At 42.9% G+C, this 58,375-nt stretch overlaps 1 long non-coding RNA gene across 1 annotated transcript; it reads left to right on the top strand.

Moving 5' to 3' along the window:
- Positions 1-20,208: 20,208 nt before the first annotated feature.
- LOC307033846 lies at positions 20,209-38,321 on the top strand. Its single transcript, XR_013806675.1, has 2 exons — positions 20,209-20,770; positions 37,985-38,321. It is a non-coding gene; the product is annotated as an uncharacterized lncRNA (long non-coding RNA).
- The last annotated feature ends 20,054 nt before the right edge of the window (positions 38,322-58,375 follow it).

The raw sequence follows: 58,375 nt of genomic DNA, 5'->3' as shown, positions 1-58,375 counted from the left end.
CAAAACACATCGTAGACATGTTTTTATATATTTTTATATATCTGAGACCTATAATATAGGCTATGCCTAAAAATAGCACAATATGAGACCTTTAAAGCATGTCACAGTAGAGGCACTAAATACTGAAAATGACCAGAATATGGCCCCTTTAATAACTAATTATAGGTCCTATTGCTTTTATTTTTAAATGGAAGATGAATTCCCATGCATACATAAAAGCTAATAACAATGTGTGTTGTTTTCATTGAGAAATACAAAATTCTACAATAAGCACACGCATGTACAATACACGAAAAAGTACATGCACATTCTGAAGACTTAAAAACACACAAGCATGTACCCACTTAAAGAAGCACGCGCGCACACACACACACGCACACACACACACACACACACACACACACACACACACACACACACACACACACACACACACACACACACACACACACACACACACACACACACACACACACACACACACACACACACACACACACACACACACACACACACACACACACACACACACACACACACACACACACACACACAGTATTGTACTATTTCTGTATATTAAAAGTAGTTATTTTGAGACAGTTTTAAATGTGACAGTTGGTAATTAATCTTCAGCTGCTGAAACTTATAAGAAACAGCACTTCAAAAACAATTATGATACCCAAAGAAGAAAATAATACCCTTTAGCAAAATACACCATCATTATGAAGAGCTCTCCTGTCTTCTGCTTTCTTACTTTACATCTGTCTTCCTTTTAATCTTTTTTGAGTGAAATATTTTGCAGTTGTTTTAAGTTGCAGGACTGTTTTTCACCTATTTCCAACGCTATATATAATATCATATTCTCTTAGATGTAGCTGGTGCTGACTCCTCATTGAGCAATTGGACAATATCCATCCATTGTATTTTTACAGAGTGTTCAAGTTATCTCTTAGACAAGGCAATCTGTTAGAAATAATATTTCATAATATTTTAACAACACATCTCACGGCCAACTAAACACGCTTGGTTATGACACCTTGGCATCACATCCTTTTTTAACATGCAGGGAAACCTGTGGTAAACCTGCCTAGCTTTAGTTACGCAAGTTGATAGGATAAGGATACTTTTACGGTTTGGGTCAAACAAAGTATGTTTGTGGGGTAACTCAAGGCTTGTAAGTGCTTAGCTTAAAATAAGTCAACACAGAGCTTTGGTTTCACTCGGGACACAAACAGCGGGTAAAAGTCCAGAGTACATATTTCGTACCAAGACAAAAGTTTTGTATGTGTAAGGCTGTAAAATGGTCTCATTGATGTCACAATACAGGAGACGACATGAGACGTGTCGTGGATGTGAGGTACTGTATCTGCTCGTGGGGGCCCATCCTTTCTAAATCCATTCATTTATTATGAGTTGAGAGCTACAGTACATTACATTATTGTTGATGCAAATTGTTGAGTTGATGTCTGGTTGGGCAAGATATTTAAACTCAAGATGCAACTGATGTCCAACGGTATGTGAGTGAGTGTGCATGTTAGTCTGAGCAGGTGCACCTTGTACGACAGCCTCTGCCTCTGTGTGAATGTGTAGGAATGCTGACTTTTATATGTAAAATAACTTTGAAGGGTTGAAAGACTAGAAAGAGAAAGGAGCTATATAAATGCATTCCATTCACCTAGTGAAACGACAGGTGGCCTTTAATTATGAAGCAGTCTCAGGAAAGGCATTGTATGTCTCCGATGTCAAAGGCAAGGCAAGGCAAGTCAAGGCAAGTTTATTTATATATCACATTTCAACACAAGGCAATTCAAAGTGCTTAACGTACATCATATATGTGTCGACTGAACAAGACAGCTGTCATGTTAAACATTCTTTGACAGCGGAGCAGTATTAACATTTCAGGGAGTAATGGCACAATCGGGAGCAGCTGCATTGAGCTGTTGGATAAAGAGCTGCAAGCGACAGGCTGCACATCTCCAACTCCTCAGCAGGCAACAGACTTCACTGTTGTGTGGAAAACGACTCCTTTCATGTGCAGCATCAAATCGTATTGCAGGGGCTTATGACATGAAGAGAAACATGAAAAAACGCCAATTATTGACTGACTTCTGTATTGAAATTGTGCTTGGCTGCACTGTAAACACATACACCAGCTGCTCTTCTGCTGTTTTTATGACCACATTTCTGCTATCATTCTGTAGTATTAAACTGCACTGTCTCTTAACACGAGGAACCATGGATGGCAACAAACTAGGACTGAACTCCAAAGGATTCTTGCTTCAATGTACAGTGTGCACTGTTAGTTACCATTTTAATGGTGCAGTGATGACGTATTTTTGTGGGCCGTTCAGGAAGTAAGCATCACAATGGCTTTCAGGATTAAAAGCTATAGAATATTATATTATATTTTTGGAATATTGCAGAAAATAAGATTGGTGGCCAATACATGTTTATGATACTTCCATGTTTGGTTCAGGAAGAAAATCTCAATAAATTAAGCACTCTTTTATGTTTTTGGAAGCTTAAATGCTAACGTTGGGCTATAAACTAACAATATCACAGTCGTATGGCTGCACATCACCGCTAAACTAAAGGCGGCTAATGTTCAGCATTAATCACTTTTTAGCCACCGCCGTTTCTACGACATATAAAAGCTGGACATTCACCAGGGGGTTATTTACTGTTATTTATGTCATAGAACACAATTTCACAACCTTTGTGTTAACCCCAGACCTTTTTTTCAGGCATCTAACAAACAAAAAAGGAACAGGGAGTGGTAAAATGCTAACTAATTTCTTGGTTTTAGGACTCATTTTTGCAACACTTTATAGGGTATGGCTAAACATTTATATATATATATATGTACCTGGATGCATTCCAATTTAGAAAGCAGTATAATACATACTATACAGAATGCAAGCAGCAGGTTAGAAACTGCAGACTAAGTGCTTGAACAAATCAAAGACAGGTCATGAAGCTGCAGTTTTTGAAGTCACTATCTTGTATCTTGGAGTCATATTGGACTCAAACTTGACTCATCATAAACCATTAAATTCAACTTGCAACATTTTAAATAAATTAGACCTTTCTTAACTGGCAATGCTGCAAAGTCATACCTCCACTGTATGATTCAATCCCACATTGAATACTGTTTTACAAACTGGTCGTTTGCTTGTGCAACAAACCTGAAACCCATAGAACAGCTGTTCAAGAGAGCTATCCAGGTGTTTGACAGAAAGCCACATTCATACCACCACTGTACCATCCTTGAAAATCACAATTTCTTGAGTTTTGACCATTTTAAGTCTTTTAAAAGTATGTTTTTTTTTTGTATAAATGTGTACATGGGCTGCCCCCCCTCCTCACCCTCCATTAGGGGAATTCATCCACAAAAAACACACTGGACGCTGCACTAGGTCAGAAACCAGAGGAGACTGTGAAGTCCACCGTAGATGGACCACTGTTGGACAAAATGTCCTCTACATTAAAGGCAGCTCTTTCTGGAACAGCCTCCCAACTGAGATACGGGATTGTTCCACTCTCAATAGTTTTAAAGGTCAACTCAAAGAATGGTTGAGCAACAAATAGACGTGTAATCACCGCTAAATAAATGCACTTTAACACAGGGGTATCTCCTCTTGCACTTTATATGTCGTTGCTGCTATATTGTACTGCCATGTGGTAAATACTTGTATATGCTGCTCTTGCACACTTTTTGCATATCATATATTTAGTTTTTGCTATGTTTGGAAAATGTAATTTTCTTAAATGTTTTATGTGAGGGACTCCGAATGGAAATTAGCTCAAAGCTAAATCTGGCACTGTTACGGTTGACACATTTTGTTATGTTTTAAGTGTTCATCACTGTGCATTGTCCCTGCCAAATAAACAATTAAAATAAATAAGACAGGTCTTGAAGCTGCAATTTTTGAAGTCACTAAGTCATTTTCTCCAAGTCCATTTGGAGATATAAGTAAAGGAATGATTAAAAAGCAGAATGCAGTTTTTCCTTTACTATAATGCACAACGTGGTTGTTTTTAGGACACGGATAGAAAATTAAATGAAAAATGGGATTGAGTTTGATTTGCACATTTTATCACAGGATGAGTCAGGGAACTTCAGAAGAATAGTGCCAGCACTAACCAAGCAATTTGTCAGGGATGACTGAGTAGATGGGTTAAACTTAATTACTATTTTAATTGGAAATGAACTTTTTGTGTGCTGGACTTTGAAGATGGATGAGGTGTGCAACTCAGTGCAGCTGAGGTGGAAGTCTGACCTGAGGAAACATTTGAGCTCTTGGCTGCGAAGGAAAGTGATGAATGATCAATTTAGCTGATCTTCAGCATCTTTTTTCAACTTCAACTCTATTTTCGCATTTCAAGTTGAATAACGTTTAATTAACTATTGACATAAGTCTTGGCCCCTGGCGACATCAGAACACCAGATACATTACAGTAGCTGCTGTTCTGATGGTCAGTGATTCCCGTAATTGGGTTTCAAATAATTTTGTTAAAACATGTTAAATGCCTTAAATCTATTCGTAGAATTATTTGTAATGTTTTTTTCTAAGCATGCCCTTGTCAGACTAGGAGTGACATCCCATCTGTCGTAGAAACACATATATTATTTTAAAAATTCCACTTTTATTGTCACCATGTGTGTTTTCTGCAGGCCCGCCCCTCCCGATATGCAGATCACACAGACTGCGTGGGGCCTCATCTTGCGGAGGGGGCCTCATCTGATGCGCAAATGTGGCGCACTTCAGCTTATGCGCAGATGCGGTGCAATTAAGCGTGCAACAGTTTCGCTGCTGCGAGGCTCCGGTGCTCACAGTTCACGTGCGTGCTCCCATGATCCTGCATGGTTGATGCTTACATGTTACGGCCCGTCTACACTACAGGCATGAAAAAATCTTGAAGCTGGGCGTGTCTGAAGCTTGGCGATTTTTTGCGAGCAACCAATCACATGAATCTCCCGCCCCCGACATACAAAGCAATAGCAATGTTAAAACGAAGTAAACTGGATATAAACTCTCCAAACAGGCGAAAACCTATCAGTTTCACCCACTGTCTCTGCCACCTCCCTCCATGCCTGGTTCCTCCGGTTTGTATCCCGGTAAATAGTTCCGGTCGTAAAGAACCGGGTGATTTGCTACCGTAATATCTCGTTTGGAATATGAGGAAATGAACTGCGGTCTGGCTCTCCCAGCTTGCACGCGGTTTGATTGGCTGAGCTTGCACTGGCGGGATTTGCATAAACGGAATTTGATTGGCTGATGCCAAGCATCGAGCTTCAAAAGTTGAACATTGTTCAACTTTTGATGCCGATAGATGCTCGTGATGCTTGCAAAGCCATGCCATGCTCCCCACAATGCAGTTCGGCGAAGATTCAAAATCTTCTACGTCACCCCATTCAAGTGAATGGGCGAAGCGTTGAAAGCATTTTTTGATGCCTGTAGTGTAGACGTACCGTTACTCACGAATACTTGATTTCTTTAAAGCAACATATACATTGTTGCAAAGATGATAACAGAAGCATGTAGGCCTAAATGCGTGTCGAACCAATTTTCCACCTGTATATATTATAATCAAGACAATTTCAACATGATTTCACTTTAAACATACAAAATAAAGAAGAACAATAGGAAAGTATATGGGTAAAGACGATAGTAGGTCTAATACAAGAAATGATATAATCTATATTCTATCTAATGATAAAATCAAGGCAGATGCTATTTGCACCGTGGTGACTATAGCCACATTGGTTATTTACCCCTCGGGTGTTTATATTATGGAAAAGACACATGCATAGTAGACAGTGCTATTTGCAACCAGGCACACATCTGATTATGTTTTTAATCTATAGGTATTTTTGTGAAGTAATTCCTCATTGATAACTTCACTAATACCAGTGGTGTTATATAACGTAGCTGTAAGGGTATAATTGTTCCACAGACCCCGAGGCTATCTTTGACCTGCTTGAACCGTTCTCTTTACTGGTTACATTAGAATAGCTGTGGTGTAGCCAGTGCTTAATTTGTAAATCATAAGGTGCCGGAACGCAAAGTACATATGACAGCTCAGGGATGACGAGACGCGTACAGGTCCCGGAACGTATACAGAAAAGGTGCTGAAAACAACGCTGTGGGACTTACAAGCCTCAATTTCAAATAGTATCCATGGTATAAATGTTATGACGATAATTTATAATTTGTTAGGCTAGTACGCACAACATAGGCCCACATCACCACAGGTGGGACTTCAGTATACAGCCAGCAATTAATTTCTCAACAGGTTTAACGTGTAAAAAAAATATTTATTAGGCCTATTCAAAGATTGGCACGGCGGCCTATTAATAGACAGTATGTTTGCTCACCATATTTAGTTGTTTAAAACACCCCACATCACGAGCATGTCCGGATTGTCCTCTATCTCTTTTTTTCTGCTTTTACTGCGTGTGTCTGTGGCAGTTCTGTGTCCTTTGGCCACCCAGGACCTCACGTACGGGACTGGATTGAATTTAGCCAGGGGGGGTCCAACAAGATTTAGGAAGAGTAAAGATGACATGGTAGATGTGAGCAAAGAGCTACGGTTGGGAGTGCAAATCAAGTTCATTTGAGAAAATCCGCGCTCACATTCAGCACTTGCAATGGGAATGCTGTTGACATCAACAAGTAACTCCATCAGCTCATCGGGGGTGTCTTTACCATCTGAGTCTCTGTACGTTCTGTAGGCCCGTATGACTGCGCGCGGGTTGGCAATATTGAAGCGCTGACACAGTGACTCGACCTCAGTCTCTCCATACAGTGCACCTGCGTCCTCGGGCCAGTATTGTGCGTAAAGCGCCTTCAACTCCTCAATGAACTTGTTATATCCAGTTTTATCTGGCATCCGGCCTCCTTGAGATAACATACGGTCCTCCAAGTTCTTGGCCACAGTTAGAAAAAACTGACCTGTCGCTGGACGTCCCACACTCTTCTACGCTCAATGCGCTCTCCTCTCCTACTGAATCTTCCTGCTGTAAGCCAGCTGATGTCGCGGTTCCGCTCGCCTCTTGCTCCGGCTGTTGTACCGGGCTAGTTGATGCCAGGGTACCCACCCTTTGCTGTTGGTGGTCCACCTGGCTGACGGTAGCTGGCTCCTGTTCCGGCTGGCGGTGAACCTGACCCGCTGCCCGGGCTTGGTTAGCTGTCGGTTAGCTAGCTGGCTAGCTGTTGCGGCGCTAACCTCCTCCTGGTTTTGACCATCAACATGACCGCTGCAGCTGCCCTCGTCGCTGCTTGTGGAGGCTTTTCTGACTCGTTTTGAAGTGTCTATTACCTCTTCCTTCTTTTTGAAGAAAGACAGTAAATGTAACTGTCTTTTTGACATGCTTGCATTGAATCACCGTTTCTTCCTCTCTGCGACGTGCTCCTCATGTGGCGAATTTCAAAAGTGAAAGACGTTTGTCCGTTGGTCCAGCTTTTCAGTGCGTCAACACAGATCTCCGACTCTTTCAAATCTTAATCTTAATAAACGACATGAAATTCTTGGGATTTTTTCTGTAAATTAATATCTGCATATTTTATTTCATTTTAACCATTTTTAATTTTAATTTTTTGTGAGAGGTACCGGATCAGCCCAAATAGGTGCCGGTGTCGGTACCAGATGTGTTCGGGGTACCATATGTGTTCAGGGGCCGTCTCTTACCAATGACGTCACGCATTGTACGCATTGTGATTCGCTGTACGGTAATTTACCCAGGGGTGCTCGGGGGCAAATCACATCTACAGATCATGACGAACCGAATTGAATTATTCCTATGCTCCTAGCGTGTGAAAATGTTTGTGAAAAACATGTTAAAAAAACATGAAAACGGAGCAATGGCTGTACGCCATTGGCTGTACGGCAACTCAAGAGGACCACCATACACGGTCAAATTCCGAACATTTCAACATAGCCACTACACTTCATTCTTTACTTTGTCCGTTAGTAGAAGATGAACTACCTCTCTGAAAGGTCCCAATGTGTTAATTTTGATGGGCTGTCTTCTGAGTGGTTAAACATCACTAAAGATTTTCTGACTTCTGACTGCTTTGGATATATAATTACACCACAATACGGTTTTACTATCACAGTGCACTGAGATTTGTGACAAACTGTAAAGCACTTACACATCACTGTACACTGTAAACCAAGGTGGTTTTGCCATCACTTACTGTACTGAGGCTCAGTCACTGGTACATTTTCATTTACAAAGCCATGTTGGATAAAGTACCATCTTATATCTGCTCCCTGATCTCTCGGCAAATTGAAAGTACTTATTGCCTGAGATCTCATGCTGTGGTTTTATTAAATGTGCCAAGTGCTAGGACTGTCTTAGGGAAGAAAGCTTTTAGATGTGCAGCTCCACTAACTTGCAACAGTCTGCAAAAAGAATGTAAAATTACCAAGCTGGTACCACTACATGTTTTTAAAGCTCGGTTGGATGCTCCACAGTCAGATGCTGTTGGTACCTGTACATGTGGATAGATATGTAAATTGTAATCCCTGTATTTTTTTGCTGTATGATGTCCTTTTGTTGTTCTGTTGTTTAAGTTTTTATGTCTTCATGTGGAACCTACTGCTGCAGGTCTCCCTTGAAAAATAGATAATTGATCTCAATGGGATTTTACCTGGATAAATAAAGGTTTTGAATTGAATGTCGAGCATTAACTGCAAGTCACTCAAATGCATAAACTGGAGAATAATTATGTTACAAGTGTTACAGAAAACATATCCAAGTGTAACAAACATCCAGTATTAACCTTACTGTTTTTTTACTAACAGTAACCAACTAATAATTTTCATGAAGTGCATATTTATTCCAAACTCACAATATATATATATATATATATATATATATATATATATATATATATTATATATATATATGTAATAAAACATAATGCACAATGGTACACAGTATCCAAACTCTTTAGGCACTGGTCAGAGGCATTCATGTAAAGCAGATCACCAGAATCCAATACTGGTAAAAACGTTGCAGAGATCAAATGTTTCCTTGTCTGAAAGGAGAAACCTAATTTTAAAACAACATTTTCAGTGTGTGACTTGAAAGATAAGTTCTGATCAATAATAAAACCTAGATATGTGTATGTAGTGACCCTTTCAATGTCAATGTCAGTCCCTTGAACAGTACAAATGTTGGGGAGAAAAGAAGTTAACTTTTTGCGATTTGAGAATATCATGAGTTTGGAGTTGTCTGCATTTAATACTAACTTGAGTTGAGATAAATGGGATGGAATAACATCAAAGGCAGACTGGAGGAAATCAAGACTTGCTCTATAGAAGAGGATGAACAATAAATAACAGTATCATCTGCATAGAAATAGAAAGCAGCATTTGAAAGATTATTAGAGATTATTTACATACAGTATATGGTGAAATTATTGGTCCTAATATGGAACCTTGGCGCACACCCTTTGAAATCAAATCAAGTTTTATTTATATAGCACATTTATAAACGATTTTTGGTCGAGCCAAAGTGCTGTACAAATAATAAAAATACCCTACAGTAAAGACATTTTACAGCTAATACAACAGCAGTTTGTTCAGAATATCAGTATGAGAAGAAAACGACACCCTTTGTCCTTAGACCCTCACATCGTACAAGGAAAAACTTCAAGAGAAAACCCATAGTTTAAAGGGAAAAATGGGAGAAACCTCGGGGAGAGCAACAGAAGAGGGATCCCTCTCCCAGGACGGACAGACGTGCAATAGATGCCGTGTGTAAATCGAAGAGATAATACATTTGCAACATAGGTAGACCGAATGTTAGGAAATGCATGCGTCTATAATAATAGGATGAATCCACGAAGATGTCAACAATCCTGTGGGAGCCTTCAGGGAGGCAGCACGACGAGACCCAGGCAGGACCGCAGAGACAAGTTCAGCCACGACCCGAAGTCCACGACTTAATCCAGAACTCAGGATAGAGGATCCAGGATGCGGGACCACAGCAAGAGGATCAGCCTCGACTCAAGATCACATCAAGACACAAAAGAAGAAAAATTTGGCTGGGTTAATCAGAACATGAGAATACCCAGATTCAGACAGACAGAAGGAAGAACAAGCACTCCCTTTGGAGTGATCTTTTTTAAATATTGAAGTTAAATGCATCAATCTGGTGCACTTTGAGAGCAAAATGAAGAGATATATGGATACCTCAAAACATACATATGAAACAACTGTAAACAGATTTACTTTGTCTTTATGGATTCGATTGTGGACTTGATTGTGATTGCTGCACATTATCCCTTACTTAATAAATACTTTTTTTGATAATCTATTATATAGAAAAGTATATCATATTGATATATAATATATAATTTATTGATAATATATAATATAATCAAATATAACAATCAAAACGAAATAAGTAGTATTAAGTATTAGGGCTAAGAAAATATTGTACATGTGAAATAGTTGTATGTATTGATTTAAATTGACATGCATACGCTAAGAAAAATAGTCCGTTGTTACTGTTTGAACTAACGTACCAACGGCACTGAACATATTACATATTACCTACCATATTACGTTTTATACTTCTTACCTTCGATTTCTCTTGTTCTTCTCCTCATTCGTCTTTGTTTTTCTTCAAGTTTTATTGTATTTCTTCAAGTTTCTATCTTGTTGGTCAAATGCACTTAAGCGTCAGCTAAATACAATGTAATGTAATGATCAAAAAACCCCTCTATACTCTAGACAGCGTGGGTAAATTACCGTACAGCCAATCACAATGCGTGACGTCATTACGTCGTGACGTCGTGACGTCACTGGTAAGAGACGGACCCCGAACACATATGGTACCCCGAACACATCTGGTACCGACACCGGAACACAGTGTGGCCAAAATGAAGAGGTGCCGGATCCTGTTCCGGCAGGATCCGGCTCAAATTAACCACTGGGTGTAGCTATTTTCCCCCAGATGCAAATACACACTCCGTAAAACCAAATATTGAGATTCTTAGACTGAGCCGGTAACTCCTTAAAATCTAATCCCAGAGGAACCCAACTGTGTGAAAGGCAAACAGAAAAAAAGAAGTGTTGTGAGTGCGCTCAGAAGCTGACAAACTGATTCTGCCCCAACAGATGACAGATACAAAGTACCTAATACAACTCAGAGGATGTGACAAGTGTATCAAGTCATTTATTCACCCAATTCAGGTCAGTTTACAATCTGACACATGCACTTTAGATGCATATTGGAGCTTTACTTTTTTTACTTGCATATCTCTTGTTTTGACAGATTGCTCTGTCATAAAACACAGATTTGCTTTTATTCGGAGAGATGGGGAAGAGGGAAGTGTGTATGTGCTGGAACAAATTGAAGTCCGACCAGCGGCACAAGACGTTTGTCACGAGCGACTGAGTAAACAGGGTACTCTTAATTAATCTTTTTAATTGAAGCATTACCTTTTTGAACTTTTGGCTTCTGACTTTTCTCCCGGCTGTCTCCATTGGTTTGGGCATCATTCCTAATTAATAGGAGAGTCATTTGTGATGCTGACAAACAGCCTGTTGTGTACACAAATGCAAAGCCATGCATGCATAAGTAGAGACACACACACACTGAGGCATTGGTGCGTTTGTGGTATGCACTCATACACACACGGAGCATATGCACACACGCATATGCAAATCATCCTCATATGAATATTACTATCAAAACCACATCCATTTTTCATGCTTAAGCAAAGAGTAAGTGAGTTCACTGCATCCCTAATGGTGAGTCAAGTTTTTAAAAAAAATGTTGGAGCAAACGTACACATATGGAGGCAGGGATGCATACACACAGCCATGAAACCAAAAGGATGTCGCCATATTTGCAGACAAGCATGCACACATTATCATGCAGACAAAACAGATCAGCAGGGAGAAACGCTGCTGACAATGTGACATCAATCACACTTACTTATGTTTAACTCGTTTTGTTTTTTTAAATAACTGCACGAGGAATCTTGTTTTTTTCATTGAAATAAGTAGACACACTGCAACGTCAGCAAAACAACTGTTATCAACAAACAACTATTATCAAAAACAACTAGGATTATTTAATGCCATTTAGCTTTTACAATGCAAATTACAAACACTTTAATTACATGATGGGTTAATTATCTTGACCGTGTCTGATTAAACCATCAGATTTCATTTGTTGATAAGACGTTTTGTCTAGGTACTTAAGTGTGTACATTTCCTGTAAACCTTAGTAGGTATAAAAGCGTATATCTTCCATTGCAAACTGAAAACCCACCTGTTTCAACTGCACCAAGGCCCTACAAATAATAATCTCTCTTGTGTATTAGCACTTATTTGGGTTTGGATTATAGATATCTAATGTACCTGCAGGATTCTTGATTTTTAATTTGTTTGTTAATGGTCAAAAGCACTGATTGTAAGTCTCTTTAGAAAAACGTATCAGCTAAATTAAATGTAATGTAACGTACACAGAATTGCCCAAAATACACAAGCATAGCTTTAACTTTATACTTCATTACTTTTTCATTAAGTAATGGCATATTGGTGGAATATTGGTGTGTGCCCACTGCTCCTAGCACTAGGATGGGTTAAAAGCAGAGAACAAATTTCACTGTGTGTGTGTGCTGTGTGCAGTACACACACTCAGTTTTCGGACGAGGTAGAGGCGCTGCTGGGCTTTCTTGGTGATTGACGTGGTGTCTGTATGCAGGTTTTAGCATGACAGTGAGGTGAAGAGATGCACTGTAGCAAGGCTGCTCAACCCGACAGAGAAGGAGTTAAAGCTGCACCCCGGTTCCCATTTAGGTGTGCTCCACCATGTTAAGGTTTGTGATCTACTCACCCCTTCTGAGATTTTCCACTCTCAGCAGGGGGCTACCTCTCTGCCAGATGTGGCTGACTTCCCGTTGTCTGCTGAACAGAGACTGCAGGCCTTGCTGGGGAAACACCAGGGGGTGTTCGGCTCTGGGAAGGGCAGAACTGGAACCACCGGTCTGATCAAACACCGCAAACAGACAGGTGATCATTCCCCGGTCAAGCGACGGGCCTACCGTACTAAAAGCGGAAGGAGATAGGCAGACAGGTTCAGCGCCTGTTGGAAGATGACATAATTGAAGAGAGTTTTAGTCCGTGGTCCGCCCCAGTGGTCCTCGTCAAGAAAAAGAACAACACATGGCGATTCTGCGTGGATTACAGGGAACTCAACCCTGTGACAATAAAGGATTCTCATCCACTGCCACGGCTGGATGACACATTGGACGTATTGGCAGGGGCCACCTGGTTCAGCACCTTGGATTTTTCTGACGGTTACTGGCAGGTGGAAGTGGCTGAGGAGGACCGTGAAAAGACAGCATTCACCACTGGGCAGGGTTTATACCAGTTCAAATCCATGCCTATGGGTCTAACCAATGCACCCGCTACCTTCCAGAGGGTTATGGAGCTGGTGTTAAGGGGGCTGCCATGGCACATCTGCATGGTGTATTTTGACGACATACTGATTTACAGTAGTTTGTTTGAGGCCCACATGTTTGCTTTGGAGGAGGTCTTCATTCGGATTGGAGCAGCTGGGCTTAGATTGAACGCCAGGAAGTGCCATCTTGCTCGTGATCATGCGGTATTCCTTGGTCACGTCATCTCTGCCGGGGGGCTTCGTCCTGACCCCCGTAACACAGATAAGGTGAAGACTTGGCCAGTTCCACGGTCCGCTACAGAGGTGGATGCTCTTCTGGCTCTTATGGTCACACATGCAGAGCACACAGCACACACAGTGAAATTTGGCCTCTGCATTTAACCCATCCTAGTACTCCTGGTACTAGGATGGGTTAATTATTTTGTCAACTGTTTTGTTTATTGGTCAAATACTGGTTTATTTTTTCTAATAAACCTTGCATTGGGTTGGTCACAAAATTCATTCTCTTGTGCTTTGTTCTATCTGAATTATGATAAGGAGTTATCATAAACGGTTTAGTTGTGCTATCTTACAATCAATACTGTATATAGTAAATGTGAGGTAAAGTGTGTCGCCAATGTTAGAACTTGAAGTGGCGATGAGGTCTTAAAATGTATGGAAAGGGTCTTAAAAAAGGTCTTAAATGGCATTCAATTTGACTTCAGGATTCCTGTATATACCATGTATTGAGTCTATGTAAGTTTACTGGTTGGCTCAGATCCACCAACGTCAGCAAGATCTCCCCTCTATTAACTCCCCGAAGAACCAGGTTCAATTAACTGCTGTTTCAATTCAGACAACTCTCTTAAATCTGCTTAAGCGATCCCGAAGGATTTTGATATCAGTAAATGAGGTGTGGCCATAAAGTGTGAGTGTGGCAGGGTGCAATCTTACCTTTGAAGCAGGAGAGGAGAGCGCAGATGTCTTTTCAGTTGTCCCAATCCAAAAGGTAGGATCAGTTTATTTGAAGAAAAATAGGTCCAAACTAATACAGGGTTTTTACCTTCTCTCTTTACAACATTATAATTATACTAAACATATCATGCTGGGGTTATTTTCTAATCTAAAACCTTAATTCATAGTTTACCCATTAAAGTCTTCCGACGAAATTCAAAAGGAATTTCCTCGTGGGGGCGAAGGTTCTCTAATTAGTTCTAATATCCTGACACATTTAAGAATGGTAGGCTTAACTCATTTATTAATGTTTGGTTTAAGAAGTCCATCACATTTAAAGATTGTTTTGGCTCTAAGAAGTCCAACACATTTAAAGAATGTTTTGGCTAAGAAGTCCATCACATTTAAAGAATGTTTTGGCTAAACCATTTTCTCAGCATTCAATACACAGAGATTTAAGCAATAGTGACCCAGCTCGAGAGAACCTTACCGAGAGCAAAGACCCAGCTCTGAGGGACAGAGCCTACCAGGGGAACCCCCCCTCTCTCTCAGAATGTTTCCAAAAAGCCAGTGTCTTTATGCTCAACAACAGGATATAAAAACCTAAGACACCTCCTCCACACCCATATTTGTGGAAACTGGGCATGGCCTCTGATGTACAGGACTGGACATGACCAGACATATTCTATTGGCTATGGCATAAGACACACCTTCCCATGTTTGTGTAATAAGGACATGACCAGACATATTCTATGGCTATGACATAACCACCTTTTTGAGGCCTCAATGTATTTCTCCTTAAGTCCGGAGCCCCCCTCCCTGTGTACTGCTGTGAGAGGAGAGGGAAGAAACTGCCTACTATCAGTGACACCCATAAATCATTATAGGCCTTACACTCAATTTAACAAACCAGTTGTGTTTTGTTTATACTGTAAATATAGAAAAACCTAAAATATGAAGCATTTTCCTTGTGGGTTATTCAAGAATATAATTGATTATATTTGATTATAACTAACTGTCGTTTTAATTATTCAAACTGATCTGGAAATCTCAACACCCTCTTTTTAAAATGCAAAGTTATCAAAACAGCAACAAATACAATTGTAAGCATACATGCATATTCAAAAACCATCAAGAAGCATTCTCATTATGGGTTTATACAAGAATATGATTGATCCTATTTGATTTATAATTAACTTTTGTTTTAAGTATTCACTTGATATGGAGATCTCAACACCCACTTTTCAAAACGCAAAGTTATTAAAACAGCAACAGATAAAATCGTAAAAACACATACATATTACATACGTAAAACTTCAAGCATCAATATCATGAAAAGTTCTTTAGTATGTGTAATAAGGACGACCTTTGATGAACCTGGTGTGGAGAACACCGAAAACATAGTACCTCACTGGAATGTTGTCGTTATCACATAGGTCAGGCACAAGAGTAAAAAGAGCCCATCATGGGCAGTCATGATGATCATAGATTGGTGTGCGCACCCCCACTCTGCCTGGTACCTGCAGGAGCGGGGGGCCCATCTGTTGTTCCAGTGTAGACTCCTGAATCCATGTTGCTATCTGATGTAAATCGGAGAGGCTCCATCTGTCGGTGTGTGTAGATTCACTTGGTTGACTCTGTGACAAGGTCAATGAGGCCCCACACAATGATAGCACAAACGAGGAACCAGAGGCATATGAAACAGCTTAGCTGGCACTTGCTCATGACATCCTGTGTGTGCAGTGTGAGAATAGGTGTATGTGGTGTGAGTGTGGTGCTGGTGGTGACTTGGCACGTCACTTGTTGTCGTCTTTAGTCCACCGTCTCTCCTGGCCTGTGACTACAACCTTGCAGTGGCTGGCGTGGACCCACGTGGCTCTCTCGGCGACCTTGACCGCTGTCTGAGTGACGAGAAGCACCTGGTAGGGACCTTGCCAACGGTTGGATTTCCCAATACTTGGGGTCCAGGAGTTGGCTTCACTTGAGGCACTGTGACTGAAGTTGTCCCGCAAGGCAGGTTCAAATTCTCTTGGTAGATTGCTGAGGTATACATCTCAACAATATAGCTTAGATCAATTATAATTTATTTCTCTGATTCATAAAGAGTTCTATCAGTAAAAAACTTCCCCAATGAATTTTTCAAAGGGGTCATGTATTCCATATTGTTCTGTAATTTCTATAGACAGCAAGGTGATTGTTTCTCCTCTTACTCAGTTGGCATCTAACGGCAGAAAGCACCGGGCCATTTAACAACCTGACAGCCCTACAACTCCATGCTGTGTGAAAACCAGCAAAAAAGAATGAGGAAGATGTGCTCAAAAAATTAAATGAATACTGTTGTAGGGTGTTGGCATATAACAATTAAAAATAACTGAAGAGAAAAACTAATAATGTAAAATAAAAAAAATGAGAAAAATAATATAAAAGTTATTTTACCATTTCCTCTTTGATACTGAGGTATTCTCCATTCAAGCTCTAACGATCCATATGCTAATAGGAAGAGTTTCGTCTTGCCATCTTTCTTTGCATAATTCACTAAAGATTCTAACAGTTGTAATACTAAATCGTCTGCAATAGAAATATTGCTTGTTACTCAGATTTTAATTCCCTCTTTTGTTCTATAAAATATCCCTTGGTACCAGTGGCGGCTGGTGAAAAATATTTTCGGTGGGGCTGTTGATATAGTGAGTAAAAAAATCTTTTTTGGGAGAAATGACCCCTTAAAGAGCCTGTGACACGAACCCAACAACTGTTGTGCAATGAAATAGTAGGCTACTAGTAATCTCGAACCGTCAGTTTAAGAAAAAGCGATACCGTTCCGATAAATATCAATAATTTCGAACATCGCGGGAAAATTCCTTCGACTCATTTTGAGGTTTTGGGGGAAGTCGGAAGTGACGTCAATGCGGGAACGCTTCACTGTGCGGCGAGAGAGCCAAACACGGACAAAGTGTGTTGTCATGCATAGAAATGGTGAATTACTGAGTTTAGGCACGTTAATAACGTTTTAATGAAGTTGACTACAGTATATTCATATTTGTCAGTGCTTTCATGTCAATTCGGCGAACATAAACATAAATCATCGTGGTGAAGATGATGATTAAATTAGGATTAAAAATCGGTAGTGAGAGCTGCTGAATTTCCTCCCGTCGGATGTGATATAGAAACAAATCGATTATTTTTGTAAACTCAAGTGGATGAAACTACATTTATTAGTGCTTTCATGTCAATTCGGCGAACATATGACACATGAAATGATCGTGAGGATGATGATGTAAAAATCTTTTGTTTGAGCCGGTCTGCATTTCCTGATGAGAAAACAAACCTTAGCTTTTTGTAGTTGCAGTCAGTGGTGTAGTGGGCGTTGGACGCGGGGGTACGCCGTACCCCCACTTATTTGAAGCATGATTTCTTTTTTTAAATAGTCTAATACATCTAAAATCATTGCCAGTGTTATCAGTTGCAAGTGTGTGTTTGTTGTAATAATGACGAAAACATAATAGGCAGATTTCACAGTAATTATAATAAAAACATGGCTCAAGCATTTAATGCAACTTGATTTGAAGTGTGTGTGTGTGAGGGGCAGAACTGTGTGTGTAGGGTGACCAGGTGTCCCGCACTGTGCGGGACTGCACACACAGCATTTTTATTATTTGTCCCGCGTCCCACACATTGAGACTATGTCCCGCATTTGAGTGATAGTCGCGCAGCAAGGCCGGATCGGTTCGCTGACAGCCGGCACCGCCCTTTATTATTATATTGTCTAAACGGCATCATGTAAGTTGCGCTGACAGGCGACACAGAGGTCAGAAGTCACTAGCACATCCCCCACTCCCCCCGTTGACAATTTACTAGTAGTACCGAAGTGGGCCGGTCGAGAGTCCCGGGCTGATTTTTAGTCCCAGTCCACCACTGGCTACATGACCGTATGATCGCCCATATTTACGCACCTAATTCCTAAACTTCTAACAGATACAAAATAAACCGATCCTTCAGCCTCATATGAGCTCTCAGACACGTTCAAAATTAAACTGTCATCGCTGTCTGAGCTTGCTGCTGTGTGCGCCATCGTGCGTTTACATGCAGATGCTGGGATCCTGAACGGTGCAGCTGGAGCGCTGTGCCCGCAATGACGTCACACATAATTTGGCGGAACTTGAAGAATCCCCGAGAAGATCCAGGAAATGGTCAACATTGAAGGGCAGATTAATGGTTATCAAAGTACAAATATCCAAAATCAGTTCAGTAACGGTTTTCAAGGGGACAATATTTACTCAAATTGATGGGTTTGGATGATGGGGGAAAATCGTGTCACAGGCTCTTTAAATTGGGACTTCTGGTGATGTAATGGCCCCATAAAATCGTGGTTCTAGGGCCAGGAACAATCAGGCTGAGTCGGGCTGAGTATGCTAAACTAACTGCGGTCAAGCCGGCCTCCACTCGGGAAAACCTGATCAAGCCAGCCCTCACGTGATATTGCGGTGCGCGAATATCCTATGCATTACGGTAGAGTAAAGAAAAATCATCCCTCTGTGTTTAGATGAGAATAAAACAAAAACTTTCCAGTATCAAAGACTTCAGGGTGATAGCAGGACATCCCATCTAGTCAGTCAGAAAAAATCAGGACATTCTGATGTAGAGTTTCAAAATAAAAGACCTTTGAAATCTCTATTGTAATAGCTATCATCCCTGTTTTTAGATGAGAATAAAACAAAAACTGTCCAGTATCATAGATCCATCTCACTCCAGGGTGATAGCAGGACACCCCATCTAGTAACTCAGAAAAAATCAGGACATTCTGATGTACAGTTTCAAAATAAAAGACCTTTGAAGTATCATATATGAGCTATCATCCCTGTCCCCAAAGGTCTTTTATTTTGAAACTGTACATCAGAATGTCCTGATTTTTTCTGAGTGACTACATGGGGTGTCCTGCTATCACCCTGGAGTGAGATGGATCTATGTTACTGGACAGTTTTTGTTTTATTCTCATCTAAAAACAGGGATGATAGCTCATATATGAGACTTCAAAGGTCTTTTATTTTGAAACTGTACATCAGAATGTCCTGATTTTTTCTGAGTGACTACATGGTGTGTCCTGCTATCACCCTGAAGTGAAATGAGTCTTTGATACTGGACAATTTTTGTTTTATTCTCATCTAAACACAGAGGGAGGATTTTTTTTTGACTCTACCGTAATGCATAGGATATTCGCGCACCGCAATATCACGTGAGGGCTGGCTTGACCGCAGTCTAAACTAGAGAGAGAATCGCTGTCAAGGGGGCTACAACTACAACAAGATGAACATATTTGACCGTGATTTAATTGTAATACGTTTCAAAAATGATGCCGAAGTAACAACATACTGATACCGGTTAGTAAAATCCATGAATTAAGGCTTTGACAAGTCTGCAGACAGACGGCAGGCGAAAAACCTTTTAAAATGCGTGTTTTCTAATGGAGATTTGGCTAAGCTAACGTTGTAAATGCTCCGACCATCCACACTCACAACAACAGCCTATACAGACATAAATAAACCAGCGACTGTATTCGCCATGACACAGACAGTATGTGGTTTGTACTTGTTTAACTTTTGTCTAGTTTCTGAACAGATATGAAGAGCTGTGAGCTCTGAGTGCTAAGAGCTAACGGCTGTGTTGTTTTTCTGGGGAGCTCATTGAAGAGCGTCACGGCTCCGCCTACACTGCGTTACTATACACAAATTATTGAGCCGTTTCCGCTCTACATCCTGAACTCCTCCCTTCGATGCAATGCACTTCCGTTTTGGCGGACTGGGTTTGTTTTGCTAGCTAGCTCCGTTGTGCCGACAAACATGGGCGCGGGAAGGGGGGTGCTGAGGGCGCTGCAGCACCCCCTAGCGGCAGGCAGGGGGTGCGGAGCTCCCCTGTCTGAATTATTATTTGACGGTTATTGCTGCTCCCGCTGTGCATAATCTGTGTAATATGTAGCCAATAAATTCCACATTGTTGGTAAAATAATATTTCGGCCTGCCCCAAATGTTTTTTCTGTAGCCCCGGACAATTCTACCTCAATAATATAATACATTAACCGTGCTTTACGTGAACCTCATCAAGACACTAGAAAGGACGGCAGGACTGTAATTTCCCGTGTTCAGTGAATGCAACAGAGGCAAGACACCAGACCAATCAGAGAGTTGCATGGAAATAAAAGTGTGCTTGTGTCATTCAAGCTCGCGGCTCTGTGTGTGTGCGGAAATAGCGCATTTAGTGTGTGTGAGAGAGGGGGAGAGAGAGAGGGACCGGTGCCAGCAGCAGGGATCGTGTTGTTAGCATCTGGTTAGCTAGCTGCACTAACGGACATACGGAGCTGTTTGTTCCACAACAAGCTGGAGGAGAGCTCTCCTCTCAGACTGAGAGGCTCAGGTGAGCTAAAGGACTCTCTGAGTGTTTAGATAGTTAACTTTAGTCTAAGTTATCTCAGTGGGTCTCAAACGGTTTGGTCAAAAAATATTCAAAAGATTATTTCCGCGGCACACCCTCACATGATCATTATAGTTATAAAAAAAATAAGAGAATAAAGGAAAAACAGTTATGAAATACTATATGGCAGTAAAACAAGAATACAGTTTGAAAGGGGAGTGATTTGTAAAATATCCATAAAGAAAAAGAACATCTGCTTACAGTTGTGTTTCATCTGGGTGTTGAGAGATGTATTCATAGATCTCTTAATGTTGCTCTCAAAGTGCACCAGATTGATGCTTTTAACTTCAATATTTAAAAAAAATCTTCCCGGGGGAGCATCCCCCCGGACCCCCCTAGAGGAGGTGAGGTCCGCTCCCCACTCGTAAAAAATAGCACTTTACCCCTGCCTATATGCCGTGAGCTGATTATCAAGCCTTCATTGTAACAGTCGCGGGTTTACTGTGTGTTTGCGTGGGGGAGTTTTTTTTGTGCGTGCTCTATGGTGCCCGTAATACTGTTCACTGGAGTCCAGCACCTCCGCACCCCCACTCAAAATACCTTCCCGCGCCTCTGCCGACAAAGCACTGATATCGCAGAGACAAAGAGGATATAACAATTACAACATGAAGAAAAGTGGTTCGGGAACTACGTGTGCGGTAGTTGGTTGCAATCACTCGAGAAAGCACCTGAACGAGTGGTTAGATAGAGAGTGCTACGACCACAAACCAGCACCCAGCACCCAGCCATGTTGTTCATTAAATACAGATAAACACAACAAATACTGCATGCATTGTATTTTTTAATATTATATATGAATATTTTCATAGTGATGTAATTGTGTGGGCTGCTTTTATATTTTAATTTGTAATACCTGTTAGGATTAAACATGTGATCTTTCTTGTTGAAGCCATTTCTTTAGTTTCCTCTCAACAATTAATTCATTCAGTGTTATTTATGTACAGTATGAGCTTAATATGAATGATGAACTGTGTTAAAAGAAATTGTAGCACTCTAAGGAACATATGAAATGCAATAATGCAATAACAGTGCAATAATGAAATTAAATTACATCAAACTTTATTTTCACTCAAACAGTACAGGCACATATGATATATTGCACAGCATAAAGAGATCATGTAAATTGTGCATTATGTAAACAACAGACAACTGTTGGCTCCTGTGGGCATGACCTAAATAAGGCAGTTTATTTTGGTTTTATGCTGGGCCACGTCGTCATGTTATCCTCCCAGTTTTGCACTGAATTCGGGTGGGGGAGAGTAACGCCATCTCCAGTCAAAGAAGTAGAATCGTGTTCCCAAGCTAGCATCACTGTTAGCATCGAAATCGCTGTGTTTACACCAGTGCCCGTCTGACTGTTTACATCGGTTTACACCGACAGACGCTGTGCAAAAGACTTCCGGCGGAAATGAAGTGCATTTGTGTAGTGTCATGGCGCTACCCGTGTTTTGGCGCGTAAACTTTCTATAGATACTACCCCAGTTCCTCACGAGTCTAAAAAACAACTCACGTCAACGCACGTAAGCAACGTGGGCGCCAACGTGAGCGCACTCGTGACCAAAATATTTGACGGCGCTGATTGGCTGAAATTATGTTTCGGCGGCACAGTTTACTATTGAGACTTTTGCAACGTGCTGGTTGCTGCTGTTTGGCTCGGGGGCAGCGCCCCGTAATGATAAACTAATGCCAAGGGCAAGGCCAGGCAGGAAACATGTGACTTATCAGTAACTTTAGACATCGTAACACAATTTTAAACAAGATTTTATAGTAGATTATACATTTTACTGATACCAATTGTATGATATTTACCTTGTTCATTAAAAATAAAAAATATAAAATATATATATTTTTGAAATATATATATTTTTAAATAGTTCTTTTTTAATTTAATATTTTTTTTAATATATATTTTTGTATCTGGGAAGAGGTGGGGCGGCGCCCCTAGCGCCCCTATGGGCCGGCCGCCACTGCTTGGTACATAATTTACCAAGACAAATTCAAAATTATTGCGGGAAGATCCCACAAAAAGCCATCTTCTCCTGTGGAAGAAAGCACATTAACTGCCACGTGTGTGTGCAAAACATGTCATGTGATGTGAGACTGATAGCATCAATAGTGGATTGGGTAGGCCGCAGTCATATTCCTATCTGGATTCTAAACTCAGTTGGCTCGGGTGAACCGGTCCTCTCTTCTGGAGTGAAACTATGTTCCCAGAGATTGACGTCACTTGTATCCAAACCTTCTAATTTAGTTTTAAGCTCATCTCTTCCTGGACTTCGCCCCTTTCTAGTCACCCATAAACAATTTCTGAACTTAAACGGAAAACGTGTGATAGTTAGATATGACCTGACCTTTGCCCTAGGTAGCTTTTCCATACATAGGAATATATTCAGCCTTGTCAAATTGATTGGAATGTCCCAACAAGACCAGATAGGTGTGATTACCTTTATCCTGCAAGAGTGACAAAACCTTCTCATTTTTAAAGTGAGTTGCATTATCCATTCTTATTCTCTCAGTTTTTAGGAAAAATTACTGATATGCTCTGCCATTTTAACAGACACTGTGTTCCAGTTGCTCTGGTCAGAGGATAAACATGTTTATGACTCCCTCCGTTATCAAAGATCACAAGGAAATACTTGTTCCCACTGGGAGTGTGGGTCAGAAAAGGACCTGCTATATCAGCACTAAAACTGATTATTGGTTCTTCCTCTATTATTTTAAGATGTTCAGGATGAACTTTCTTGAACCCATCCACCTCTGCACATTGAAGACATGTTGATCCGTGTGTGTTGTAAGTGCAATCGCAGTTTCGGTATGAGGATTTTATTGCTGAGACAATATTTTCTCATCCGAACTAGGCCCACATGGCCTAAACTGCTGTATCATTCGCGCACAACCTGAGGAGCTTCTTCAGGGGGTACGTGAATGCTTCCATCCTTTTTCCATGTACTAGGAAATATGGCAGTCAGGTGGTTAACTCGTCCCCTTGTTTGAGCAAGCGCATTCACTTCTCTATTACCCTGATAGTGGAATTCGATCTTATCTGTATGGCTACGGACATGATTCCACTCTTGGTACATGCCCGCCCTTAACTCTGCAATAAGACCCTCACTAGATGTGCATGTGTCAGCACTTCACCTTTCACATTTATGAACTGCTTTTGTTCCCAATTATTAAGCTCTTCTTTACCTGCTTTGTAACAATAATCACTATCAGTAACATACGGATGTGTGTTATTTTACCTTTTATAGCAAAAAGAATTCCCTCAACAATGGTATTTGCCTCAGCAGTTTGTGCTGTAGCCGGGATTGCACCCTTTTGCTTGCAAAGTACTTCACCTGAATTAGTTTTCATTATAAAGGCCCAAGTGGCTGCTTGGTCAGCTTTTCGCAAACTCCCATCTGTAAACAATGTTCTTTGGAGCAGCGGTTTTCTGTAAAGGTTTCATTGTTTCCCTTTCGTGGCTTACTTCCTGAGGTTATCTACACTCCACATCTGGATCAGGCATCATCATTTTCCATTTTCCCCATCTACTCATCATTTTATTTTTATTTATCTATTTTTTTGTGTTAACCTTTTTAAAACTTTTTTTTTTTTAACAGACATTGCTCCAGATAACAAACCGTACATCAAAACATGTAACAACAAACAACTAAACAAAACGTAACTGGGGAGGGGGGGGTGGATGCAAGGATGACTTCCTAAGACAGCTGATTGTGACATACACAGGACATTACATACACAATACATTATACATTACACAGGATATGCCATATTGAAAGGGTTAGATAGGAGAGCTGCGGACAGTGAACCGCAATCCTCCTGTCTCCCCTCAAAATCCCCCAGCAGAGAAGCTGCACGCTCCATGTTCAGTAGGTCCAGATACTCCCTCAGCCATGAGTCCCTAGTAAAGCAGGCTGGTTTGCGTTCCTTCCAGTTTAATAGGATTAGTCTTTTTGTGGCTAAACAGCCCAATGTCCAGAGCCGATCGGTAGTCCTTGCAGGATTGCCATCTGGCTTGAGACCCAGTAGACATGCAATGGGACATGAAGGGAAATTAACTTTTAAAGATTCAGACAACAAGGATATTACTTCTGACCAAAGTTTTTTTACCGCTGGGCATTCCCAGAGTAGGTGCAACAATGTACCTCGCTTGCCAAATTCATGCCAGCATAAATCTCTGTGTTTATTGTCCATCTTGGATTTTGTAACAGGGGTGATGTAAGCTCTATTGAGAATTTTGAACTGTATGATCCTGAACCTTACACATTTAGAAGAGAACATAGCTGACTGCCAAATGGAGTTCCATTGCAAAGCAGACAGAGATATATTCAAGGCATGCTCCCAGCACAGTTGGACAGGAGAATAGGTTTTCGGGGCAGCCCTAGATAATAATTTATAAATGTTAGAGACCACACCTGATGATATGATTGCTTTCTTGAGGCGCTGGTCCTCTTCCATACATGAAGCAGGCATGGCTCCCTCCTTACATTTTGTACTAATAATAGATGCTAGTTGTGCATATGATAGAAAAGATGAGCCTGAGAGACCATACTGATTTTTGAGTTGTTGAAATGGAAGGGTTTGGTCTCTATATATCTGTCCAATTGTAGTAATACAAGCCTTCTACCAGATATTATTACTTAAAGTGCCTCCTCCTGCAGAAATACAGGGGTTACTCCAAATGGGGCAAGATGGTAAAGAGAGCCCCTCTATGTTGAGTCTCCTGTGCAGTTGCTTTACAATAGAGCATGAAAAGCGGATGATGGTATTATCCATTGAGGGTGGTGGTTTTGGGCAGTACCACATTGATGCCAGAGATATGTTTTGGTTTACAGACATGATGGATTGCTCCAGGCATTGCCAACTGCCTACCGAAGAGGCACTTTTGTACGCCCACGATAATGGATACTTTGCATTGAAGGACAGATAATACTGGAATACATCTGGGACTCCCAAACCTCCCATTGTTCTTGGAATGACCAACTTATTATGTGCGATTCTGGGTTTCTTATTATTCTAAAGGAACTGAGTGAATAGGGATTTGATATCTTTAAACTATTTTAGTGGGAATTCAAGAGGGATAGAGGAGATAATATGAGAAAGCCTTGGGAGAACATTAATTTTCAAGGTTTCTGCTCTGCCCCATAGAGAGAGTGGTATGGCCATCCACCTGTTGATGTCCTCCTTAATGGACTGGAAAATAGCAGGGCCGTTAAGGCTAAAGACTTTAGAGATAGGAGAGACGATGTTAATTCCCAAATACCTCATTCCATTTGTTTTCCAAATAAAGGGGGTGCTCATTAGGTTGTGTTTATATGTATATGAGTTAAGTGGGATTGCTTCACTCTTGTTCCAATTTATCTTATATCCAGAGAAGCTGCCAAATAAATGTATCATATCAAGAACTGCGGGTATAGAGAGTGCTGGCTTGCTCAAAGTAAGAAGTATATCGTCAGCGTACATATTTAATTTGAAATCGTGTCCATGAATGTTCACACCATATATGTCACCATTAGCACGAATTGCACAGGCTAATGGTTCTAGAGCCATAATAAAAAGTAGGGGACTAACAGGACACCCTTGCCTCACACCACGGTGTAAGGGGAAAGGTTTTGAGATTAACCCATTAATTCTAACAGAAGAGAAGGGAGCGCTATACAAAGCCTTAACCCAGCTAATCAACTTGGGCCCAAAGCCAAATTTTTTGAGCGTGTAAAACAGATATGCCCATTCTATTTGGTCAAAAGCTTTCTCAGCATCTAGTTATGCTGCAATCATTGGCAAATAGCTGGAGCCTGCTTCTAGGATAATCTGAAAAACCCTCCTCATGTTGTTTGAGGACTGGCGGCCTGGAATGAAACCTACTTGGTCTAGATGCACTATAGATGGAACCACCTTCTCCAAACGGAGTGCCAGTATCTTGGCTAGAATCTTGTAGTCACAGTTTAGAAGGCTTAAAGGGCGGTGGTTACCCATCAGAGAAGGATCTTTGCCCGGTTTAGGCAACAATGAGATAATGGCCCTGCTCATGGAGGGAGGCATGGCTTCAGATTCTAATATTTCATTGAATAACAACAGTAAATATGGTGAAAGCTGTTCTTTAAAACATTTTTTAGAACTCTGTTCCAAAACCGTCGTCCCCTGGAGTTTTCCCTGATGCCATCTTCATGATTGCGTTTTCTATTTCATTTTGGGAAACAGGTGCCTCCATAGCAGATCTGTCAGCCAAACTGACGCTCGGGAGGTTAAAATCTCAGAAAAAACTATCTAAGGCTTCTTCATTCAAGTTATTTTTTGTGCTATATAATTTAGAATAATAATTCTTGAAAGATTCATTGATTTTGGCTGCATCACACTGTAGCCTGTCATGCTCATCTCTGATCGCTGGAATAATCTGTCTGTTTTCTATTTGTTTCAATCTATGAGCTAACATTTTCCCTGCTTTGTCTCCGGATTCAAAGTATGTTCTTCGTAAACGAAAAAGGGCAAAAGCTGTCTCCTCATGTACAAGTTTCTGCAAATTAGTCCTAGCGGTGAGAAGTGAGTTCCTTAGATCTAAATTGGATGGGTCTAGCATATGCTGCTCTTCTAGAGTCTTGAGTTTAAAGTTTAATTGGGATTTCACCTCCCTGCGCTTTTTATTCTCTCCCGAGGAGAAACTAATTAACCAGCCCCTGCATGTTGCTTTAAAAGCTTCCCAGACAGTAGTGACGCTTGGTACAGAATTTAGATTGATCTCAAAGAAATCTAAAATTTGGTTTTTAATGAGCAGTGTGCATTTTTCATTTTTGAGTAGAGATGTATTAAGTCGCCACTGTTTGGATTTGCAAGGGTTGGTTGGAGGGAAAAATGTGACAGATACCGCAGCATGATCACTTAATAATATACTATGCATTTTGATCTCAATAACATTCTGGATCAAATTTGAAGACATCATTATGTAATCTATCCTTGAGTAGGAGTTATGCGCACCGGAATAGAAAGAGTACTCTCGGGCATCTGGGTGCACTAGGCGCCACACATCTGTAATACCGAGCTCGGATTGGAAGTCCCTCAAGGCGACGGAAATGTTTTTATCTGAAGGGAGAGGGTGGCTGGATCGATCCACTATAGGGTCACAGACAGTTGAAATCGCCACCTATAATAAGAGGACCCTCTATGGACTGCAATACCTTTGGGCACAGCGAGGTAAAGAATTTAGATTGTAAACTATTTGGAGCATACACATTCACTAATGTCACCATTTCATTCTGTAGCAAACCTGAGACAATTATATATCTTCCCTCTTGATCGACATGTACATTGGATGATTTGAAAAGCATATTCTTAGAAATTAAAATACTGACTCCTCTACTAGCTTTTCCTCCAGGGGAAGAGAATATCTGCCCTACCCAATTCTGTCTTAGTTTTTTAGATTCCATCGCATTCAAATGAGTCTCCTGTAGCATAGCAATATCACAATTTAAAGACTTTAAGTACAACAAAATCTTATGTCTTTTGATTGGATTCTGAATTCCATTTACATTCACACTAAGCAAAATAATTTTGTTCAATTGTGTATCCATTTAAGTAAGGTAACAATCATATCGGATGCCCGGCTAGTATTTTGGTCAAATTGGAAGGGTGTCATCGACGCATCAAGGGAAGGGAGGGGAAATATATAAACAATAACTCAAGACCGTAGAAAATACAACACAAGATTACATAAAAACATAGAGATGCTACCACCCTTCCCCCTAACAATACACACATAAACACAAAAACAAAAATATATTGCCAAAAGCTAATACGACGGAAAATACATTGAGATGGAGGAAAGTCCATCTCTATCCGTGAAGAAAAAGAAGAGCCGCGGAGCTCAGGTGCGGAGAGGTAATCCAGTCCTTCAATAGCCAATAGGCCTATTCATTTGTCTGCCATTAACCACAACTTTGATAACTAGTTGGGGTTTACATTACAGTATAGCCTGCATCAGAATCCTAATGAGGGTGTGTGCGACTGTGAGTCAGTGTATGTGCGGGCATGCGTGTGCGTCAGTGTAAATGATTGTGTGTGTGTGTGTGTGTGTGTGTGCGTGCGTGCGTGTGCGCTTGCGGTGGGGGCGTAGGCCAACTCACAGTCTTGTGGTAATGTCACATCCCAAATAGATCAGGTCCCTTTTCTTTTAGAACTTTCTCAGCTTCCTTGGGTTCTTTGAAATATATGAAAGTCTCCCCGTTGATGGTTATGATGCGTCTGGCAGGGTACAGGATGCCGTGCCGTAAGTCTTCTTTGCGCAGTATGCTACGGAGCTCTCTGTATGAATCCCGCTGGCGCTGTATCTCCATTGGGAAATCCTGAAACATGCGAATATCATGTCCGTCCCATGTCAGCTTTCCTTTAGCAGACGCCAGCGTCTTAAACACCTCATTCTTATCGCTCCATCTGAGAAAACGTATGATGATATGCCGCGGAGGGTGCCCAGGGTCCGGGATGGGACGCAGAGCGCGGTGGGAACGCTCTATCTCAGGTGCGGGGATTGTGTCACTCAGCTTCAGGAAGTGTCGGAGAATTTTATCCAGTAGTGGGGAGATGCCACCGGCTTCTTTACCCTCGGGGAGGCCGGCTAGGATGAGATTATTTCTCCGACTTCTAGCTTCCAGATCCAGCATTTTACCCTGGAGGGCTTTGACATCTTTGGACAAATCACCCATTGTCTTCCCTTGGGAATGGGCTTGATCCTCTATCTCGCTAATGCGCTTCTCTGCGTTGTTTATTCTTTGAGAAGTGGCCTTAGAGTCTTTCTTTAATTGAACAATAGCCTTGTCCAGATTGTCAAACCTTATGTTACAGGTTTCTTTAACGCTTTGTATTTCGGAAAGCAATTGGCTAGCCCACTTGGGGACGTGTTCCTCTTCACCAAACATTTCCGCCATGAGGCCGCTGTCTTTCTTTGCTCTAGCTCTGGTCAAACTACTGCCGGGCATTTAGACGCAGATGTTTTTACACACTAATAGAACTGACTGCGCATTACACTTTGAGACTTTCAGTTTTGGTTAAATCATAGTTAAGTCTGATTACCGCCTGCACCCGACTACTCCGCTCAGCTCGCCGGTGTCATCACGTGATCTCTCCTCAAGCTCCAAGTGCCCCCCCTCCCAGGATCTACTCATCATGTCACGGGATGGAGAAAAATAGGACCCAAATGCAGAATGAGGAGGGAAGCAAGTTTCAAAATGGAACAAAAGGCAAGCTTTAATCACAAAAAGCTGAAAAAACAAGAATCCAAGAAAAGGTACAAGGAACGAGGTAGCATCCAAAACAATGAGGGACTGTGACCAACATGAAGGGAGACATGAACGACAAAAAATGAACCAACACTGAACACATGAAGAGACAAGACTAAATACAGGGAGGGGTAATCACAAGACGAGAAACAGCTGGGCTGGGGAGGAGAAACACAAGGGCCACAGGTGAACACAATCAGACAACTAGACACACCAGGGAAACTAACGACAGGAGTAAAAACACAGGGAAAAGGACCAGACAATAAACCAGGAGGAAAACATGACACGGAGAACAGCAAAACACCCAAACCTAGACATAAAAACGTGACATAACATGAATATCGTGACAGAACCACGGGCACGGCAGAGGACCAGGAAGGGGTCTCGGGCAGACCGCCGGGGGAAAGGCAGAGTTCGAGGAGAGGGTCTCGGGCGGACGGCCCGGGGGCAAAGCAGAGTTTGAGGAGGGGGTCTCGGGCGGACGGCCCGGGGGCAAGGCAGAGTCCAAAGAGGGGCGAAGACCACAGCGGGCGAACCCAGGGGACCGGGCACTAGGGCGAAAGCAGCGGCAGGAAGAGTCAGGGGGGCGGGTCCGAGGGCGAGGACCGCGGCACTCAGGGGGCCGGGCTCGAGTGCGAAGACCGCGGCTCTCAGGGGGCCGGGCCCGAGGGCGAAGACCGGACAGCTCCGGAGGCCGGGCAGGAGCCGGTGTCGACCGGACAGGATCCGGAGCCGGTGGGACAGGGGTCAGCAAGATCCTCCACGGAAGAGGACACAGGGCTGGCAGGACCCCCGGCAGGAGAGCAGTCGGCGGAACCTCCAACGGCACAGGACATAGGGTTGGCAGGACCCCCTGCAGAAGAGTAGTCGCCGGGACACCCAACGGGACAGGACATGGAGTTGGTAGACCCCTCGGCAGGAGAGCAGTCAACGGGATCCCCAACGGGACAGGACATGGAGTTGGCAGGACCCCCAGCGGAACCTCCAACGGCACTTGAGTAGGGACTTGAGTGGGGACTCGAGAGAGGGCTTGAGAGGGAACTCGAGAGGAAACTTGAGAGTTGACCTGAGAGGTGAGTTGAGAGGGATCTTGAGAGGGAACTTGAACGTGACTCGAGAGGAGACTCGAACGGTGACTTGAGATGGAACTCGAGAGGTGACTTGAGAGGGGACTCGAGAGGAAACTCGAGAGACGGCTTGAGAGTGAACTCGAGAGGGAACTTGAGAGGGAACTCGAGAGGGGACTCGAGAAGAGACTCGAGAGGAGACTTGAGAGGGAACTCGAGAGGAGACTTGAGAGGAGACTTGAGAGGGGACTGGAGAAGAGACTCGAGAGGGGACCTGAGAAGGAACTTGAGAGGGGACTCGAGAGGAGACTCGAGAGGGGACCTGAGAAGGAACTCCAGAGGAGACTCGAGTTGGAACTTGAGAGGAGACTGTGAGCACAGTGAGAACATGTGTGCAATGCGCGTGCGTGGAAGTTGTGTGTGAAGTCTGAGAGCGTGTAGCTCTCGTAGCAAACTTTTGGAGAAATCAGGTTATGATCAGATGAGCAAGTTGATCACTCAAAGTTTATAGCGAAATACGATGTGGGGAATGTAATGCCACCGAAGAAACCAAACAAAATGGCTAAAGTGCCATTGAATGAAAGCAGCGGTCTTTCGGGAGTGAGTGAAACACAAGCAGTAGAGGAGAACGCCATGGAGAGCGGGGCCTCGCAGGTGAACCACTCTGAGCTGTCGGTACTAATACGCCCCATAATAAGAGAGGAGATAGGGGCTGCTTTCGAGAAATTCCAGCCGCAGCTTGATGCTTTAAAGGGAGAACTTGACTCATGTTGTCAGAAGCTCGGTGATATGGAGGAGGGGATAACCGACATGGATTGTAGGGTTGCTATACTCGAAACCGAAAATGGCAATCTAATGAAGGAAAACAAAGAGTTCAAAGATAAAATAGAGAGGATGGAGATTCAAAGCAGAAAGTTTAATCTACGTGTGATTGGACTGAAAACGGACATTGAGAAGAGCAATCCCATTGCCTTTGTGAAAAACTTTTTAAAGGAGGCGTTCGGAAGTGAGTTCTCATGTGAACCGGCAGTCGAGATTGCATACAGGATTGGGCAGGGGACTGATTTGAGACCCAGACCTATGATTGTCACTATGCAGAGATATCAAGCTAAGGAAGCTATCTTGAAGCTGGCAAAAAGTAAGGGAGAGATTATTTTCCGTGACATGCGAGTGAAGATATTTCCTGATATTACTCCGGATATTGCCAGGAAGAGAGCCCTATTCAATGACGTCAGGATGAAACTGCGCAAGGCTGAGGTGAGGCATGGACTATTGTTCCCCGCAACGCTCATCGTAACCTTCAATGGACAAACCAAACTTTATCGGGACTGTAGTGAAGTTGAGCACTTCTATAAAACAGTGATAAGCCCGGTTTCAGTTTCTATGTGCAGATAAATGTTGGGTTATTTATGTGATGGTGTGTGTGGTTGAAATTGTGTTACATGTAATGTATGTATGTTTTAGTTCAGCTCTCATTTTGATAGGAAGTGAAAAAGAGATAACATTTAAATTGCCATCTTAATGTTGAATAAGTTACCAAGTAAAGGGTTTAAATTGGCTCATATAAATATATGTAGTCTAAGAAATAAAGTGTCTGAGATAGAGGAAATATTATCATGTGGTATTCATTTGTTAGCAATATCTGAAACTCACTTAGATGACACATTTAATGACGCTGCTGTGGATATTGATGGATATAGAATATTTAGAAAGGAAAGGAATGCATATGGAGGTGGGGTGGCAGTATACATTCAAAAGCAAATACCTGCTAAAGTGATATATGATTTGATGTCTGCTGATATTGAAGTAATTTGGTTGCAAATTAATTTACCTCACTTGAAACCTTTGTTGGTAGGATGTTGTTACAGACCTCCAAATGCAAACTTAATTTATTTATTACAATGATGTGAAATGTTAGACAAAGTTTGTGATCTTGACAGAGAGATTTATTTTATCAGAGATTTAAATATTGTCTGGAATATGTTGCACTGTGTGTCACAAGTTAGACACTTCTATTATTGTTTGTTTGGTGGCTCATCTAAACTCTCCTGTCATTTCAGATCCCACCTTCCTCCAGGCCCTTGTAATCAGCTCACTTCCCTCACCTGGTCTCCCCAGCCCTTCCCCTCACCTGTTACTCATTCCCTCATCACGCCACAGCATTTATACCACCTCACTATCACTTGTCCTTTGCCAGATTGTCTTGTCGTTTCCGCCAAGCTCTCCAGTGAGTTCTCTAGCCTAGATTTTTGTCCTGCCAGGTATTTGATCCCTGCCTGCCTGTTTACAGATCTTGAGTTCCTGCCTGCTCCCTGTCTGGTTTTGGTTGCCTGTCTGACGGATTTCCTGGTTTTGACCCTGCCTGTCCCTGACCTGAATAAACTGAACATTGCTATACACTGGTTGTACCTGAGTCGTGCTATTGGGTTCTGATCTGTACCTGTACAATCTGGCCAACATCAACCCAGCCGACTCATCGACAGAACCGCCTTCGCAAGATATCATGCCATGAGCAGCAGCTTACCTTCATGGCTGAAGCTATGCAGGAGATGGCCGCTCGTCACGAACGGACCTTTGTGAATCGCCGTGATCATCTTCAGAACCTTCCTGCTACGGTCCAAAGTCCGGAACTAACTCCAGCTTCCGCTGTTCGAATCCAGAATCCTCCGGCATCGGATGCACGCCTGCCTCCTCCGGAACGCTACACTGGAGCCCCAGGTTCGTGCAGACTATTCTTGGTCCAATGTTCCCTCGCCTTCAAGCTTCAGCCTTCCGCCTTCCCAACAGAAAGATCCCGGGTGGCGTATATTTTCTCTCTTCTCACGGGCAAAGCTAAAGACTGGGGTACCGCCGAATGGGAGAGACAATCCTCTGCCTGCTCGTCTGTAAGCTTATTCTCCGATGAACTACGTAAAGTCTTTGATCACGCTAAACCCGGAAGAGAGGTCGCTCGGGGACTGTTTAACCTGGCGCAAGGAGGGAGATCTGTGTCCGATTACTCCATGGAGTTTCGTACCATAGCCGCAGAGAGTAACTGGAATGCTTCTTCACTTCTTGATGCCTTCTACAACGGTCTGTCGGATCGCCTTAAAGACGAACTGGCAGCTCGGGACCTTCCTGCTGATTTAGATGAGCTGGTGGCTCTCTCCATCCGCATTGACTGCCGTCTGCGGGAGCGGAGGAGAGACAGGGTTTTCTCCGTCGCCCCTCAGGCTCCGCCTCTCCCGTCAGCGCATGCTACTGAACAGGTGAGAGGAGGATTTTCTAACTCTTCTGAACCAATGCAGCTGGGGCGGACCCTGCTCTCCGAGGCTGAACGACAGCGCCGCCTGCGGGACAACTGCTGTCTTTACTGCGCCAAGGAGGGTCATCTTGCCTTCTCTTGTCCTGTAAAAGGCAGGGCTCACCAGTCATCCAGAGGCCGCTGGTGAGCCAAATTATGAATTTAGAAATGCCCTCTCGACCCTTAATCCATGATCAGCTGAGCTGCTCTGGGAAAAAGCACACTGTGGCAGTTCTTATTGACTCTGGTGCTGATGCCAGTCTTTTGGACATAACACTGGCCTTTCAGATGGGACTTGGTCGGGAGGTTTTGGAGAAGCCCATCAATGCTACAGCTTTAGATGGTCGTCTTCTCTGCAGAGTGACACACCGTTCAACTCCAGTTCAAATGAGCATGTCAGGTAATCACAGCGAAACACTCTCTTTTCACCTTATCCATGCACCACATCAGCCTGTCATTTTGGGGTTTCCTTGGTTAAGGAGGCATAATCCTCAAATAGATTGGACTTCAGGGACAAATAGAGAGTGGAGTGCTCATTGTCATGCTGTCTGCTTAAGATCTAGTTCCTCAATTGATTCCAGTCAGCTAATTATCTCTGAGTGTCAAGACATTTCCGGTGTTCCCAAGGATTACTGGGACCTTAAAGAGGCCTTTAACAAGGTTCGGGCCACCTCACTCCCGCCTCATCGTGCTAATGACTGTCCTATTGACCTGTTACCTGGTACTTCTCCTCCTAGAGTTCGACTTTTTTCTTTATCGGCTCCTGAAACTAAGTCAATGGAGAAGTATATCAATGACTCTTTGGATGCAGGGCTTATCCGGCCTTCATCATCTCCTGCTGGTGCAGGGTTTTTCTTTGTGGGTAAGAAGGATAAGACTCTGCGCCCATGCATTGACTAGAGAGGACTCAATAACATCACTGTCAAGAACAAGTACCCCCTTCCACTTGTTTCCTCTGCATTTGAACTGTTACAAGGCGCTACTATTTTTACCAAGCTGGACCTACGTAACGTGTACCATTCGGTGAGAATCAGGGAGGGGGACGAGTGGAAGACGGGATTTAACACTCCTAGTGGACATTATGAGTATTTAGTCATGCCTTTTGGACTCACCAATGCACCTGCAGTCTTCCAGGGGTTAGTGAATGATGTTCTGCGGGATCTACTCAATATCTGTGTTTTTGTATTCCTGGATGACATTTTGATTTTTTCCAAGTCAAACAGGAGCATGTGGTCCATGTTCGCCTAGTCCTCCAGAGGCTCTTGGAGAACCACCTCTTTTTCAAGGCCGAGAAGTGTGTGTTCCACACCACAGAAGTCCCTTTCCTGGGATTTGTGGTCTCCACCAGAAACATCAAGATGGATCCTGACAAGACCAAGGCGGTGACTGACTGGCCACGCCCTTCAACACGCAAGGAGCTCCAACGCTTTCTGGATTTTGCCAACTTCTACCGGAGGTTCATTCGAAACTACAGTTTGGTGGCAGCCCCTCTCACAGCTCTCACCTCTCAGAACATTCCCTTCCGGTGGTCCTCTGTGGCCGAAGGGGCTTTTGGTGAGTTAAAGTCACGCTTCACCTCCGCTCCTATTTAGATTTTTCCAGATGCTACTCGGCAGTTTACTGTAGAGGTAGATGCGTCTGACACTGGAGTTGGGGCAGTTCTTTCTCAACGGTCGGCCGAGGATCAGAAGATGCACCCGTGTGCCTTCTTCTCTCGGAAGCTGTCCCCGGCAGAAATAAATTATGACATTGGAAATCGAGAACTGTTGGCAGTGAAACTTGCCTTGGAAGAATGGAGACACTGGTTGGAGGGAGCAGAGCAGCCTTTTGTGGTCTGGACTGACCACACAAATTTGGAGTACATCCGTTCAGCTAAGCGGCTGAACTCTCGTCAAGCCAGATGGGCTCTGTTTTTCACTCATTTTGATTTTTCTCTTTCATACAGACCTGGTTCTAAGAACATCAAACCTGACGCCCTGTCTCGCCAGTTCCAGCCAGAGAGCTCTCCATCTCATACTGAGAATATCATCACTTCTACATGTGTCATTGGTCTGGTGACCTGGGAGGTGGAGGATAAGGTCAAGCGCTCTCATGCTGAACACCCAGCCCCAAGTGCCTGTCCTGTTAACCGTCTGTTTGTTCCTGCCACTCTCCGTACCCAGGTTCTCCAGTGGGCTCATAACTCTCGCCTGGCTTGCCACTCAGGAGTGACACGGTCCCTAGGACTGATTTGACAGCGATTTTGGTGGTCTTCCATGGAGAGGGATACCAAAGAATTCATTGCTGCTTGCCTGGTCTGCACCCAAAATAAGACCTCACGCCAAGCTCCCTCCGGTCTTCTTCATCGCTTGCCTATCCCTCATCGTCCCTGGTCCCACATGTCCTTGGATTTTGTCACTGGATTACCAGCCTCAGACGGTAACACAGTCATACTCACAGTCATAGACCGGTTTTCCAAGTCTGCCCTGCTTATTCCATTAACCAAATTACCTACTGCCAAGGAAACGGCTGAAATCATGCTACAACATGTGTTCAGGCTGCATGGTCTCCCCAGTGACGTTGTGTCTGATCGGGGACCACAATTTACTTCTCGTTTTTGGTCCGAGTTGTGCAGGCTGCTGGGAGCCAGTGTCAGTCTCTTGTCCGGATTTCATCCCAAGTCCAATGGCCAAGCAGAGCGAATGAACCAGGAGATGGAGACTGCCTTACGCTGTCTAGCCTCCTCCACTCCCTCCTCCTGGTCGAGGCAGCTTCTATGGGTTGAGTATGCCCACAACACCCTTCCTAGTTCTGCTACTGGTCTTTCTCCATTCCAATGCTCCCGCGGATACCAGCCACCCCTTTTCCCTGCACAGGAACGTGAGGCCAGCGTCCCATCTGCACAGGCGTTTGTAAGCCGATGTCGACGCATGTGGTTAAAAGCCCGCTCCGCGCTCCAGCGCTCTTCCGACCGTTATCAACGGACCGCCAATCGTTGTCGCAAGCCAGCTCCACAGTACTCCCCAGGGCAACGTGTCTGGCTCTCCACACGGGATCTCCCTCTCAGAGTTGAGTCAAATAAGTTGTCTCCCCGTTTTGTAGGCCCATTTCCCATATCTAGGGTCATCAATCCTGCAGCTGTCCGCCTGCGTCTGCCCCGTTCCATGAGGATTCATCCTACCTTCCATGTGTCCAAGATCAAACCAGTTAATGTGAGCCCTCTTCAGCCCCCCTCTAGACCCCCACCACCACCCCGGACTATCGACAGGGAGACTGTTTACACTGTCCGTCACCTCATCAAGTCCTGGCGACGTGGTAGAGGGTTGCAGTACCTGGTACACTGGGAGGGTTATGGTCCTGAAGAGCGTTCATGGGTGCCCGCTCGCAGTATCTCTGACCCATCTCTCATTACTGACTTTCACCAGGCTCATCCCAATCAACCACGTGGGACGTCAGGAGCCGTCCATAGAGGGGGGGGGGGGGGGGGGGTTCTGTCACAAGTTAGACACTTCTATTATTGTTTGTTTGGTGGCTCATCTAAACTCTCCTGTCATTTCAGATCCCGCCTTCCTCCAGGCCGTTGTAATCAGCTCACTTCCCTCATCTGGTCTCCCCAGCCCTTCCCCTCACCTGTTACTCATTCCCTCATCACGCCACAGTATTTATACCACCTCACTATCACTTGTCCTTTGCCAGATTGTCTTGTCGTTTCCGCCAAGCTCTCCAGTGAGTTCTCTAGCCTAGATTTTTGTCCTGCCCGGTTTTTGATCCCTGCCTGCCTGTTTACGGATCTCGATTTCCTGCCTGCTCCCTGTCTGGTTTTGGTTGCCTGTCTGACGGATTTCCTGGTTTTGACCCTGCCTGTCCCTGACCTGAATAAACTGAACATTGCTATACACTGGTTGTATCTGAGTCGTGCTATTGGGTTCTGATCTGTACCTGTGATCGTGACACTGTGCCCTTAAAAACAAGCTGCAGACATTAATAATACATGTAACTTGGTACAAATGGTGACTAAACTAAACTAGGATATGCATAAAGAAAGATGGGTGCAACTTGTATTGATCATATATTTACTAATTTTAGCCATGTATGTTCTCAGGCAATATCAATTCCAGTAGGGTGTTCTGATCATAATTTAATAATCATTGTGAGAAAGACAAAGGTGCCAAAAGCAGGACCAAAAGTAATTGTGAGGAGATCAATGAAATATTTTAGTGAAGAGTCATTTATACAGGATGTTCAAAAGATATGTTGGAAACATGTTTTTGAGAAAGTCGATCCAGGCGATGCTCTTGGTGTCTTTAATTTGTTATTCATGCAGGTGATTGATAAACATGCTCCACTTTGAAAACAGACTCTAAGGAACTTTAGAGCACCCTGGTTAGATGAGGAATTAAGGGATCTAATGAAACAAAGAGATGATGCAAAAAAAGTAGCTCTCTCATCAAGTTATGAGTCAGATGGGCACATTTATAGAATGTTAAGGAATTATGTTACAGCATTAAATAAAAAGAAAAAACAGTTGTATTATGGAAATAAAATTAAAGAGATAAAGGATGACAAGAAAAAACTGTGGAGTTTAGTGAATGGCATGATGGGCCGTAAGCCGAAATCCACCTCAACATATCTTGACTTGGATGGGACATTTTTGACAAAACCAGTACAAATTGCTAATCATCTGAATGCTTATTTTCTTGATAAAGTAAAACATTTGAGAAGAAATATGAATCAAACTATAAATAGTAACTCCACATTTCTAATAAAGGATTTAATTATGAAAAATAAGAAGTGTACATTTAAAATAGAAAAAGTGACAATTACAGATGTTGAATAAATGTAATGATAAACCACCAGGAGTGGATAATTTAATTGGTACATTTCTTAGATATGTTGCTAATTTTGTTGCATAGCCTGTCAGTCATATTATACATTTGAGTATTGATAAATGTATTTGCCCACAGGCATGGAAAATAGCAACAATTATTCCACTTGCAAAAAATCCAGCTGGACCATTTTCTGGTACAAATAGCCGTCCAATAAGTTTATTACCAGCATTAGCAAAGATAATGGAGAGAATAATTTTCAATCAAATACAAAAATACTTTGAAGGTAACAAACTTAATATTGTGTATCAACATGCTTCCTCTCTGAAGAACCAGCACCTTACCGTGGTAGAGAGGTTTGTGTGCCCTGATGAACCTGGGGGCTGTGTTGTCTGGAACCTTGTGTTCCTGGTAGAGTCTCCCATGGCAAATTGGTCTCAGGCAAGGGGCCAGACTAAGATTGGTTCACAAGACCTCATGAAAGACGACACACGAAGTGAGGATACCCGGTCCGGAGGGAGCCCGGGGTCCCCTTCTGGAGCCAGGCCCAGAAGGAGGACTCGTCGGCAAGCGTCTGATGGCCGGGCTTGCCACGGAGCCCGGCCGGGCACAGCCCGAAAAGGCGACGTGGGCAACACCTCCGCTTCTCCGTCCCGCGGGCCCACCACCTACGGGAAACAGCGATGGGGTCGGGTGCGCTGCCAGAAGGGTGGCAGTGAAGGCAGAGGGTCTCGACGGACCAGACCTGGGCGACAGAAGCTGGCTTTGGGGACGTGGAACGTCACCTCTCTGGGGGGGAAGGAGTCGGAGCTTGTGCGGGAGGTGGAGCGTTACCAGTTGGATCTGGTTGGGCTCACCTCTACGCACAGTGTCGGCTCTGGAACCTTACTTCTGGATAGGGGTTGGACTCTATTCTTCTCCGGAGTTGCTCAAGGTGTGAGGCGCCGGGCGGGTGTGGGGATACTCACAAGTCCCCGGTTGGGTGCTTCGTTGTTGGAGTCTACCCCAGTGGACGAGAGGGTTGCCTCCCTTCGCCTGCGGGTTATGGCGGGGAAAACTCTGACTGTTGTGTGTGCTTATGCACCCAACAGCAGTTCGGAGTATACGGCCTTCTTGGAGACCCTGGAAAGAGTCCTGTATGGGGCTCCTGAAGGGGACTCTTTAATCTTGCTGGGAGACTTCAACGCACATGTGGGCAATGATGGAGACACTTGGAGGGGAGTGATTGGGAGGAACGGCCCCCCTGATCTGAACCGGAGTGGTGGTTTGTTACTGGACTTCTGTGCTAGTCATGGATTGGCCATAACAAACACCATGTTCGAACATAAGGATGCTCATAAGTGTACCTGGTACCAGAGCACCCTAGGCAGAAGGTCCATGATCGATTTTGTTATCGTATCATCGGACCTGAGGCCGTATGTTTTGGACACTCGGGTAAAGAGAGGGGCGGAGTTGTAAACTGATCACCATCTGGTGGTGAGTTGGGTCGAGTGGCGGGGTAAGCCTCTGGATAGACCTGGTAAGCCCAAACGTGTAGTTCGGGTGAACTGGGAACGTCTGGAGGAGGCCCAAGTTCAGGAGGCCTTCAACTCACACCTCCGGCGGAGCTTTTCGGGCATTCCTGTGGAGGTTGGGGACATTGAACCAGAGTGGTCGGTGTTCAAAGCCTCTATTGCCGAAGCCGCGGCGGGGAGCTGTGGTCTCAAGGTCCTAGGTGCCTCAAGGGGCGGTAACCCTCGAACCTCCTGGTGGACACCGGTGGTCAGGGAAGCCGTCCGACTGGAGAAGGAGGCCTTCAGGGATTTGTTATCCCGGGGGACTCCCGAGGCAGTTGCAAGGTACCGACAGGCCCGAAGGGCAGCAGCCTCAGCCGTGGCCGAGGCAAAGCAGCGGGTGTGGGAGAAGTTCAGAGAAGACATGGAAAAAGACTTTCGGGCGGCACCAAAGTTGTTCTGGAAAACTGTCCGACACCTCAGGAGGGGGAAGCAGGGAACCATCCAACCTGTGTACAGTAAGGATGGGACGTTGTTGACCTCAACTGATGGAGTGTTAGGGCGTTGGAAGGAGCACTTTGAGGAACTCCTGAACCCGACAACTCCGCCCTCTATGTTAGAGGCAGAGCTGGAGTATGACGGGGGATCGACACCAATCTCCCGGGGGGAGGTCACTGATGTCGTCAAACAACTTCACAGTGGCAAAGCCCCGGGGGTGGATGAGATCTGCCCAGAAATGCTGAAGGCTCTGGGTGTTGAGGGACTGTCATGGTTGACACGTCTCATCAACGTTGCGTGGAAGTCGGAAACAGTACCGAAGGAGTGGCAGACCGGGGTGGTGGTTCCCCTTTTCAAAAACGGGGATCAGAGGGTGTGAGCCAATTACAGAGGCATCACACTACTCAGCCTCCCCGGGAAAGTTTACTCTAAGGTACTCGAAAGGAGGGTCAGGCCGATTGTCGAACCTCAGATTGAGGAGGAACAATGCGGATTCCTTCCTGGTCGTGGAAAGACGGATCAGCTTTTTACTCTCGCAAGGATCCTGGAGGGGGCCTGGGAGTACGCTTATCCAGTCTACATGTGTTTTGTAGACTTGGAGAAGGCGTATGACCAGGTTCCCAGGGAGTCACTGTGGGAGGTGCTGCGGGAGTATGGGGTGAGGGGGTCTCTACTCAGGGCCATCCAATCTCTGTACTCCCAAAGCGAGAGCTGTGTCCGGGTCCTCGGCAGTAAGTCGGACCCATTTCAGGTGAGGGTTGGCCTCCGCCAGGGCTGCGCTTTGTCATCAATCCTGTTTGTAATATACATGGATCGGATTTCGAGGCGTAGTCGTGGGGGAGGGGGTCTGCAGTTCGGTGGACTAAGGATTGCACCACTGCTTTTTGCAGATGATGTGGTTCTGATGGCTTCATCGGTCTGCGACCTTCAGCACTCACTGGATCGGTTCGCAACCGAGTGTGAAGCGGCTGGGATGAGGATCAGCACCTCCAAATCTGAGGCCATGGTTCTCAGCAGGAAACCGATGGACTGTCCACTCCAAGTAGGGAATGAGTCCTTACCCCAAGTGAAGGAGTTCAAGTATCTCGGGGTCTTGTGTTCGAGTGAGGGAGATGGGTCGGAGAATCGGAGCAGCGGGAGCGGTACTGCAGTCTCTTTACCGCACCGTTGTGACGAAAAGGGAGCTGAGCCAGAAGGCAAAGCTCTCTGTCTACCGCGCCATTTTCGTTCCTACCCTCACCTATGGTCATGAAGGATGGGTCATGACCGAAAGAACGAGATCGCGGGTACAAGCGGCCGAGATGGGTTTTCTCCGCAGGGTGGCTGGTGTCTCCCTTAGGGATAAGGTGAGAAGTTCGGTCATCCGGGAGGGACTCGGAGTTGAACCGCTCCTCCTTCGCGTCGAAAGGAGCCAGTTGAGGTGGTTCGGGCACCTAGTTAGGATGCCACCTGGGCGCCTCCCTAGGGAGGTGTTCCAGGCACGTCCAGCTGGGAAGAGACCAAGGGGTAGACCTAGAACCAGGTGGAGGGATTATATCTCTTCTCTGGCCTGGGAGCGCCTTGGGGTCCCCCAGTCAGAGCTGGTTGATGTGGCCAGGGAAAATAAAGTTTGGGGCTCTCTGCTGGAACTGCTACCTCCGCGACCCGACCACGGATAAGCGGGAGAAGATGGATGGATGGATGGATGGATGGATGGAACATGCTTACAGACCTGGCCATTCCACATGCACTGCTTTAACACAAATGACAGATGACTGGAAGGGCGAACTAGATAATAGGAAGTTAGTGGGTGCAGTACTACTTGATTTTAGTTCTGCTTTTGATGTCATTAACCATTCTTTGTTGTTACACAAGCTGGAACAATATGGTTTTGATTTTGAAACGCTGAGGTGGTTAGAAAGTTACCTGACAAATCGAAGTCAAACAGTTTTTTTTAATGGAAGTCTCTCAAAGATGAAAACAGTCACTTGTGGAGTACCTGAGGGTAGTTGTTTGGGAACACTTTTATTTTCTATTTTTACAAATGACCTACCATTAGTGTTAGAAAAAGCTAAAATTGTAATGTATGCAGATGACTCAAAAAATATATTATACAGCTTCAACTACAAGAGAGTTGACAAATGTTATGAATAAAGATCTACTACTGATATCAGAGTGGGTCCTAAATAATAAGTTGGTACTTAATACGGGAAAAACAAAATCGTTATTAGGATCAAATCATCAGTTAAAAGGTGAACCATAATTGCAACTACATTTAAACCATATTGAAATTGAACAGGTGAAGGAGACAAAATTGCTAGGTATAACCCTGGGTCATAAATTACCTTGGTCTAAACAAATTGATAACGTTGTATGTAAAATGGGAAGGGGTGTGTCACTCGTAAAAAGAATTGTAAAATATTTGCCTATGGATGTCAGTAGACAAGTTTTGGATGCTTTGGTTCTGTCGCAGCTTGATTATTGTTTGGTTATATGGTCTAGTGCTGCTGAAAAAGATTTAAACAAACTACAAGTAGCACAAAATAAGGCAGCACGATCAGTTGCGTTTTCTCCTGGAGGCCAAGGGAAGCCAGGCTTCCCCTGTTTTTTTTCGGATTGTAGTTATAATTTTAATAAATAAATAAAAACACTTTGTTTAGTTTCGGAAATTCTTTGTTGTGTGTTGCTGCCGGCCCGTCTCTCCCCCATTCTCATTGAGTATTTTACAAAGAGTGAAACAGCGCCCCTCTAGATGTTATGGTGAAACAGTAGATTGCACTCTCTGTTGCGAGAGGAGGCCAGCCGAAATTTGCTTCCCTTGGTGAAAAAAAATGGAGGGATTGACCAATCAGATGAGGCTCACGTCATGCCCCTGCCAACCCGTGATTGGTCAGGGCCATGCCAAGGGAATCCAGAGGCGGCTGGCTTCCCTTGCCTCACAATCCAATCAAATCGCATCAAGTTAGTGGTGCAGTGACGCGACCCAAAAAGCAGAAGTAAGCTGCGCTCGGTTTCCCTCGACAAAAAAGCAATGGGATTTCTCCATAGGATTTTGGAAAATAGCTCGAAAAAAGGTCAGTGGAAAACGAACCTGTTAGGTAAATGCACGTTTTGTTCAGTCGGATAATATCCACATGTCTACCCTACTTTTATAATTTTCGAATCATAAATCTAATAGATAGAAGATAGATAGCGTCACTGCACCACTCTCACCGCCGTTAGAAAGTAGCAAGCAACTGAAGCAAGTGCAATTATGGAGAGTGGAGATTTGGAGTATTTAATCAAAAATAATTGTACTAAACTTCCGCTGCAGCAGCAACAACAAATACAATCTGATGACAGGCCAATGCCCAAACTGGAGCTGTGTACAGCGAGGAACAAAGGAGCGAATCGGACGTAAAACGTTAAATGTCTCCTGATTTAGTTTGTGAATTAATGCTTATTAGAGTTTCGGCTGGAGAGTGCGTGTGGACCTGAAGGTCAGATAACAGGCGTGTGTCAGTCCTGCATCTGTATGATACAAATGTGTGTAAAATGATACCTGGCGCTGTAATCACTCATCTGGTTACGTTATTACATTGACCACCACACCCCCCCCACCCCAAAAGAAAGGACGTATTATTGGCTTCCCCTAATTTTTTCCCCACGCCACGCTACTGAGCACGATGTGCACTGCAGTGCTCCTACAGAACCAGAGTCACTGAAATGCTGGAGACACTGAAATGGTTAACTGTCAGACAGAGGTCAACTTATATTTTATTACATTTTGTCAGAAATATTACAGTGACTCACTCACCAGATATATTATCACAAAGGTTTATAGCGCAATATGCACAACATAACTATCAAACGCGACATACAATAGAAGGAAGTCAAATCAAATCAAGTTTTATTTATATAGCACATTTATAAACGATTTTTGGTCGAGCCAAAGTGCTGTACATATAATAAAAATAGCCTACAGTAGAGACACTTTACAGCAAATACAACAGCACAGTTTGTTCAGAATATCAGTATGAGAAAAACAAAACCCTCTATCCTTAGACCCTGTTAGAAATTTAAAATCAATGTTTTGATGGTATAATGTAGTTTAAAGATACTGTCAAGTTAAATGCTCTTTTATACTGAAAAACCAGAAATTCTTGTGCACAAGCAGTTAAGCTTTCATTCTGAAAATCCTTCATCTACGGTTAGCATTTAGCATGTGGCTAATATACGATTTCCTAAAGAGGTGAATTGAGTAGCAAAATGACGTGGTGTGGTGAAAACCGAAACCTACTGATTTAACACTACAACTATAGATGTCGAGATACTACCATGCTGAATATTAAATGAAAGTACAGTTTATTTGAATACACTATTGTTTACAGACGAGATTAGCATGTGACAACATCCGGAATGACCGGAAACCAAACCAGCCGTGAAGCATTTTCTGTATGTTTTAGAGTATTGATTACAGCGTTTAGAATGTGTTACATGAAAAGTGATGAAAGAGAATATGAGGAGAAAAGGCGTGTTAAGCATATGTTGAAGGTGAAAATTACCAATCCTCTGTTTAAATGCAACAACGGACATTAGAGGCGAGGCGAGCTGGCTGGCGTGGAGGAGCCAGCAGAGGATATATAACGGCACCGAACGGGGGATTCGGGTTTCTCTTCTTGCTCAGGAGAGCCAGATCACAGCTGTTTTCTGCCGGAACAATATTCTGTCTGTAACACTACCGCGCCTTTTTTAATTAAAGTATCCCATTTGAATCTTTTCAGAGACTCCATTTAGTCTCATTTTAAAGCTTCTCTCCTGGACGCGAGAATAAAGAACATATTTAACCATTGGGGACCTGGACGTGATCTCGTTTCACCGGGAGAGCAGTTGCAGTTTTCAAAGGAGCTTGAACAATGCTGGCAGACATACACTTGGGCCCATACAGAAAGGTAAAGAAGTACCTGTTTATTCAAAATCTTCAATAGATTACATAGTGAACAATAGGAGTGTGTGTCTGTCTGGTAAGTTGGACTCCTGAGAAAGACTGCCTAAATTTAAGTTAAAACAAGCCTAAATTGATAAACATTGGTATCCTACCACACGTGGCGTTGCTTTGTCACAGGCAGGGTGAGTTCAATTTCTTTTGTTCTATTTAACCCTGCATGCTATTCGTTTGTCTGTTATTACATGTTGGCTAGAGGCCAATCACTTCTATAGGTGTCTTTTGTTGCGTTTTAAGTTAACGTGAATGGTTTTAGGCCATTAAGCAGTCGGGACTGCTTGAGGCAAAGACACAGCCAAAGTTTGAGACTAAGGTTATTAGAATGAGTGTTTTGTGTTAACAACAGTGTGAGGCTGTTTTAAAAAAGTCCTTTTTCAAGGAAAAGGCCTGAGGAGTTTGAAGCTTTCAGTGGTTACTTTATTTCTGTTTTCAAAAAGACATTGCGTTGTGGATTACGGCAGGAAGTGCGACATTCGTGCGTTAGATAGACGATATTCTTCTGATTGTGTTTGGATAGCGTCCCATTTTGTCCCATAAATAGCGTGTTTAAACAGAAGAGATGACCATACTGGCTCTTAAAGTCAAAACATTTACGTACATGGGTAGAGGGCTATGACGTAAGGGTATAAGGCCCATTTATCATTGTAAACTAAATAGTAGGCTTGGGCGGTATCATTTTTTTCATACCGTCATACCTTGCTGACATCATACCGTGGTATACGGTATATGACGGTATGACTTGGGTTGACTTGAGCGAGGTGGCGTTCGGTGGCAAATAGATGTTTCAAACGGTATATTATATGTTCGGTGTAAAATGCAGCCCGAGCCGGTAGACGCTCGCAAAGTGCCGCGACATGCGCGCAAGTGCAAAACAAGGGCTGCATACATGACACATTGTGCAAATGGCACATTTTGAGATCGGATACAGGACGCGTTTGTAGATGTCCGACGTTGTTTCCATTGTGAGCTAAGTTAACAATATATCATCATACATAAACATTTTCCGGGAGTAAATACTTGACTTATTGAATAAAGTTTGCTATATTCACTAACTAGTTTGGCAATATTATTCCGTGCATGTGTTAAAAACCTTATTTCCATTTGATTCATTGGATTACTCGCGTGAATGTTTGGCACGTTAATGCTTTTGTTTTTAAAACCGTCCGACCTCCACTACAAAACCATCAACCAGTTGCATATGATTAAAAAATGTCAACACTCACTCACCCCGTCTTAAACATTCCCAAAGAAGTGCCTCTGTCTCTCGTTGTGCTGGATGAAGTCACTGGTGACGAGTAAACCCAAAATAGTCCCAAACAGGCGCAGAGGCATTTTTATTTTTTACGAGTTGTCCGAATTCGGGGCCGGCAAATGCTGCCGCCATCTTGCTCAGCTCAGCTCTGTGCTGAGCTCTGAGAGCGGGAAAGAAGGACTGCCCTCCCCTGCCCTCTGCTGGCGCGTGCTGTGCATTACAACCAATGTCGTCCCTATCAAAACTCTGTGTCAGTGTAATAGAATGAAACCCAAGCCTACTAAATAGACATGTTATTTTAAACTACAGTGTTGTGTGTTGAATTAACTGGACAAAATATCACCCCACCATTATTTCAACTCCAGGTGTTTTCTCAAATCCCTTTGTTCTTCAGGTCAAAGGTTGGAAAAACCAGTTGCCATCTTGTCTTGACCTCATGTTCACAGTGAACCACACGGCAGTCGCCATTTCATGAAATGCTAATTGAAGTACTCTGTTTGCTTTAACACACTGAGGCTAGGCATTCCATCTTCTAAAGAACATCATACTTCTTGTTAGAGTTAGAACTATTGGAAGTACTTCTGCTGGTAAATGTGTATTGGCGGTTTTGTGAATATTCTTGTTTGCAAATGTGTTTTGGCGGTTATGTGCTGTGTTGTTTAACCATAGTGTAATGTTCTTCCTATTTTAAAGATATTTTTAAGGAAAATAAGTTTCTCCTTGTTAAAAACAAGTCAGTTTTGCAACAGCTATTCCCTGGATTAAGCTGGAAATTAAAATAGCGCACTCTGGTGGTAGTACAGAATTATTACACAAATAGAAGAAACACCATAACATTGTGAAGTATAATTTGAAGTGTTATAAATAAACACATGCTTGATCGCCAAGATAGAATTGCAAGTGGTTTCTAATTATAAGAGAATAAACTTTACATAATACTTTTTCAAACACCAATTTATTGTAGCTAACACAGGTAGTGACATTAGCATAATTTCAGACATTTCGGTATGCACTGTACACAGGAGATATGGATTTGAACCATTACATTACATTACATTACATTACATTGCATTTAGCTGACGCTTTTATCCAAAGCGACTTACAATAAGTGCATTCGACCAGGAAGATACAACCTATATTATATATAACCATATTCATATTTCAAAGTCAAAACCATACACGGTACAACTTTATTTTAACATTTCATATTTTAAATTTGCATAATTTTTATATAATAATTAACTTTATTAATATTTTAACTATACATTTTTTTTTTTTTAAATGTAAAAAAAATTCTATAACTTCAAATAAAAAAAATAAAAAAACCTTGAGCAACTTAAAAAAAAAAAAAAAAGATTTAAAGTTCGGACGAACAGCAACGAAGGTGCTAGTCAGAAGATTAGTGCTTCATCTTTGATAAGTTAATAAATAATTAGAGAACATGTCACCAAAACAAACTAAGTTGAGACTCGACGCAGGGCCAGGCTCAACAGCAGATATCAAGGGAAGGATAAAAATCAGATCAGATGCTAAAACAGTTCCAAATCTAAGACAAAAGACATGGAACCACATTGAGAAACTGTTGGAACAATGGCAAACGAGAGGACTGTATCCAGCTGATGATCAACCAGCACCAACAAAAGCCCATAGAAAAGCAGTAATTGACCATGAAAATTGAGAATACCTGCGAGAACAACAAGCATGGATCAAAGCCGGACAACCCCCTTGGTATGGACCTGCTAAAAGCGCTATAAACAGAGCTGAAAAAAGAAAATCTAGAGTTACAAGTCTGGTACTCCATCTAAAATATGTCAGCCAAGAATCAACGAACAGCATGTATGTGGCTCAAGGAGCAGAGCTCACAGCAAAGGAAGATAAGAAAGAAAAGACAGAAGAAGCTCCAGTAATCCAACCTTCAAATCTCCTTCCAAGCCTGACAGATGCGCCTCCTCCCTACATGACAGAAGAAAACAGTTTCTTTCAACCCCCAATACAAGCTCCAACTCTAGGTGTTTTAGGAGGAGTATTGGAGTTGGACGGTCTCCCCACAGCTACACGTGTCAAAGACTTGGAGTATGAGGTAAAACTCCTATCTGGGGAGCTCAACAGAAGATTGGAAGAACTAGGCATAAGAATGGAAGAGGAGCTCAACAGAAAGATGGAAGAGGAGCTCAACAGAAAGATGGAAGACCTCAGCAAAAGTATGGAAGCACAACTCAAGAGAAGAGAAGCCGAAGGTTCTCCAGACACCACAACCGTAACTGAAGCTGGAAGACTCAAGAACTGCTCAACACTCATGCTACCGCTGATAGCGGCTGGAGAAGGAGGATTGAAATACCAATCATGGACTCACAGAGACATGGAAGCATTAGCGGCAAAACTACCTCCACTTACACAAGGAGGTCAGAAGTGGGTGAATGATCTGGAGAAATACACAGTCCAAGACCACCTGTGCTTGGGAGACATGAGGGCACTGCTTGGACGGATAGAAGGAAGACTAGAGGCAAGAGCAGTGGATTCCAAGGCCAAATGCACCGACTCTCCAGATTACATTTCCTTCAACAAAGTCAGGTCGAGGTATTTGGCTGCCATTCGTCAAATCTACCCAACAACACAGAGTTTACAGGCCCTCAACTACCTGAGAAAAGAACCGGGGGAAGACATGTATGCCTTCCTGATTAGATGTGAAGGAGTGTGGGAGGACTGCACTGGAGAACGACATGACGTTTCACCGTCTGTCGTAATGCTGTGGAAGAACGCGGTCATTAACGCCCTTCCCCAATCAGTGCAGGCAAGCCTGGGAGATGTGGTGGCATTAGACGCTATACCCATTGAAGAATGGAGACAACATCTCATTTACCACGATATGAAATACCAAGCAACCCAGAGGGAAAAAGACGAATAAATTAAAACATTACAACTAAGACTCTTGAAGATACAAATGGCTGAGAAAGATACCGAAGCTAATAAAAACAAGAAAGCGGCAAGGCAAATGGCAGCTACATCAGAGAAGGCAGGGCAGATTCCTCCAACAATTCAAGCTCAGGAAGAACCAGAGAATGCAGGGCAGACATCTCAAACAGTTGAATCTCAGATAGTGCCAGAGAATCAGATGGAGAACCAACAACCAGGAGGTTTCCGAGGAGGCAGAGGCAGAGGAAAAGTTCTCCGGTTCGAGGGGTGCTACATATGCAATCAGTTGGGCCATTGGGCTAGAGATTGTCCACAAAAACAAATGAAATACCCACCACATGCACCAAACAATGGCCCACCATGCAGTTTCCATGATGACGACGGAGGCAGGGGGTCCCAGAGATGTCAAAGACGTACAGGATTTCCAAACATGAACCAAATGCCACAGACAGCCTGGTATCAACCACAACAATGAGGAAGCTTAGAGGACCAGACCATCAGGTGATGCATCTTCAGCACTAGAGTATTTGAAATCCAGCTACATAGAGCCACATATGTCACCACAGGAGGGAGAGGTTGAATGTTATTTAAAAGATAGTGAGTAGAATATTGCATTTACACATAGAGCATCCACAGATTAGAAGTAGCAGAGTAGAACATTTAGCAGACTATTTTTGTAATTATGAGAAGGAAAATACATTACGAGTGATGTTGTTCCCCCACACAGAAAACGATTGTGTCCACACAACTAGTGAGGTCAAGAAGACGAGCTTCCACCCAAAATATGCAAGGGGCGGCGATACACCTGACGTGAAGCTGTCCAGACCTGAAAACAGAAACTCGATTCTGCTGTGGTGAAGTCTGGCTACAAAGGGAGGTGTTCCAATAGGGTCGCTTGTCTCAAACCAGTGAAGAAGTCAACAAGAACCCAGCTGAACTAGAGAGTGACTGTTAGCGGGAGAACTGTGACGGAGCGACAGAGACTGGCCCAACATTTTCCAGCCAGTACATAGATAGACCCCGTCAGAAGACCGGGGCTGTGTTTAAAGGAGAACTTAATTTATTCTTAGCCAGAAGGGCAGTTTTTAATCAAAAAATTATGTGATTTATGGAGTCAGATTACATTTTTCTCATAAACACAATTTTATAATCGGTCTGAAGTATCTGTTTTAAGGCATGAGCCGCAGATTAAATAACATAACACTGATTAAGAGCTTGGATGAAGAAGTTGTAGGGTTTTTACAACAGTTTCAAGAATCAGTCTTTATTTATTTATTCTTGAGTAACTTTACTGATTTATAGTGTAGTGCGTAAGGCAGTATCTCATTTGAGTGAGGGGCACCAGCCCTTCATGCAGGTCACTCTCTGGGAGAATAGTTCATATTTTCCCTCCAGTTTGGAGAAAGATTATTTTATCATATGTTAGTTCAGCAGTGTCAACCAATCCTCTAATCCTAGAATTATTGAGACGCATTAGCGACACCAGGGGTATTGTTTTTCGCAGCAACGATGATGCATAATACCATGACAAAAGCCATTATTGAAACAAGTAAACTATTAGAAGTGCTAATGGAAAATCTTTTGTGAATATGCATTTATGCCATCAGAAAGCCATACATATGATATTTTTGTACGCCTTGTGGGTACACGGAGAATTTATATTTATTTAATGCAACGTTATGGGTTTTACATGTCCTGTTCATAATACGGTAATCATTGCAATATTAATTGAGCATGTTATGCTCAAAGGAGGGAGTGTCATGATTATACAGATATGTTGATTTCAGTGACGTTGTAGTTAATAAATAATAAAATGTAGTCAACAATAGGTCTCATAACAACAAGAGGTATGCCGAAGCTTGGGCCTTCTCCAAGGAGGGAGTGGTCCAGTTTTAGATATTAGACGAATAGAAGTGGATGAATATGAGTAATAGAACTCTGAGTAATATTATGCAAGTTTTGTCTACACAGCAGGCTAGGAAAACTACAGAGATACCAGACGAGACACCAGAAGAGACTCCTGTTCTGCCAGGTGACTGGGTGAGGGTGAAAGTTCACAAAAGACAGTGGGCTCAACCCCGGTGGACGGAAGCGTGAAAAGTTGTAACAAACTTCACACGCGCTCCGGTTTAAAGGTAAAGAAAAAGGAGCAAATTGACACCACCTCACACATTGTCACCCTTCACTGGCCACTTCCAGAACATTATTGGGAGTTAGGACTGATTTGGCAGAGCTGGAACAAAACAATAAATAGAAATAAGATAAAGATAGAAACAGCTCAAAAGACAAATTGTCTATAGATTTTTATAGATTGTACATTAATGTGAAAACCTATTTTTTGTTTTACATCTGAAAAAGAGTCCAATTTTTTGTATGTTATTTTTGTACTCATTATTTAAATTCTGTAACGGACACAACCAGGGATAAAATAGAGATGATGACAAGAACAAAGCCAAACCAATTGTGGGGTCCCCTAGGGATAAGAGGCAGAATAGCATTGTTGATTGTGCTCATTACACTTGGCACCTTGTTGGTTGGATGGGGAGTACAATATCAAGTAAAACATGGAACCATTAGTTCACTCATAGAGAATGCCCACATCACTAACAAGACTCCAGCTGTGTTTCAGAGACTTTCACTTCTCCCCAGAGTCAAAAGATCAGCTGAGCAACAAGAGGAGGAGTTAGAAATACTCGGTCCCAAACAAGAGGCGGTTATAATCAAGATGATTCACCCCCCCTATATGCAGTTCTTGTATCAAATGATGAGACGGGTTTAAGTGATCGGGATATATAAGCGATAGGGATTTACAGATTAGGGGAATCTCCAAATATACTGGATCCATGTTTTAGTCTGTACCAGAAACACCCCCTGTTAAGCTATGAACAACCGACCGGTGACCTGAGCACAATTATTGAAAATGATTGTTAGACACAGGCTACTAACCCACAAGTACAGCTTTGTACGTACAAACTCTATGAACAAGATTCCCCAGCAGATAGTGGCGACATTGCAGATATGTCCAGTCACAAAAGTTACTAAGGTTCTAAATAACAGTGGGATTAAAGTGATGGAGAAAATATGGAGACGTTCTTTTATAGTGTGTGAAATATGTGGTGCTTGAAACATGTAGGTATTTAAATTTATAGAAGAAAATGGTTTCCTGAAAGAGTTAATTGGAGTAGACATGTTACAGTGGGTGAAAGCAATGTTTAGGGATATGGTACACTTATTAGTAGACATGAATTGTGTTTAGATGACATTTAACAACTAAGATGGATAGTAAGATTAGGAAAATAGAGTGGAAAAGGTTGGATTTATTTTACCTCAGTGTGTTAGAATTAACTATAGATAATGCATCCCGAGATCTCTCTCTCTCTATCTCTCCGCCTGTCAGAACGCTACGACCCCAACTTCCAAGCAGACAAAAGACCTCACCACGGAAGACTCCTCCTCCATCGAACAGACAGAGAAGCAGAGCTGAACCATCTCCACCTGAGGAATCCAGAACTACAGGTGACATAAAAAGGCACACTCTCATCGGTCCCCCACAGGACATGAAGTTCCAAGCTGAGCCACAAGATTTGGGCACAAGAGTAGAGTGTGGGACATGAGAGCGGAATACGCCCTCCATGCAACCAGTAGAGACTGTAAAGGAGGAGATGAAATGCAAAGCAGATGGGACACTGAAAAGAGTTACAGCGGAAGGATCCAAGAGCGGATGGACTGAGGAGAAGGTGGACTGAGGAGAAGAAAGGACGGAGGAGTTGGCATGGTCCGGCAGAACGTGAGGGGGTTGTGGCTTGACAACCAGAGGGGGAGAGAAGGAAAACGGGAGTGAGTGAGTTTACACATAAACACACTTATTCACCAACGAGAAATACGTAAAGAAAAATATTTATTAGCCATGAATTAATCAATTGGTGAATTTATAAAGAAAGAAAGAGGAAACTATTAAATAACCCTAAAAACACACTGAGGGTAGAACATATTATTCAATCTTTTCATCATATGAACAAATTATTCTTTAAGAGATTTTTATTCATGTGTGAATTCGGGGAAGATTTAATTTGTTACACTATAGACCTACAGTTTAAAGGGATGGTTTTAGTAACCACTCTATAAAAGCAGACAAATCTTAATTTGTATGGAAAATGTTAAAGGTAGAGCTAGTACCAAGCCAAAGATAGTATTCAAATCTAAAGTATTGATTTCCATTGTAGCATGGTTATTACCTCAGGAGAACTGTTAAGGAGGAAATAACATTTGTTTGTCGTCCAAGATGTAGAGTTTTAAAAAGACACTGGGCAAAGAGCGATAGCAAAGTTTATTTTTTTTTAAACTAATGTAGTTGGGAGCAATACATGCGGGGCCTTGGATCACTCATTGTGATGATGCATATTTGTTACAACAAATATCGTTCAGGGAGAAGGGGTCGCTCAACCCACCCTGCAGATGTTTTAAATCTTACTTGCAGCTTCACAGGGAGCGCACGGCACCAGAGTATGAGTTTTAAAAGACACCATTTAATCAGGGATGACCTGACATTTAGAGATGTTATTTCAAGGAGAAACATATCTGCCATAAGTGTAAATTCCTGAATTAAACTACAAACCATTAATGAAATGACTTCTGTTTTTAAAATCCTAGTTAAAGGAGTAAGTAATTATCACATGCTCGGGCACCCAAGGCTCCACACACTGTTAAAGGGGTTAGCATAGTTATTTAAGTAGACCAGAATTGAAAATAAATTAGTATAATGAGTTATTGATATTCCACAAGTTTTCACACCATTTCAGGGACTCTATCACTGCATTAGAACAGACCACCCAAAGGTACTGAGTAGGAACTTTTAAGTGATGAAACTCTTCAACTGTTGTAACTGACCAAAATCTTCTCCCAGAAATGACTGTCTAGAATGCCGTACCCCAGAGTAGAACGTACAGGTTGATCACGACGGCCCCTTCTAGAGAACATATTACTTTCATACCTTAAATGGTATGAAAGGAGGGAGGGTACATTTCTCATGAGGAGACAGTTACAAATGCTAGCAGAACAAGACGACCAACCCCCGTATACAGATGTTGATGACAATGATGAGTTAGTTTAAATGATATGGATGTTCGGAGATGAGATTGATCAATGAATGTCCAGCCGATGTGATTCTTTAAATGATGAAATCATGTGAAGAAGTGAGCAAAATTAAAATGCTAAAATGGAGTGAATCCATTTCAATTTACTTCATACTATTCCAAGATAGTATATTTTTATTATTCCAATTAATTTTACACTATTCTAAGATAGTCCATTTTATTTTTATTTAATTATTTTATACTATTCTAATATGGTAGATTTCATGTTGTATAAATCATTGCTATTCTAAAAATGGTTTGTTTCTTTTCACTTTGTAAAAACAAGTGCCTTAACACTGAGCGTGGTATGAGAACGGTTTCTGTGAAAGGAGGGAGGAAGAAATTTTCTGATACCAAGCCATTGCTGCTATTTTGAAGAATGATATTGAATGCAAACACTAGAAGTTATACACAAGGGAAAACATTTAGGTTTGAGCACAGGCAAATAATTTATTTTGTATTTCTGTAAAGTTAAGCCTGTTGAACCATTCCATTTAGATTGCATGTTTGTTAATATGAGATATGTACTATGCGAAGTTCAGATGAAGAACTCATTGATTTCAGTATTAAACACACCTTTTAGGTGTGTAAGGAGGGACTGTTAGAAATTTAAAATCAACGTTTTGATGGTATAATGTAGTTTAAAGATACTGTCAAGTTAAATGCTCTTTTATACTGGAAAACCAGAAAAATTCTTGTGCACAAGCAGTTAAGCTTTCATTCTGAAAATCCTTCATCTATGGTTAGCATTTAGCATGTGGCTAATATACGATTTCCTAAAGAGGTGAATTGAGTAGCGAAATGACGTGGTGTGGTGAAAACCGAAACCTACTGATTTAATACTACAACTATAGATGTCGAGATACTACCATGCTGAATATTAAATGAAAGTACAGTTTATTTGAATACCCGATTGTTTACAGACGAGAGTAGCATGTGACAACATCCGGAATGACCGGAAACCAAACCAGCCGTGAAGCATTTTCTGTATGTTTTAGAGTATTGATTACAGTGTTTAGAATGTGTTACATGAAAAGTGATGAAAGAGAATATGAGGAGAAAAGGCGTGTTAAGCATATGTTGAAGGTGAAAAGTACCAATCCTCTGTTTAAATGCAACAACGGACATTAGAGGCGATGCGAGCCGGCTGGCGGGGAGGAGTAGCAGAGGATATATAACGGCACCGAACGGGGGATTCGGGTTTCTCTTCTTGCTCAGGAGAGCCAGATCACAGCTGTTTTCTGCCGGAACAATATTCTGTCTGTAACACTACCGCGCCTTTTTTAATTAAAGTATCCCATTTGAATCTTTTCAGAGACTCCATTTAGTCTCATTTTGAAGCTTCTCTCCTGGACGCGAGAATAAAGAACATATTTAACAACCCTCACATCGTACAAGGAAAAACTTCCAGAGAAAAACCCCACAGTTTAAAGGGGAAAAAATGGGAGAAACCTCAGGGAGACTAACAGAGGAGGGATCCCTCTCCCAGGACGGACAGACGTGCAATAGATGCCGTGTGTAAATCGAAGAGATCATACATTATACAACATATAGACCGAATGTTAGGCAATGCATGTGTCTGTAGTCTGAAGGTTTGTATTACCCAAATCTAAATCAAATATGGGACAGAAAACAGTCATGTACAGAGCCATGATCAGCTGGAACTCTTTACCGGTCCACATCATTCAGGAAAATTCTCAAGTACATTTCAAAAGGTTGCTAAAAACATATTTAAGTATTATAAAGTAAATTTGAACTGTGCCTGTGGCTATGTATGCATATGTTATTATGCTATTATGTACACTTATTTGTATTTACTTTTGTTTGGCCTTAGGATGGCGATAATTGGATGACCATTTTAGTTTTCACTTCATACAGCACTGTAAATTGCATGCAATTATGAGCTGTTTTGTTTTAATTTTGTTGTATGTATGTTTATGTATGTTTTGAGTGTGTGAGGACCCCAGGAAGAATAGCCAATGCTCATGCTAATGCTAATGGGGATTCTAATAAAGACATAAAGACATAAAGACTTGAGAGGGGACTTGAGAGGGGACTTGAGAGGGAAATCAAGAGAGGGGGTTGAGAGGGAACTCGAGAAGAGACTTGAGAGGGGACTTGAGAGGGAACTTGAGAGAGGGCTTGAGAGGGAACTCGAAAGGAGACTCGAGAGGGGACCTGAGAAGGAACTCGAGAGGAGACTCGAGAGGAGACTTGAGAGGAGACTCGAGAGAGAACTCGAGAGGTGACTGGAGAGGGAACTCAAGAGGAGACTCAAGATGGAACTCGAGAGGGGACTAGAGAGGTGACTTGAAAGGACACTTGAGAGGGAACTGGAGAGGGAACTGGAGAGGTGACTTGAGAGGGAACTGGAGAGGTGACTTGAGAGGGAACTGGAGAGGAGACTCGAGAGGGAACTCGAGAGGTGACTTGAAAGGAGACTCGAGAGGGGACTCGAGAGGGGGCTCGAGAGGGCACTTGAGTGGTGGCTCGAGAGGGGACTCGAGAGGGGACTCGAGAGGAGACTTGAGAGGGGACTCGAGAGTTGACTTGATGGAGACTCGAGAGGGAACTTGAGAGGTGACTTGAGAGGGAACTGGAGAGGTGACTTGAGAGGGAACTCGAGAGGAGACTCGAGAGGGAACTCGAGAGGGGACTCGAGAGGTGACTTGAAAGGAGACTCGAGAGGGGACTCGAGAGGGGGCTCGAGTGGGGACTCGAGAGGGGACTTGAGAGGGGACTCGAGAGGTGGCTCGAGAGGGGACTCGAGAGGAGGCTCGAGAGGGGACTCGAGAGGAGACTTGAGAGGGGACTCGAAAGTTGACTTGATAGGAGACTTGAGAGGGAACTGGAGAGGTGACTTGAGAGGGAAC

The sequence above is a fragment of the Notothenia rossii genome (genome assembly GCF_949606895.1).
Source record: "Notothenia rossii genome assembly, chromosome: 3".
Taxonomy (NCBI): domain Eukaryota; kingdom Metazoa; phylum Chordata; class Actinopteri; order Perciformes; family Nototheniidae; genus Notothenia; species Notothenia rossii.
Note: the sequence above shows the minus strand (reverse complement) of the source record. Positions and strands in the feature narration are given on the sequence as shown.